This window comes from Pyrus communis, chromosome 9 (genome assembly GCF_963583255.1).
Source record: "Pyrus communis chromosome 9, drPyrComm1.1, whole genome shotgun sequence".
Taxonomy (NCBI): domain Eukaryota; kingdom Viridiplantae; phylum Streptophyta; class Magnoliopsida; order Rosales; family Rosaceae; genus Pyrus; species Pyrus communis.
This window is the reverse complement of record NC_084811.1, coordinates 1,143,448-1,195,067: the sequence shown is the minus strand read 5'-3', so window position 1 is coordinate 1,195,067 and position 51,620 is coordinate 1,143,448. Positions and strand designations below refer to the sequence as shown.

Sequence of the window (51,620 nt, the reverse complement as noted above, 5' to 3'; positions counted from 1 at the left end):
TTATTTCTCATGTTTTCATTATGTTCGAATACTTCATAATATATATATATATGTCATTTTATTTTCTAGTTTATGATGAAATTATATATATTTTAAGTATAAATAGACATTTATTTACACGAAATACAATAGATTTATTTAAATCCGCCTAATTCACCTAAGCACTAAGCCCCAATTCGCCGTCCGACTAGCACTTAGAGTCTTTTAGAACTTAGACGAGAGAAGGGTCACCTTCTCTCACCCCAAAGGGCGGCTAAAGAAACCACAACCGAAGCAAACCAAACAGAAGGGAAGAGAGAGTCTAGAGAGAAAGCGAAACCTCTCTCTCTCTAAACTCTCCCACGAGACTCAATTCATAACTATAAGTTGAATAATGTCACTCTGTGGCCGTATGTCACTCACACTCAAATTTCTTGGACTAAAGCTTTTGTGTTGTATGAAACTATGGTCAAATCTCATTTTATCCTGAAGTCACGATGATCCATTTTTTTGCCTTGATCGATTCGCATTTTGCCCCATCATCGTAAACTTCATTAATACATTGCCAAACAAATGATTTGGATAAATAATAGATCTGCTATTTACAAACTTAACAGATTAGTGGCAAAGTGAGACACATAACATCAATCAATATAACAAGACGAGTCATCGCGAATTGTAAATGTGAGAAGAAAAAAAATGCTCATTAAACAAGGACGACCTTGCAAAAGAGAAAATTTTCATTGTGATCGAAATACGAAGGGTACACCACGTATTTTTATATAAGTAGTAGAAAATTTTAATTTTTTAATTATTAACTTTTTAACACACATATCCCACCATTTGTATAGTAACACGTAATGTACCACCCAGTGTACCGGTCACACTGAAAAATTTCTCATTGCAAAAGTAAATTACCAATTTCATCCAAAACCCTACATCCCATCCCCTTGCGCCTCTATATAAACACACCTTAAACCCTGGCCTCTCATCTCATCTTCCTCACTGTTCGTCTCCAATCCAAATCTCATCTTCAGGTAACGTAATCTCTCTCTCTCTCTCTCTCTCTCTCTCTCTCTCTCTCTCTCTCCCATCTTTTCTGTAATTCAAAGTTTCTATCGTTTCTGTTCAATCTGTGATGCCATTAGATCCCATTTCCAAAGAATTAATATTTCAATCGTGAAATAAATGAATCGAGAAAAAGCACATATCGAAGGCTTATGGGCGATAAATATGAACAGCCCATGCGCTCAAAAATTGTGCAAAATCATAAATCTTTCTTCTTTTTTCACTATATCCTCTCGACATTGCCCGAGGATTTCGAAGAATGATGACATTGCTAAATCTTGCTGTTGATATCAATTTATTTGTGTTCTTTGATGGGGTTTGTTAATCTTTATTTGTTTCTTGATTTTTTTATTGGGTTTTTGTTATTCAAAGTGTGAGAATTTGGAAAGATGTTGCCCGATTTTGTTGTTAGATCACGAAAAATATGTCAAAAGTATCGTCTTTGTGAATTAATTGATGTGTTAATTGATTTGATCTATATGTTTGGTCTGATGTGGTTGTGATTGGTTTTGACAGATTGGAAGTTGTAGAGAAAATGTCGAACCCGAAAGTTTTCTTTGACATATTGATCGGAAGGATGAAGGCGGGTCGAGTTGTAATGGAGTTATTTGCTGATAAAACCCCGAAAACTGCTGAAAATTTCCGTGCTCTTTGCACCGGAGATAAGGGGATTGGATTATCAGGGAAGCCACTGCACTTTAAGGGATCCACATTTCATCGCATTATCCCGAACTTCATGTGCCAGGGCGGAGATTTCACAAGAGGCAACGGAACTGGGGGAGAGTCGATTTATGGGGCGAAATTCGCAGATGAGAACTTCAACTTGAAGCATACTGGCGCTGGAATTTTGTCCATGGCGAATTCTGGACCTAATACGAACGGTTCACAGTTCTTCATTTGCACCGCAAGCACACCTTGGCTTGACGGAAAGCACGTTGTGTTTGGAAAAGTGGTCGATGGATACAGTGTTGTTGAGAAGATGGAAAAGGTGGGTTCAGAGCGTGGGACTACTTCTGAACCTGTTGTGATCGAAGATTGCGGTCAGATAAAAGATGAGTGTTGATGTTTGAATAGTTGGGGAAGTTTCAAGTAACGTCATGGCTTAGGGTTGCTTTTAGGACTAGTTAGTTTCAAGTTTCAAGCAAAAATTGTGTTTTGTTTGAGAAAAGTGATTTAATGCAAATAATACTTTGAATGGATGTATATTTTCTTAAATGCTTCGAATGTGTATAATCGCGGCGGTTATTTATCTTTGTACCGTGTGTGGTGACTTGGAGCATCTTTAACGACTTAAAAACAGAGTATGATTGCAGATGATCTAAGACTATAATGTGATTACGAAGAAATAGTGAAATTTTGGGTTCTTTCATTGTAATGAGGTCGGATTAACTAACGGAACCATGTCAAAGTCCATTCCAAATTGTGCTAAACAGGCCTTGAGGAGGCATTTTGTAAGAATGAAACCAAACCCTAAAACCAATTTGCAATATGCGAAGTAGTTCAACCTCTTATAACCATTGCAAGTTTCCTCCCTTAACTGATGTGATACTCTTTTACCTTCACATTCCCTCTTATGCGTGGTGAATTTTCAAACCAAACATGTGGACAACACGAATCGGATGACGTGGAGCACGTGCGGCCGTTAGGCTTCATACGTGGGCCAACCTAACTCTCTGATACCAGAAGAAGTTGAGGTTCCACCATAAAAGCAATTGGCAATACGAGGAGTAGCCCAACCTGTTATAAGCTCAACCAATTGGTAATATGGGGAGTAGCTCAACCTCTTATAAACTCTTGCAAGGTTTATCTTTTGACGATGTAAGACTCTTTTACCTTCACATCCTCACAGTGAGAATACGAGGAAGTCCCACATCGGTGAATGCATGGACTTATAAGGAGTTGGGCTACTCCCCAAACTTCCCTTCATGGTACCATAGTAGGTTTATCCCATAAGTGAAGCTCAACGACCATGTGTTCCACGTTACCGAATTTGTGCACATGAGGGGGTGTGTGAGAATATAAGAACAAAATTCCACATCTGTGAAGGACCAAATCATGCAAGGGCTTATAAAGAGTTGAGTTACTTCTAATATCGCCAATTGGTTTTGTAGTAGAACCCTACTTCGTTCACAGGCCATCGAAAACCGTAACAAGAACCAGAGACGGTCTGCCGAGCCCGAGGGTGGTGAGAAACGTGAAGGGGTATAGGTAGTTCACATGGTTTATGCACATTTTGTACGTACTCAAAGCTTTTAGAAAGGAAAAAGAAGAAGCTCCAAGATCTGCCGATAGCCTTTATACAAGCAAATGTGTATTTTAGCTACATTTAGGTGATGGGTTTTGTCAATTGCTTCCAGATTTGAAGGTTGTCATGTTTTCACAACATTGAATATAAAATGGGGGGAGGTTGAAGTTGAATACCCAAGATATCACACACTCCATTACTTGAAAGTACAATGGCAACTGCTGGTGAGTTTTGTGAGCTACATTATTATAGTTCAGAGAAACGATTTCCACACATCTCTGTTCTCTCTCCGCACGCCTTGTTTATCTAGGAGGGGAAAGAAACAGGGGCGTGCAAAAGGAGAAAAAGGGTGCATAAATCACTTTTTCTTTTGTAATTGTTACTAATAATATTTCAGAAGTGAATCTGATTACATTGCTTCCATGGTGCTGTAAAATCTAGAGAGACAGTTTGTTTCACTTCAATTTCATACCCCATCAATCATGGGATGCATGTATTTATAATACTTCCATAATTACAGATTGGGTTTGAAAACCCTAGATACAAGAAGTTGTGAACAACTAAAATACAATCAGATCCTAAAGATAGGATTACAACCACAAGATCAGATTACAACAGAAACAAATACCAATCATTCCTATAAACTAGGAACGGCTGAAAAGATAGAAGTTTAAACCAAAGTAAACTCCACAGGTTTCGGTGATGTGCTGGACAGCTGACTTCGTCTAACATGATCATGATCAGATGGTCGAAAGTTTACCACTATCCTTAGCATTGATGGAGGAGGAGTGAGAGGCACCATTCCGGCGACCACGATTACCTCTACAGCCTTTGCCACGACCACGTAAGGTACCAGGGCGACCGCCACGAGTAGCAGTGGGAGCAGTGGGTCTAGCATCAACAGAGACGACAGCTTGCATCCTTTGTTTCCGCTCAGCAGTGAGCAGAAGGGCCTCTGACGCACTGTGAGATATGGTTCCATCACGATCCTGAGCAGAAGCCACAGTGCTTTCACATGCAGGGCCAACACTTTTAAGAACAATGGCAGCAATGTCTGAGTCAGAAACAGGAGCACCAGATAGGGAGAGGGCCTCAGCAAGGCAACTGACACGATTGAGAAACTCAGAAATGGAGGAGTCGCCGCGGTGGGTGTTCATCAGCTCACCGCGAAGTTGAAGAAGACGGCCAGTGGGCTGCAAATCATAGGTTTCGCGCAGACAGGTCCATGCAGAATGAGAACTGGTTTTCCCGATTAGGGAAGCCAACACACTGGGATGAACAGAACTCTTGATCCAGGACAAAACCATATTATCTTGTTGAATCCATGGTTCAAACTCCGGATTCACAGTATCAGTAAGTTTGCCCTCATCATCTTTGAGAAAGGCAGGAGGACATTTGCTAGTGCCATCAGCAAAGGAGACGAGATTCCTGCTACGAAGCAAGGTAAGTATCTGGGCTTGCCAGAGAGGGTAATTGGTAGGGTCAAGTTTAATCGTAACAAAGTTGGAAACGTTGGAAGGGCTGGAAGAGTTAGACGCCATTTGAAAGAAAAAGGAAATGCTTAGGATGAATGCTATGAATAAACTCAGCTCAATGAATTATGAGTGAGGCTTCCCGTCGATTATATAAGGATTACAACTTGCGAGAGGGGTTTTTCTTTTTCTTATACAACTTGCTGGAGGGTTTTTTTTTTTGTCCTTTTTCATTTTAGAGACAACTTGGTGGAGGGGTTATATGCTTTTTTTGTGACAAACCTTGCCGGAGGGTTTTTTTCTGTAATTTTTGCTAATTAACCTCGTTGGGGGATTTTTTTTTTTTTTTTTTTTCAGTACATCGATATTACTTTAGTCTAGAGTAGGAGGGGAAATCGCTGAACAGTGTTTTGTAAGACATTTCAGTTTATTTACAAGACTGCCACAGCCTCTCTCTGCCGCTAATCTTGATGTACAGGTGTTGATGATCGTGGGAAAGGAAGAACAATGGTTAAGCCGGCCCTTTCCATTTCCTTCTCAAACCCTCCTTGCCTCTTCTGTCTCGCAGACCCCGCGAGAACGACGCAAACGGTTTTGCCTCTGTCCTATCCTCCTCTTGCCGCCGTCTCCCTTCTCTCGCTAATGTCGTCTTACTCCACCTTTTGCGTCAGGAAGGCCCATGCGTGGTTTTTTGGGGTGGGGATTTCAGATTTCAAGGGGGGAGAGAGGCTGTGCTTCGTTTCGATCAGGCCAAGCCTCCATGATTCGATCGGATCGAGGTGATGGGGGCAACGCGAGGGGTTGAGTGGCGTCGGGAAGGTATGTCGCTTTTTTCTTCCCCTTGCTGATGCATAAACCCATCAGTTCCTCTGTAATTCGTTTAGGTTTTCATTATTCTTTTTCGATTTGTTTTGTCAAAATTGAAATGGATTTTTTTGGCTGGATTTTGTATTAGGTTGAGAGAGGGTTCTGTTTTTAGGGTTTTCTCTCCGTCCCACTCCCTCTCGGCTTCTCTTATTCAGTTTGACGTAGTTTTGCAATTTAGGATTCAGTGCATTTCAATCTTTTTTACTGGAATATACGTATATATAAATGTATAAATTTGTTCAATTTTTCTGTACACAGGGCTGGGTTAATTTGATTCTTGACCTATGGTTGGATATTATATTACAATTGTGGGTTCTATTTTCAGGGGTGGATGAAAAGAGACAACCATCTCTAATTCTGTTTCTGCTTCCAACAACTCAAAGGTCAGTGATTCTTCCTTCTTCTCTCTAATTCTGTTTCTGCTATTTCAATTTGTAGGATTTAATTTAGGGTTTTAAGTTGGAAACTTTAATTTAACATTTTCAGTTGCAGAGCTTAGTGTATACAACAGTTAGGGTTATGGATTTTGATTGCTGGTCTACTAAATGTTTTATAACATGTAAACAGGGAGTAGATACTTTGTATGCCATGGATAGGGAATGGATACGTAATTAGATCAATTGATGGGTGCCTTTGTTTTGGATATCTACATCCAGCAATACCTGGTATTCTGTGTTTTGTTGTTTTACCTCTATGTCTTGATCAATTTCATGTTGTTACTGTCTCTTTAATTTTTTTTAAACGTTATTCCAACAGTCCTACAAAGATATTCATAACTGGAATGAATAAGCAAACTAATGAATTCAACTGTGAGTTTAAATGATTGAGAGATTCTGGTGGTTATTGGATTGCTTAGGGAACGTAATTGTTGCCTCTGTTGCCATTTTGGTAGTCATATATTTACAGGTCAATTTCATCAATTTTGCAGATTGTGATGGATGAACACCAGTGTCCCAATGGAATCCCCGTTACATGTTTTACCCTCCAATCTATATATGTGCAAAGTGATGAAGAAAAGCTTGAATTTGAATATGAATCAGGGAGCACAAACATTTTGGTAAGATCATAGTATATGAATCCATTTTCTTAGGCCGTCTTAAAGCTATTTTGGTCCTTCAGATTTCAATAAGGAAACACAACAGGCATTTTTTAGGGACACATCGATTTTCTCTTTGTTATTGTATTTGAGTTCGTAACAAATGCAGGAAGCAATATAATCTTATTATTTTTTTGATTGAACATGCAAATGATTACACCTTGCAGACAGATATCTCATCAGGTATGGAGGATGATGTTTTTCTAATTCTTAGAACTTTTTTTTTCATGCTTCTGTTTTGGTAGGACTATTGTTTCTTCGTCTCTGGGTGATCCAACCTCTACCAGATTATTTGAGGATTCCATGAGGGAAACTCTATTGCGTTTATGTTCATGATTCATGTTTCGTATGATCTGACAAATGGTTTTAGCAGTAGTTGTACTTATTATGCTTGGCGTCTAGGTTTAGACTGCCCTTTTGCTTTTATTTTGCTCTTCCCTTCTTTTTTTCCCTTTGCTTCAGAGAGGAGCAAACTAACCTTTTGTTTTTGGTTTTGTGGGGAAATAGATATGAGGGTTGGACAATGAATCTATTAGCATTTCCACAATTGCTTTTATTTTGTAACTTTTGGGGTTTTGTCCGTGTGCTCGGATGCTGTCTGATTTCAGTCTTTTTAGCTTTCTGGAAACACTGTTGTTCAAATTTTGCAGCTAGATGTCAAGGTGCTCGCGAAGGCTATGCAGGTGTGTTCCTGTTAATTGCAATTTCGTTACATTCTATGTTCAGATATTCTTAATTCCAGCAATTGATTTCATGCAACTGCAATTTTCGAAAGGTGCAGATATTCTCATTTGCTAATTTACTTATCAATCTCCATTTTCCATGGATTAATGCTTATCATCTGCAAACCCCATTGCCCCTGTATCTTAAAGTTTTCCTCTTTCTTTTTCCCCCCTCATTTGGGTGCATATAATTTGGGCTCGTTGTCATTTTTTAATTACTTACTGGTAGTTTAGTTTACAGTCTAGGCCATTCAGTCAATTTCTTTCTCAAATTATTGTATTTTGAGTAAAAAATTATTGGGTTAGTTAGGCTGCTGTATTTGGGGTTAGGGGTGATGTCAGTGTCACAAGCAGATTTGGGTTTGGGGGATGGGTATAGCATTTCAGGGAGAAAAATGGGGAGGATTTTCGGGACAAAAGGGGGGATTGAGTGGTCGATTTGATGGGAGAGAAAGAGAGGAGAGCGTGATTTAGGGAAAGAGAGAGAAAGAGAGAGAGAGAGAGAGAGAGAGAGAGAGAGGGGAGATTGCGATTTGGGGATTAGGTGAAAACAAAGCAGCTTCGAATCACTCAAATCAAAACTGACCCTTCTGTTGCCTGCCTCTGCTTGCTTGCTCCCTTTCTCAATCGATGAGTTCTCTCACCATAATTCAGGTCTCTAATTTTTTAATGAATTAGGGAATTCGAACTGATGAGATTATTTTGGTGAGAGAGATGGCCACGCCAACGGGAGAGACTATGGTTGAGATGTAGGCAACAAGGAGTAGGGCTGCAGTTGAGGCTTTGAGTAGGCTCCAGGAAGCAGAGAACAAACTGTGCAAGTTGAAGATATTTTGATTCATCCTTTACTGTTTGATTGATCATTTGCTTTTTTAAAATTGTTATAGATATTTTGTTCCTTCATTAAAATTGTCATAGATCTTTGTAGGTTGTTTAGTTCACCTCTAGGGTTAGCTGTATGTCTTTGTAAATTAGGGGGTTATGCTATGTTAATTGCTTTGTTTCTTGGTTGTTTTTTGTCCTTTGCTTCTAAGAAAATCGAAATTAGCCATTTTCATCATGTAGATTGGATAAATGGTTGAACTGATACCCTCTTATTTGTTGATGAGATAGTCTACCAAAAGGTTATGGAGTTCAACGTAGGAGAGTACAATTTTTTCATACGTAGGTATTCCTCATTTTGATTTAAGGTACTAAGTTTGAATCAGGAGACGTTTTCTGATGAAGAAAACATCAACATTGTATGGATGAGTTTATTGTTTTTAATTCATTGTTTACTGTTTGATTTGCCATCTGCTTTCTTCAAATTGTCATAGATATATTTTTTTTCCTTCTTTAAAGTTGTCATAGATTTGTTTAGGTTGTTTAGTTCATTGGCAGTCTATTGTTTTGCCTGGTAGAAAGGTCCGGTCTTACTGTATCCTCCGACTCACTCCAGTCTGTCTCTGTCTTTGTGATTCTGGGTTCTGTTCTACCATTTTTGCTTCTCAAAGAAACCTAATTGCAGGTTCCTTTTCCATTTCCAAGCTTATATGCTTTGTGCTGCTGTATTTTCTATTTTTAATGAGGCTCGATTGAAATAGGCATCAGTTTGATTGAAATATGCGTCAACTTGATTGCTTATGCTGCTGTATTTCGAAGAATAACAACTTTAATAGGTCTTAAGTCTCTAATTCATTGAACTATTGCATATATTGTGAGGTATTTAATTTTTCCATTGATTTTCATGTTGAAGATATAGATTTTCATTCTGTAGCTGGAGCTAACTTTCCTTTTAAGTGAGGTATTTAATTTTTTTTGTTTCTTCAGCAGATCATTTGTTCATATTTTTCATTGCAACCTTTTATGTGTATAAATATGCATGTGATTTTTTTTATTTTCCAGGAAAAGAATTGCGGAAAGGGAAGGTACTTGCTACCAAGGTGCGTTTCGTTTGGGTTTCTAATGGCTAGAAAATTAGAATTAATAATTGCAAGCGAATTTTTCCAAGAAACAATCACATTATTGGATCTAAGTTGCTAATTGTCTTAATTTTGTATAGGCTGCAATAAAATCTGCACCCACAAGGGCCACAACTGGAGGAGTCAAGAACCCTGACCGCTACGGCCCTGGAACCGTCGCTCTTTGGTGAGTTTTCAACACAATATAGTTCAAATCCTCTGAATCATGTTCTTGAATTTTACTATATTGCATTTCGTTATCTGAACTCTGTTCTTTCAATCTGGTTACCTGAATCGTGCCTAATATTTGAAGTGGCCGGTGGCTTTGTATGGCTGGCTGGTGTGATTTGGGACTGTTTTTAGTTAATGGGAGACATGGCACACAGGTGTGGGGCAATGAAGTAAAGTGGGATTAGGAATTTAGGGTAGTAGAGTTTTTGTTAATTTATGGGATTAAGCATTCTCAGGTATGTATGGATGTGTGATCTGAATAATATGAATTAGGAATTTTTGGTTAGTGTCCAATTAGTCAAGAAAGGATGATTCTTTTTGTTATCATGCATATTTAAGTTGTAAACATCTGAAAAGCTGCTTAATTGAAGTGAAATTTCCAGTTTTTGAGCCTGATTTCAAGTCTTGAACTTTGAATTTGTGTATAGCTAGCTCAGCTGAAGCTATCCACGTTGTAGTTTAAAGTATTTGTATTGGTAATTATGTGTTTAAGTTGCGCAAATGAGTTGCCCCAATATCTTTTGTGTGCAATTTGGTGTAGAAATGTGGTTAGTTAATCTTAAAATACGGTTTATTAAATTGGGTTCATGATATATGGGTGGTAGCAAATTAGCAACGTCAACTCTTGTAAGGAAGAGGTTGATGAGAGACTTCAATAGGCTGCAACAGGACCCGCCTGCAGGGATTAGCGGGGCACCCCAAGATAACAATATAATGCTGTGGAAAGCTGTTATATTAGGTTAAGTTGGAAAAATGCAGTGCATAAAAGAAATCTATTGTTGTTTTCTCTTCTATTATGCAACATTAATATTTCACATTTTCGGTAGGAGACGCAGTAACTTGGAAAAATGCTTATATTTCTTATTTTTGGAACCCTTTATCTCATTGTTTCTTGAGTAGTTTTCTGGAAGGAAGAAAAGATGGGCATTCGTAAGTCCTATCAATTTTCAATTTTTATTTTTCTTGCTTTTATTTTAGTTTCTTATTGCTAATTCTAATTTTGGGTGTATTTGTCTAGGTTGGTTCAATTTTAAATAATATTTATGGCCTAGATTGGGAAAACAAACTTGAGGTATTAATTTTTCAGAGATAGTTTATTGCTTGAAATTAGCATTGTTTTTATATCTTCCAACATTCTGTTTTCTTGGAGTTACCATGTGCTTGAAAACTTGCTGAAAAAACAATGGAACAGTTTTTTTGTTTTTTGTTTACTGCTGAAACAGGTGCCAGGCCTATAGGCCATATATTTTGCCACCTTAACCGCAAGGGCAAAATGTGTGTGGACTGCATCTTGCTTCTGTTTCTTACGGAAATAGCCGTCCTGCTTTTTTTTTTTTTTCTTTGAACATTAGTGCTTGAAAGCTTAGCTGCTGAAACAAAAACAGACTACTTTTAATGTTTTTTGTTAACTTCTAAAACAGGCAGATGGCCTGCAGGACTTATTTTGTCGTCTCAACTTCAGAGACAATATATTTGTGAACTGCATGTTGCTTCTGTTTCTTATGGAAACAGAGGATTTTTTGCAACCACATCTTTTGTAATCAAGAATGTTCAACTTCATCCTGCTAATTGTTCAATGTCTTTTCATATCAGCTATGTTGAATATATATAAAAATCAAGTTGCTTATCTTACCGACTCCTTTCACTCATCTATCTCTCTATTCATTCATCATTATGTTTAATTTATTCAGGTTAAATGTGTCTTATTTAGGCTGATGCATTCAAGTCCCGCAGCAACATGCGGGCATATTTTCTAGTTTTTACAATAAGAGGAGGGGGAGTTTCCACAATGAGCAACCTAATTTGATAAAACCTCTCACTTCTAAGTGAAGAGGAATACCAGCAGACCATAGTGTTGAGTGGCTGCTGGAGAGTTTTAATAATGAATAAAATTAGCTTTGTGAAACTTAATTGCGACTACATAGGTTTACAATGAAGCAGCACGCGATTATTTCATTAGTGAGAGGTTGCAGCATGCACGTAGTTTCAAGCAAAAATTGTGTTTTGTTTGAAGAAAAGTGATGTAATGCAAACAATACTCTGAATGGATGTATATTTTCTTAAATGCTTCGAATGTGTATAATTGCGGTTATTTATTTTCTTATTGTGTGTGGTGACTCGGAACATCTTTAACGACTTAAAAACAGAAAGTATGATTGGAGATGATCTAAGACTATAATGTGATTACGAAGAAATAGTGAAATTTTGGGTTCTTTCATTGTAATGAGGTCGGATACTAACGGAACCATGTCAAAGTCCATTCCAAATTGTGCTAAACAGGCCTTGAGGAGGCATTTTGTAAGAATGAAACCAAACCATAAAATCAGTTTGCAATATGTGAAGTAGCTTAACCTCTTATAACCATTGCAAGTTTCCTCCTTTAACTGATGTGAGACTCTTTCACCTTCACATTCCCTCTCATGCGTGGTGAATTTTCAAGCCAAACATGTGGACAACACGAATCGGGTGACGTGGAGCACGTGTGGCCGTTAGGCTTCATACATGGGCCAACCTAGCTCTCTGATGGTAAAAGAAGTTGAGGTTTCACCATAAAAACAATTGGCAAATGAGGAGTAGCCCAATTTGTTATAAGCTCAACCAATTGGCAATATGTAGAGTAGTTTAACCTCTTATAAACTCTTGCAAGGTTTATCTTTTGATGATGTGAGACTCTTTTTCCTTCACATCCTCACAATGAGAATATGAGGAAGTCCTGCATCGGTTAATGCATGGGCTTATAATGAATTGGGCTACTCCCCAAACTTCCTTCACGGTACCATAATAGGTTTATCCCATATGTGAAGCTCAACGACCATGTGTTCCACATTACCCAATTTGTGCACATAAGGGGACGTGTGAGAATATGAGAACAAAATTCCACATCTGTGATGGACCAAACCATGCAAGGGCTTATAAAGAGTTGAGTTACTTTCCAATATCGCTAATTGGTTTTGTAGTAGAACCCTACTACTTTCAGAGGCTGTCGAAGACCGTAACAAGAACCAGAGACGGTCTGCCGAGCCCGAGGGTGGTGAGAAACGTGAAGGGGTATAGGTAGTTCACATGGTTTATGCACATTTTGTACATACTCAAAACTTTTAGAAAGGAAAACGAAGAAGCTCCAAGATCTGCCGATAGACTTTATAAAGCAAATGTGTATTTTAGCTACATTTAGGTGATGGGTTTTGTCAATTGCTTCCAGATTTGAAGGTTGTCATGTTTTCACAACATTGCATATAAAAAGGGGGGAGGTTGAAGTTGAATACCCAAAGATATCACACACTCCCATTACTTGAAAGTACAATGGGAGCTGCTGGTGAGATTTGTTAGCTACATTATTATAGTTCAGAGAAGCAATTTCCGCACGTGTCTGTTCTCTCTTTGTACACCTTGTTTATGTAGGAGTGAGAGGCATCATTCCGGCAACCATGCTCGCCTTTCTCGAGTCCGAACTCCAGGTTAGCGTGTCTGCGTGCGCCATACTTTTTTTCGTTTCTTCAGAACCTTGAATTTGTTCATCATTCTTACCTAATTGATTGATTTACAAAATGTTTCCTCCTAAACGAATAGAAACTGGATGGAAAAGATGCGAGGATTGCACACTACTTTGACTACATTGCTGGAACCAGCACAGGAGGCCTTGTTACCGCTATGATTACCACACCAAATGATAAAAAGCAACCTCTGTTTGAAGCACATGAACTCAAGAAGTTTTATTTTGATGAGAATCCATACATATTCCCTCACGAACCGACCCAAACCGCTCGAATGTATGTTCCATAAGGCGAGACTATTTTGAAGTGCTAATAACAATCTCACTGTATATATCTTATGAATTGAACTGTTGGATTGGTCCTTCCAGCATACCTGAGTGGCTTGAAACATGGGCTGGATGGGTCGGACAGAAGGTAGAAAAGGTGGCGGAAATCCTGTCATGGGTCGAGAAAGAAACATTACGCCCCAAATACGAAGGTTCTGTCCTGCGCGACAGAATCAGGTAGATAGTTGGGAAAACACGGCTTCACGAGACTATAACCAACGTTATCATCCCCTCTTATGATATCAAGTTTCACCAACCAGTCGGCTTCTCCACCTCAGAGGCGAAATGTAATGAATCAGAGGATGTTCTGCTAGCAGATGTCTGCATTGGCACATCCGCAGCACCATATTATCTCCCGTCCTACCATTTCACGCACACACCATCAAGACGACTCCCGAGAGAATTTAACCTCATCGATGGTGGTGTTGCAGCCAACAATCCGGTACATATACACTCTTAGACGTTCATTAATTGAAGATTTTGATCAAACTGATTCGTGTAAAAATTGTTGCGGACTTTGCTTGCAATTATTGAGAGTGCTGAGGAGATGTCACCAAATAAAAATGTGGCACATTGCTTGAAGAACATTGATAGTAGCAAGCTTCATGTTCTGTCCCTGGGTACTGGATCCTTGAAGAGGGATGAGAAGCTTGAGGTTAAAGAAGATGAACCGTGGGGAATCTTTCAATGGTTCGTAGGCCCAAAAGATACCACCCCTTTACTTGATGTTTTGACAACTGCAACAGAAGACATGGTTGACATATACATGTCTGCTTTCTTCAACGTTTCCGGCTACATTGATAACTATCTCCGGATCCAGGTACATAGTAAACCACCAAAGAATGAAGAAAGATACCTTACTTCCGGCTGATTATTTAATGCCATGGATGCAGGATGATAGCTTGAAATACACTGAAGCTGTTCTGGATGACTCCCTCAAAGAAAATCTCGAGCACTTTGAGAAGATTGGGAATCAACTCCTCGAAAAACCTTTTTCAGCACTGAACCTGGAGACCGGCTTGTTGGAACCAATTAACAACACATTCAAATACAAAGACGCACTTGCACAGTAAGAAATAAGAACACTATAAGCTGATCATATGATCAAGTCACTTTTTTTCATCATATCTGTTTTGTGATTTACAATTATCATCTGTTTCTTCAGTAACTCGTTGCATTTGTACAGGTTTGCCAAGAAACTGTCAGATGAAAAAAGGGGATGTCAAACCAGTTCCTCCCGTTGATAAAATTTCATCTTTCTTGTGCCTAGTATCTAGTTTCTACTATCTACCTATGTGCTTGCTGAACAAGTTTGGTTTCCAAGTTTCTGGTGCCCTTGCAAGCCTGCTCGATCGTAGACTCTGTGTAGTGCAGGTTTTCGTTTCAAACTTTTAGTGGGTTGTACTTCCATAAAGTATATATAAATAAAATGAGGCTCATTTCCCAAGAGATTACTGTTCTGTTTTGTTATTGAAACCGAATGAGCTCATTACGATACACAGAATGAACACACATTACAAAAGATAACATATCTAGTGAAGTCGATAATCGTTTAATATTCAGAACATAAGATAAACATACGAAAAACAGTTCAAAACCTCCTAAGAGAGTAATTCTGAAAACAATGACGACTAATCTGGTTAAACAACCTTACCGAAAATCCTTATATGAGTTGTATAAATCTCCATTGTAACAAGAGTGATATACAAGGACCATACTCTTACACTTCTACTCCCAATCCTCTTCGCTCAATTGATCGTCTGTCTCATCTTTTGGTGGCCTCACTAAAAGCACCACAGTCCCTAAACTCTCCTCCACACCAGTTTCCTTCAATGCCGATCCCCTTACAACCCTAAACCCCAAACCCTCACCATCCACCGCTGCCAAATAAAACCCGTCATCAGCTTCCACCTCCCTCCTGCTTCTATCAGCCACCACCAGAATAGGCTCTTCCTTATACCACCTATTCACCTTCCAAGGCAAAACCCTCGCATCACTAAACGACACCACAACTCCGCCCTTTTCTAAACTCACCACCGGCTCCCAACCCGGCAACACCACCCACCTCTTCCACCCCTTCTCTGCCACCATAACCCCAAGCTCCCCCTCACTCCTACACTCCCACGGGGCCTCCATAACATCCTTATTCTTCTCCTCCGCTCTACAAACCGGAAAGATCACAACTTTAGTCGACTCTGCTACCTCCCCAAACTTCAACCTCACAACCGGCACCCGAACCCCCACTGCAACATCGTCCTCCCCCTCCTTCTCCTCACTTTCTCCCTCCAACTCTTTCAAAATTACCTTTTTAGCCTTATCAGTCTGTGCAACCTTCAATGCCTGCTCTAAAGCAGCAGTTCTAGGTTCAGATGGATTCTTGTGCTCCCTCGCCTGCCTAAAATACATAAACCCTAAACAATCACCAGCGCTGGAATAGTCAAAGCTCTCCCAACCCTTTTCGGTCCGCCGACGAGGGAAGTCCTTTATCGAACGGGCCAAATCCTGAGTTCCTTTGGGATCAAGCTTGTTCTCAATTATGAAACGGGCAGCAGCAGCTCGCTGCTGGACACTCAGGAGCCGAATTTCGTACAGCAATTCGGAACCCCCCAAGTCGAAATCGGAAACGATTTCTGGGTCGGTGTTGGATTGGATTAAAGAGTCCCTCACCTTCGCCGCCACCACCAGACGGTTCTGCTCGACGTTGGAAATGCCGGTGATTTCTTCGATGGTGGGGGGAGTGAAGCCTTCTTGGGTTAGGGAGGGGATTAGGGGGGCGTATTCGAACCAGAGGCCGAGGCGGTTGGCGAGGATCTCGAGGCGGCCATTGGCGTCGAGGGAGCGGAATTTGGAGGGGATTGGAGATGGGGGCGGCCGGAATGGCTGGTAGACTTGTTGTTGCCGCTGTTTGGAGCTGGAGGAAGGAGTGAGAGTGGCGGAGATGGGTTTTGGGGAAAGGGTTTTGGGGTGGTGTAGGGGTGGTGGGTGGGGGTTGAAGAAGGTGGTGGAGGATAAGAAGGTGGTGGTGGTGGTGGAGTTGAAAGATGAGAAGGGTTTGAGAGAGTTTGCTGTTACCGAAAGCATGGTGGTGGTGGGTTTTTGGAAATTTGCAAACTTTGGAGGGAGGGAGGAGGTTTGTCCCTTATCTCATCATTGATGATGATGATGATGATGCTGCTTCCGGATGAGAGAGAGAGAGAGAGGAGAGAGAGAGAGTTTTCACTTGCAGACTTCAGTTATTCAATTGAAGTTTTATTGGGCTGGGCCAACTGGTTGTGTTTGCCAAGGACCATCATCATTGGCCCAAATTAACCCATGCCCACTTCAGGGTCAGGGACAATCTAAACCAAAAATGATCAACCATGAATACTGTCCAGCCTACTGAACAAATCGGCCCAATTCAACAACACCTTGCCCTTGCCTTTTTTTTGTTTTTTAATCAGGGTAGTGTTATTGGCACTTTACAAATTTCATTTTGCACTCTAAAATTTCTATAATTAGAAATAAAAATACACTTGTGAAGAGTGCAGAATAAATTTTTTAAAGTACTAATAACAATTTCCTTTAATTATTCAGTATAATTCACTAACTCTTGCAGACTCACAAACCACCAGGATGTCTGACTAAGACCCACAATGCGGGATTACGAAGGGGATGTTGCGTTTTTGTTTTTGTAGTTCTTAGCATAGTCGCATGTATCTTCTCTGTTTACTTTTGTTTATTATCAATAAATTTGGTAGAAGATCTGTACAGACGGATTGCCTCTCGCTGTTGTGCTCTATTAGGTTATGGATTACAGGAACAAATGTAGTTGTATGAGACAGCGCGGTTAGATGGGCAGGAGTTTTTTGGTCGTAATGGTCCTCACCCTTCGTAGAAGCATAAGTGCCTCGCACGCAGATATTGACAAATAACTAGTATAGCCTAATTTTTCTCCATTTGACCAAAAAAAAAAATATATATGCTTTTCAACAGCCACGAAATCACATAGGTCAGGACTTTGAATCTTTTCACCAAAATTTGACTGCACCTATTATAGAACTTGATTATTTTTATATTTTTAAAGAATTAGATGATGATTTTGTCATGTTAGTTTACTCTATCGGGGTCGGAAAGACTCACAGAAACATTTTACTATTTTTCTGAATACTATCGTGTAATTCACCATCGTCAGAAATCAAATTTAAAACGCACCATGTGAAACACACGCTTATTCTTCCTCAACAACTAGGTTATCCCGTAATTCTTTCTTTATTTTCCTTTTGGATGTTTGTTTTATTTTATAAGATTAAGGATCACCCGAATCTTCTTTCATTGAAAGTGACAATGGGCTGGTTTCATACAATGCACCACATGGCCTATGTCTTCGTGATGTTTTAAGCTGTAGTATTGCCAATTTAACAGACAACAATGATTTACAACTAGATATTTAAATATTGTTTTATTGTTTTTCAATGGCAATCATGTCTGGTTTGATGTAGATATTTATATATTTGTGTGTATTTATTTTAGTTGAAATATATTTGTGTGTAATACACACACACACACACACGTAGTCATGGTTATATTGAAAAGATTTGAATTCTGAACTTACTCTACTGTTATTCATCATCCTTTCCAGTTCTTTAACTACGAAACTAATCCGTGGCAGCGTTTGTTTTTAAAGAAGGAGACTTGTTTGAGTGGGATTGTATTGATCCTCTTTTTCTATTTAATACTTCAGCTGAGAATGTAAACATTTCGATTCAAATTTAATACTATGTATCTCTTTGATCAAAAAAAAAAACTACGAAGCTAACCCTAGCGACGTATACGACCATACAATTAATGTCTTGTTCTCTACATGTTATGAAATTAAACATACAAATAAGTATGGCTATTCCTAAGTAAAGATATTCTATCTTTGAAATGGTGTATGAAAATGCAACCACATGCACGAGGGCTAATCAAAAGGCAAATTATGGATAATGCTTGGTCAAAAAGGCTGTGTTAAGAACAAGAGGGACAAGCATTACAACACCCAAATATTAATTAGAATTTATAATCTCTTTATGATCTCTTAATATTAATGAAAGATAACCAGAAAAAGTAACACCATTGAAATCTTATAGGTGAAACAAGAGAAATGCATGCATATAACGACATTGGCCTTAAATCTGTGATCAAACGTTTTTACAGATTGCTTGGTGAACCATGCAAACTATAGCATCCTCTTTAATATCTTCCTAATCTTTTATTTTATTTATACAAAAATGCAAAAGCATAATTTGGTTTTTGCAAAGATAAAAGTAGCAAGCAAACAATCCGGTTTGTATCTTAAATGGTAATTATGTGCTGTTAAACGTGCATCCGAATCTCTCTATTCAATTCTTCATCTCCTAATACTTGTATATACAGCATGTACTCTCTTTTTTAACAATTTATGTACGCATATACAACAAAAGAAAAACATATACAACTTGTGTATAACAATTAAGATGACATGATAACGTTGTAGGCAATGGATGGATGTGATGTTTAACTAGATATAGCTTATTCCCACGAGGGAAATGAACCTAGATTGGCCTCATGAAATGATAGATGGCCTTTTAACGGGTCGTCCTCTGAAAACCCATATATCTGCCCTCCCAGATGATGCTCGTGAGGTCTCTCTGGACCACAAAAATACAGAACTTGTCACCAAAAATAAATAAAATATGGCAGTTTCCAATAATTTGAACGCCACAAAACTTGAAGGCAGAAGTATACCTAGTTGAATGATTTATACAGGTTCATGCACTTTCTAAATCCCAATAGAGTTCAAATGGCCATAGGCAATTTTGTTTTCCTGTGGCTGCATATGTGCTTTATCTTTTCATTTTCCATTTTTTCTCTTCTTTTTTTTTTTCTGGTCCATCTTATTTTTCTGTTTTAAAGGAAAGAAAAATCAACTGTGATCGAGTCACATCAAATATTAATTGCATTAATGCTTTGAAAGTTTCTCCCAACATGTTGAATTGATAGCGACAAATGAGTATGTATAGTAGTGGTTCTCGGTTTCTTGTCGAAAATTCTTGGTTTCTTGTCGAAAATTAGGTGGCCCGTACATGAGGAAGAACAAAAGCCCTGGATGATCCCCATTTCCCACTCAACAACCAGCTCATTAATTCTAGCGTCTTCCCCAAGCCAACCCATACAACGATTTACTTTCGTATGGCTGTCGGTATATTTGCTCTCTTAATATTCTCATTTAGAGGAAATGTGACAACTAATTGCACAATAGCCACAAACTATATTAGTTTAGATTCAAAAGTTTAAAATATTTGATAACTTAACAAAGCAAAACTAACTTAAAATTCATGAACCATTAGAAAACAATTTTTTTTTTTTTTTTTTTGGCTTTGTTAAGTTGTCAAATATTTTAAGCTTTTGGATCTAAACTAATATTTTTGACTAATATGCATTTAGTTCTCAGAGGTCCTCTAAATAAGGACCTTAGAGCATCTCCACCCTAAATGGAGTTCTTACAACCATATAGTCCCTAAATTAGGGACAAATGACTTCCAATGAGCCGGAATTGAAGTCCTCAAAGTATTTCAATACATAGGGACTCGACGGGTACCTCAACAAAATTCTCAAATATAAGGACTACATATAAGGAGTCAAATAGTGGACTTCATATTAATTTTGAGTGGAAATTGTGTTGCTCCTTATGTTTTTTTTTTTTTTTTTTGGAACCAACCCAAGTGGGGCAACTTTCATTTAATTCTTGAAAAATCAACGGTAGAATACTTCAATGAAATGAATAATAATGTGGTAAATTACAATAGAATCGTTATGGGCACTTTAAAAATCTCATTTTTCATTCCAAATTTTTTATAATTAGAAAAGAAAATACACTTGTAAAAAGTGTAAAATAATATTTTTGAAGTACTAGTAACAACTCCTATCAGCAAAACCATCAACTACTATATTAGCTTTCTGATAAATATGAGTGGTCATATAATTGGGAATTTGCTGCGTAAATACCAATATCCTTGATGAGAGAAAAAATTTGTATGAATATAGGCATCCTGTGTCATGTCTAGGTTATGCAATCCAGGAGGTGTGACACGGAGATATGCAAAATTTTCATATATGCTTCTTATAACCCTCCTCCAATGAGTATTTCAAGGTCATTTTATTCATTCTAATTCATTCATCGCGTAGCTATTAGGGTTACTGATATTTCTTTTTCGAAAATGTTTTATATTCGAATATCGTCTTCCTAGCTAGTGATCAAACAAATAAACTGCATAACAGGTACCCTATTGGCGTCAACTTATTCAATAATTAAGAAGAGTTTATAAACCTAATAAATCAGAAAATGTGGTTTAATGTATGGTTTTGGCTTGGGTTGATGTTCTTTTAGATGATCGTTTCCTTCTAATCACTTTCAGCGAAAAGCAGGTATACATACCCTCTTGTCAAAGTTGTACGGAATTAAGTTGGCCATCCCGTTTTAATTTTAGCTAGGGTTACCAGATGGAGTTAAGTATGTGACAAGGACATGCAACACAACATAGTCCATGTTAGATCCGGCGATGCAAACATATAACTTGCAAGTGGAGGTATGAGTTCCGGAGGCAGATTGTTTGCCCTCTGTTTGGATGTCTTTCTCATCTTTTTTTATTTTATGCGGTCACAGTTAAACTACGTCAATATTTTATATTAATTTTTTATAGAGATAATAAGATAAAAAATAATAAGAATATAAAATATTGACGTAACTTAAACGTGATCGCACAAATAGAAAGGGATAGAAAGAACACCTAAACAGGGGCAGACAATCTGCCTCATGAATATGGCCTCAACCCCAAAAGTAACATCGCACGATGACATCATCGGGGCAGACGTCACAAAATTCTTTTCATTGCTGCAGCCGCCATGTCCATCGTCCTCCCTGAGGCTCTTTGACTCACGTGGGAACAACCCCTTCCTCCCTTGGTCCCCATTCACGGCCGCTTAAATATTATTCAAACAATTAATCTCTCTTTCTATCCTTTTCACCATTATTTTTATATATTTTAAAACATGGGTCCTAATGGGACCTTAATTCCCTTCTCTCCCTATATAAAGTCCTATGCGTTCAAAATATTTTTTTTTTAACCCCAAAACAAACATCACTCGCTGAAATATCCAGTCCAATACGTGTTCAAAGTATAGAGCTAGAAGAAGAAACTCTGCAAATTGTTATTTCTTCCCTGAGTAAGATGGACTCTTCGTTCTTCCAAAACCCTAATTCTGAATTCTCGTTCGAATCTTCTTCTTCCTTCAACTCTCAAGAATATCTTCACGATGATCATCTCTCATGGAACATGTTCAACTCTAATGATCATCACAACCAATCAGCCTTTCCCCAGCTACCCTTTAATGAGAACGACTCAGAAGAAATGCTTCTATATGGAGTTCTTGCTGAGGCGCCTTCAGGAGATGGGAACTCATCGGGTTCAAGAGTATCATCCACTCACTCCAAAGACCATGAAGAAGTGAATTCTTCTAGTGCCACTGCTGACGAAGATCAAGTGGTTGCTTATAGAGGTGTTCGGCGGCGGCCGTGGGGAAAGTTTGCGGCAGAGATAAGAGATTCGACGCGAAACGGTGTTAGGGTTTGGTTGGGAACTTTTGACACGGCGGAGGCTGCTGCTTTGGTTTATGACCAAGCAGCATTTGCAATGCGGGGGTCTTTGGCGGTCCTCAACTTTCCGGTGGACGTGGTTCATCAGTCGCTTGTGGAGATGGAGTATGACTTTGAAGAGGGTTCGTCTCCGGTGTTGGCCTTGAAGAGGAGGCACTCCATGAAGAGAAAGTCATCGATGAACGAAAATAATAAATTACTGTACCGTAATCAGCATCAAAAGAACGATGAAAAAGATGATGATCAGTTGGAAAATGTTGTGGTGTTTGAGGATTTAGGCGCTGACTATTTGGAGGAGCTACTCAGTATATCTGAGAGCTAGCTGTACTCCCATACCACGTTACTTGTGTTTTCGGTATCCAACTTTCCGAAGCTATACGTGGAGCGAGCTGTCGTTAATCACATAGGTCCATCATGTGTCAAGTGTTAACCACACCATTTGGACCTTGTCTTTTTGTTTTCTAATTTTGGGAAAGTATGTGGAGAAGAATCAGAAGATGACGGTCACTATAGTTAATTACTCCTTTCTTTAATTATACTTAATTCACTTTTTGTAATTGTCTTGTTAATTTTCAAGATAATGGATGAGTAAAGTACTTTTCCATGATCAAGAGTACTAGTGTACGTACAGTTGTTTGCTATTTTAGTCTGTAATATTTGATTAGATTAACTTGGAACAAAGAAGATAAGATTTTTGTTGGTGTTTGACCTTGATTATGACCGTTCGAACAGTTATTAATTAATTAGTTTACATTTGAAAACGGGCGCAATCGCAACCAAAGGTTTACATATAGGTCACAAACTCATTTTTTAGCAATGTTTGGCTACTCAACGATGAGTAGAAACTCCTACTAAAAAAATTTCATGTTTGAATTACAGAGATTTGTGCTTATCATCAAAACCGTTCATATTATGAATCACTCTGAAAATATTATCTCTGCAAAAAAGAATTAAACTAAGATCATTTAGTCAATCTATTGTAATAAAGACATAGACGGTTAGTAGGTGCTTTTACCAATTCTGTTTAACTGGTTTTATACCATTCGATGACTAAAAATAATCTTAGTTTTAATTAATTTTTTGCATAGGCAATCTTTATAGAGTAATTTATAATATGAACGGTTTTATCATAAACAAGAAAATCTATAAAACAGCAACGAACATTTTTTAGTAAAACTCCTCCTTATTCTTTGAGTAGCCAAATATTGTTCCCGGTTTTCAACCTCTTACACATTCTTTGTTAATTTCCATCCCTTGATCTTCTTCAATTCATTCGATTCGCTGGTCGAAAATTGAAAAAAATGTATAAGAGATAAAAATAAAAATAAAGTGTGTTGGTATTACTGCACAAAAAAGCATGTACATGTGAGTACCCTTGGTGCATGATTTTTTGTTTTTGTTTTATAAAATGCTCGTGCTTCATGATATATTGGTATTGTTGGCTTTTGTATTTTGTAGTATTGAATCTGTGAATAGAGAAGCCAAAACGAATTAGCTAACTTGTGACATCCCACATCATTCAGGGGAGTGATCCTTATATGTATATTCTCATCCCTACCTAGCACAAAGTCTTTTGGGAGCTCACTGGCTTCGGGTTCTGTAAGAACTCCGAAGTTAAGCGAGAAGGGGGCTAGAGCAATCCCATGATGGGTGACCTACTGGGAAGTTGCTCGTGAGTTCCCAAAAACAAAACCGTGAGGGAATGGTAAGCCCAAAGCGGACAATATCGTGCTACGGTGGTGGAGCGGGCTCGAGAAGTGATCCGTCCCGAGCCGAGATGTGACAATTTGGTATCAGAGCCTAACCCTGGCCGTGGTGTGTCGATGAGGACGTCGGGCCCCTAAGGGGGGTGGATTGTGACATCCCACATCGCCCAGGGGAGTGATCCTTATATGTATATTCTCATCCCTACCTAGCATGAGGCCTTTTGGGAGCTCACTGGCTTCGGGTTCCGTAGGAACTCCGAAGTTAAACGAGAATGGGGCTAGAGCAATCCCACGATGGGTGACCCACTGGGAAATTGCTCGTAAGTTCCCAAAAACAAAACCATGAGGGAATGGTAAGCCCAAAGTGGACAATATCGTGCTACGATGGTGAAGCGGGCCTGGGAAGTGATCCGCCCCGGGTCGTGAGGGAATGGTAAGCTCAAAACGGACAATATCGTACTACGGTGGTGAAGCGGGCCCAATAAGTGATCCGTCCCGGACCGGGATGTGACATAACCCACGACAGTTTCATGTTCTCAACCTTTCTCATGTTAAGTTATGTGTCAAAAGAGAAGCCAAATTTGCCATATCATCCTGTGTCAACTTATATAACGATAGTATATGGTCAAAACATGGAAGAGTACTAAGTTGACCGAGTCGCTAAATTGGATGCAGCATGCATGGGAAACTTTTAATCCTTTTTTATGAAGTTGTGATATTCACACTCCTTTTTTTACTTTTTACACACTTTTTAAATTTTAATTGTCAGATAGAATAAATTAAAAAAGATCAAACAACGAAAATTAACTAGAAGAGTGTAGGAAGTAAAAATGGATATAGCACCACCCTTCTTATTAATAAAAATAAATAAAAAAACACTTAATTCTTCATTCTCCTAAGTATTAACAAACGAGGAAGAAACCAACTGGATTTTTTTTAGGGTTCGTTCGAAAAAACTTTTAAAATTACTGGAAGCGCTATTGGAAAATGTCTTTTGATTTCAAAAGTACTTGAAATGTTTTTTATAAGAAGCATCAGTTATGTGCTTATTGCAAGAACCACATCAAATGCTTTTCCATAACTCAGTTGCATTTTTATTGATGATTGGTTTCAAAATATTTTTACTAAAACGCTTTCAATTATTTTAAAAACATTTTTAAACGATACTTTTATGTTTAGGATGACTATTAGTTGATATTTTTGTAAAGCCATATTAACCATGTGATGTCGGATCCAACAGGATCTCTTTCAGATTCTTTTAGTGAGGATTTTGAGAACTTGTGAATCGTGTCCGTTTATAGTACATCGTGCAGTCAATTTTTGTCAAGTACTGTTTGTTTTTAATTTTAAATAAAAATATTTAAAATGATTTCTGACCGTACAATATACGATAAACGAACACGATTTACGAATCTTTACAAAGAGAATCGACAAGGATCCGGATTCATGTCAGATACCCAATTAACCTGGCGCCGCTTTGACCACTTGAAGGTGTTCGATCGATGATGCTTTGAATGATTAAGAAGAAAACAATGGCCTGCAGCAACTATCTCACTCGAGGGTCGAGGCAAGTAATGGCAGTGGGAGTGAGAATCCTCTCCAGCTCCTCATATCGTATTTGTTCATTGTACATTGTACAGTTAGTATTCATCAGGTACTAATTGTGTTTAATTTTTAATAAAAATATTTAAAATAATTTTTGACCGCACGATATACGATAAACATACACGATACAATAATTTTTTATATCCTCACAGAGAAGATCCGTAAAGAATTTTCATTCATTTGTAATTTGTATTTGAGGTCAAAACCTTGTTATATTGTCGGCAAGCAACAAGTGGGAAAAGCAACTAATCAAATCAAGCAACACAGCCATGGCATTTCAGCGAGATGTAGCAACCCTGCTTTTTATTTTCCTGATTTTTCTTACTTAAATCTCTTCGGATTTGTACTTGGTGCTCGCTCCTCATGCAGTTCTGCTTTCTTATTATGTTTCTCTTTCTTTTGATCTGGTTTCTTGGGCTTATGTTATCATGTGTTAGAATCTCCATATATTCGTGTTATCATGTTTACAAGAGATTGTCTTATATGGAATAGATTCATCGATAATACAAGGTTATGTGAAGAAAGTCTTCCGAATGATTTTGTATTACTAGTTAGGGATACTACAGTTGTAATCTCTATCATGTTACAAGCAAGAAAATTTTTATTATGACGGGAATACGGGTGGTACACTATGTGTTTTTATGTAAGTGATGAGAAATTTTATTTTTTAAGTTATTAACTTTTTAACATACATATCGTACTAGTTTTATAATAACACATAGTGTACTATCTGTATGCCGATCACACTAAAAAATCCCTACATTACGCTAATTTTACTATCTTAGGGTTGGGCACTCCGTTGCGTGATTGGCCTTTTTGGTTGGGTCTTGCAGTATAATAAATAAAATATACAAAATTAAGAGAAGGAACGTTTCAGTATACGTAAAGAGTCAATCGGTGTTCTTTTAGAAATATCAAACACAAAATTAACCAAACAAATCAGAAACATAGATAACTGGCTAGCATGGTGTAGAAGAAGTTGAGGGCACGCGTTGTGGTGGTGGAGGATGCCAGCAAAGCTTAACACTGGTTTTTTGAGGTGCAGCAGGGGCAACCATATGGACCTGTCTGTCGTGTGTCGGAGAAGGCGCCGTTAGAGGTCCAGTTCTCCGGCTGAACTTCACCTGTTGTCTGTTGTGACCAACTGCAGAGAAACCACCAACTATATTTTTCAACTTCAAGCACCGTACTTGCATCCTCTATCTCTATATATCTATGTATGTCTATATATCTAAAAAGCCGGAAGTTCCGTTTGACTAAATTTTCAATAAATTCAGACTCCATTCTTTTAAGGTTTGCAAACTCTTTATTTAACAGTAAGCTATGGGCAATATTACTTAATTGAGTAAATTGTAGCAATGGTCCCTCAACTAAAAATCTATTACCATTGGTCTCTTAACTCATCAAAACGTGTGGCTATATTCCTTTTCATCAACTCCGTTAAAATTCTATCAAAATAAGTAATGTTGGAATGACCATTGCTATAATTTGGTTAAAGTTGAAAGATTATTGCTCCTATTGGGTTGAAGTTGAGGAACTTTTTATCCAGTTGAATTAAAGTTGAAGAACCATTGATATAATTTTTCTTATTTGATTTTTCATATTTGTCTCTTGATTTAACCTCGCATGCATAACACGTGACACATATGACAGAAGTTCTAACGGAGTTGACGAAAATGACCGTAGCTGCACGTTTTGATAAGTTGGGGGACCAATAGTAATGAATTTGTAGTTGATGGACTATTGCTCCAATTTAATTAAAGTTGAGGGACCAATACTACGGTTTACTCTACTTAATTTCTTAGTTTTAGCAGATCACCATATAACGCATATCACGCATGCACAGACAATCCTGTTTCTGTATATTCTATGAATCGCAAACTGAGAAGTGAGAAGGAAGTAAAATAACGTGGCTGAAACTTCAAAAGTGCTTCTTGAAAAAACGCTGTTATAAACCAAAAGCACATTATAAGTTTCTTTACCAAACGTATTGCCAAATATTGATAGGGAAAATGGAGTAAGTGCTAGTTAACACCAGTACGTAATTAGGTGCATAACTTTAATATCAAAGATGATGAAGGACACCAGAGGAGATAGGACCCAGCATTTGAATTAAGGTGCTGAACTGAAGCTATTGCCTTCTTCAGCAAGGATGATCTGAATCTCCGGTAGTACTGCAAACATTGTATTTAAAAACATAACTTATTAAGGCACACCTTAACCGCATCGATCCTTTTGTTATGAATCTCTCTTTCTATGACGACATGGTGGTGGTGATGCCCGCGATGGTGGTGGTGGTGGCGGTGGCAGTGAGGATGGCAGTGGTGGTGATGAAAATGGGGGTGACGGTGGAGCTAATGAATCTGATAAAGATGGTGGCGGTGGAAACATTGGTGTCTGCGTCTGCCAATGAGTAGGAGGAGGAGGAGGCGGTCTGGTGAAATGGAACTGGCGGCTACCGTGACCGAGTAGAGGAGGAGGTGGTGGAGATCGACTACGAATGAGATAGGGCAGAGAGGAAGCTGCTTCAGAATGAGTGGCCACATTCATCAACAACCAAAAAATACGAAACACCCATTTGTACTAAGGTCTGTTGCAAATACAAGAAGCCAGCTCACACTTCTTATAACCAAAGGACTATTTGTCAAACCTATGGCTGGAAAGCTCTATCAAACGGAAGCAACTTACATAGTACGGAACGCCTAGACGCCTTCCTATGTTAGGAAGTCCTCCTTACTAACCGATCGATCATACAAACAATAATTTCCACACAAAACCTAATGAAAAATATTGGATTCACTTGGACTTTCACACAAATGAAAAACTGGAAAAGGAATAAATTATGTGTAAGTTGCACAATGCCAAATACCCAAATGCAATTTTTCAATTAAATTTTCCCCGAATTTCAGCACTTTACCACAATCCAACGCACTAAACTACATTTGTCGTTTTTAAAAACGATGAATGCTACTAAATTACTTGGTACATAATAGTTTCGAAGGCAAAAAAATTGGATCCAAGAAGGATACCAAACAACCCCGTACTTATCTCGTCACCCTAAACTAAACACAAACCATTCCTAGCTACAGATTACAGATACAATACAATGCAAGGATGTAGAAAAGCATATTCCAAGTTGAAGATCCACTTTGCCATAACATCTTGCTGCTGCAAGCAACGCATGATATTTGCAACAGAGTTCCACCTTCGAAGAATAATTGAAGAATCATCATGGCTTCATCGCTCTCACCCACCGCTGCAGCAAAAATGTAAAAGTCATTGACAAAGTCTTCAGGTCAGGCTATTCACAGTCGTTATTATTAAGCGAAAAAAGATGGCATCACACACGGCATATATTATCATGTTTAACGCATCCTGACCATTATCATTAGGTTACTAAAAATTGGATACTAGAGCTAGGGTATGCTATGCTTGTCAAAAAGGGCTAGGATATGCTTAATAAATCCACATATGACAAATATCACTTACAAGTACAACAGCCTCCTTTTCCTCTATAAGGAGTTTTTTTTTTTTTTTTTTCTTTCAACCAAGAAGTTTTGGGGCATCGATTCTCACCAATGTTTGCATTACTCAAGCCCAAAGCCTCGCTTCCGCTTTGTGTGCTCCCCTCTAGGCTGACCGCTGCCCTACCGTTGCATTGTTTTTTAAACCAAGTAAGAACAATCTATTATAGTTCCATTCCATGTTCAGTCCACAACCACAAAATTCTATGCAGCCTTGTAATAATGCCTTTGATTAAAATGACCCAACCTCAAATCAAATACTACATCCAACTACACAAAATACAGAACCAGATTTACAGATAAATCCGATTTTGTTTTTGTGCTGAAAACTGAGCACATTTTTGTACTACCAGCAATTGAATTATGTATAATTAAAAAAAATGTTCATATGGCAGGGTAAGAAAGACTAAGATACAAGTAGAGACTAAAACACAAGTGATGCAGTACAACGGAAAGATAGCAAACAAAGTTACGTGTCAAATTGTTATATTTTAGTTTGTTCTATTGAAAGTACTTGTCAAGGTCATGCGTACAAATTAAATCAGAATGAAACTTGACCTTCTAAAATATTAAGTGATTGATCAGACTAGTTAAACTAGATTCACTTCACACACAATTATCATAATGGAAGCCATGCGCGCATGCACTTGTTTCATACGAGTCCGAATGAAGAAACTGCATACCTTAGAAGATGCACCAGGTTGAGGTCTCAAACCTCCCGAATAAGGTTGGCTGTGGCTGCCGATTCCCTCGTGCTCAATGGGACTTATTTGCTCCTTGTTATTAGGTGTCAATGCCCCCTTATTAGAGATCTTACTGAGGTTAGCAGATGGCATTGTATCCTCATCAACAGATTGACCCTTTAACGGAAGGGTCGTTATAGATGTCGGTGCATCTTGAACTTTCTTGGAGAACTGTGTAGCTGCAGCACGGGCACCAGCTATGGCTGCAGTGAGACTCGATGATATCTCAACTTCAGATGTTCTAGATACAGGGACATGCACAGAGATAGATCCTGGTTTCAACGAAAATGGATCTTGTGGATTTGGAAGTGGAAACTTCAGTGGAAGGGGACTATTAACTGGGGAAAGACCTCTAATTGCACCTTCATATATCTGAGACGGGTAAATAAGTAAGTTAGGTCCATTAAAAACAGTAGCGCAGAGAGAGAGAGAGAGAGAGAGAGAGAGAGAGTAAATTTTTGTGCACAATAAGCACCTTCTTTTCCAAGTTATAGACACCTTGGTAGCCACGCATCTCAAACGGAACTAACAGTTTCTGCAATAATTGAAGGAATAAAAGCTTAACAATATCTGATTTTTACTTCTTCCAAATCATAGGATTTGCCAGAAATGGAGCAATGGAAAAATAATACACACCTGTGGTTGCTCACAAAGCCAACACATATCAGTTAATGCTTCCAGCCTCACCTGCGTGTGAACTAAATCAGTCAGAGCTTAATCAACACAGTCTCAGAACCCATGAAACCATCACAATATCATGAATCAAACAGTCATTAGTAAAAAGGTAGCCCACCCCTTCAGGCACCATCTCCCAGGATGCAAGTTCTTCGCGTCTAAGACATCCAACCACTTCGATACACCCTATCTCAAAGATAAAACCATAATTTGTCAAAATTTGTGTGTGTGTGATGTCTAGAGAAAACCACCTAAGCAAGGAAGACAAAAATGAAATAGTTTCGTTCTTTTAAGTTGAATTAAGATTGGTCAAAAAGAGCACGTAACCGCCTCACCCTCAGAATATTATTTATCCTCCCTGACCAAACACTGGAGATAAATTCATTGGGAAGAAACTCTCGATGTATTTATGCAACACATGCACAAAAACAAGAAACATGCACCAAACAAAGTACCAAACTTGGAATACCTAAAAGTCTTGAAACTGGATAATGTTCCGGAAATTTAAGATCCGTGATTCCATCAACTGCATAAATTTCCCTGTAAAATTCTTCCATTGCTTTAATTGTAGCCTCATCAGGAACTTTACCAGCAGCATGAATCCAAAGACGGCCTTCAAAAGACAAATTCAAGGCTTTAGAAAAATGCACATCTCAGTCAAAATTAAAATAACCGTAACAAGAAGAATCCAATAACAACTATAACAACAAAAAAAGATCATAACTGAAGAACAAAAGGAATAACTCAACTAACACTTGATATTCCGCATTCAAATTTAACCTACGAATCAATCTTTTGCTCAGAAATCAAACTCTTATAAGTCAAAAACTTGCTTCTCTCAAAAAATAAGATCCAAACTTTGCAGCTTACTTAAAGTTTCTACTTGTTCAGTTCCCAGCTAACAAAAATTCTAACACTCCCACTTAACGAACTAGCTAGCAAATAACAGACCACATTCTCAAAAGTTCAAAACTTTATACTCCAACATCAAAAAGTTAAGACTAAACCAAAAGGGTATCAGAAATTTGAACTGAATTCGGAGATTTTAAGGTAAATTTCTCACTCACTCACTTTAAGAACTAGCTAGTAAATAACAGACCACATTCTCATAAGTCCAAAACTTTATGCTCCCACAGCAGAAAAACATAAGATTAACTCGAAAGGGTATCAAAAATTTGAACTGAATTCGGAGATTTTAAGGTAAATTTCTCACACTCCCACTTTACGAATTAGATGGTTAATACCAGACCACATTCTCAGAAGCTCAAAACTTTACACTTCAACAACAAAAAACATAAGATTAAACCAATATGGTATCAGAATTTTGAACTGAATTCGAAGAATCTAAGGCTGAAACCTCTGATAGGGGAAGGCCAGGACCTGCCCTCGACGCGCTTGATGCCATAAACCAGCAAAGAAGCCCATGGTTGGTGCATAGTCAAACATGGGTTTCTGTAATTCCCAGAAGAAGCATGTCCTCCTCCTCCTCCTCCTCCTCCTCCTCTTCTCATCTCTGAGATTCTTCCGATGGGACTTCGGCCGTCTGATCTGATTCTCGCGCCGCTTTTTCAGTTAACTGGAAAAAGGTTCTGTATTGATGAGTTTCAGGCGACAGTGGTAAATAATGGATGCGTCTTATTCGGTCGGTCAATTTGGTCACGTAATTTTAATTTGACGAATTTGATTCTGGTGTTATTTTTGTTAGTTAATTTTAGATAATTCATTAAAAAACTGTTAAATTGACAGGTGCTAATTACACGTGTGAGAATAGAAATTTAACACCGTAAATCCATCAATTCACGCAAGATTCAATGGTTGACGATGACTCTTCCACGTGTAATGCACATTTTAATTTTAACTCGTTTCATAAATTATTTAAAATTGACAAACAAAGAAAAACACAAAGGCCAATTTCGCCAAACTAAAAACATGGAATCAAATTGCGCCGTAGGGCAAAAGTAAGGGAGCTAGACGTAGACGTATTGTATTACCACCCGCCCGTATCGCACAAGTCATCAGACTTATCCGTTGTAAAATAATAACCGCATATGAGCCTGCAGAAGCTGAGGATTTCCTAGAGAGGTGAATGTTTTGCTTAATTTTCTCTTTAGTATTTTAGATGTATGCTACAATGCTTCTCTCGATCTCATGTTGCGGATTGTTGGTTATTGTGTTACAATTCATATTTGGTGAGTTTCAAATATTTCCATTGTACGGATTATATATGGGGTGGATTCGTGGCACCATATTTTTACACAAGATTTGACACAAGTCTTAGGACTGGTTTGGTATTGTTGTGCTTTGAAAAAAAGTTGTTTCTGCTGTGCTGTGAGAATAAGCAGCTGTAAAATAAAGCAGCAGAGTGTTTGGTAAACTTTTTTGTAAAAGTGCTTTTGAAAAAAAAAAACAGTATTATAGTATTTGGTAAACTTTTATGTAAAACAGATGTGAAAAAAGCCGGTTTTTCAAAGCTGGGTTTTGCAACTTTTTTTTGCTTTTTTTCACCCAAAACTGTGAAAAAAAACTGAAGTTAAATGTTTACCAAACACAAAAACAGCTCTTAACTTTTTTTTATACCAGCTTTTTTCAGAATCACCTCAGTACCAAACCAGGCCTTAGTACTAGTTTGGTACTAAGGTGCTTTTATAAAAAAGTGAGTATAAAAAAAAATAAAAAAAATAAAAAACCGAGCTAAAAAATGTGTTTAGTAAACACTTAAAAACAGCTTATTTTCATAGTTTTGGAAGGAAAAAAAAGCTGAAAATGTAAAGCATAAAAAATGAGTTTATTCTCACAGCACGTAGTTTTTTTTCAAAGTATAGCGATACCAAACCAGCTCTAATCATTGGATTATCCCACTATCAATTGTTGAGATTTAGCATGACAATTGCGTAAAACTCACCTGAATACTCTAGTTCCATTTGTTGAGTTTGTTTGATGGTTTCCAGTGACTTTATCAAGTTGGATATTGTCCTTGACATTGTGACCAGCAGTTGTGCTTCCATCTCCGGACGCGATACTATAATTGCAAAGCATATCTGCCTTGCAATCATGAAGTTTACAATTGAATGAGGAAGTGCAGAACTCCTGATCAGATGTACATTGTAAGCTTAAACTGTATCACAATAACCATAACGATAAGTGCTGTAGAGACCATCGAAAGATTACATTCACCAAAAGGGATTTACCCATCATTCCATTTGCAAGATCAAACAAAGATGATCGCTTTATTGAAAAATCATTTTTGGGTTAGAGACAAAGAAAACTAACAAATATGTAATTCAAATGGTAAAAATATCGGTCTTTGTACTCAAGGTCGAGGTTATGTGTTCGGTTGTCTTTTTAACATTCAGTAAATACTTTGTAAATTTTCCATTCAATATGGTATCAAAGGTACACTTTTAAAGTCACATAATTATTATTTATTTCTACTCAATCATCTCCTCATTTAAAAGAGCATAACCATATACACTGGAATGAATGGTTGTCTTGATTCTTTAAGAATTGGGAAGGTAAGAAATTTCTTAAGAAGTTACACAATTTTTCTTTAATAGTTTGAAAAATAATTGGTGAAACAGACTCTCAAAAATTAAACAGTGAATATTGTTTAAAAAGTTAAACTACTCGACAAACTGAGCTACTGAAGACAAACCCTTAAGTACTTAAGGAATGTGATATCCACACATCTCATTTTACTTCTCACACACCTCTTGATAATTTATATTCATTGATCTTCTTGAATTCATCTGATCCGACGATCAAAAAAAAAATTATGAGAAGTAAAATGAGATGCGTGAATATCACATCCCGTATTTAAAAGCGAATAAACCTAAGTTCCGAAAAATCATGTCTTCTACCAAAACAACACTTTCATCTTGTTGAAGAAAACAAAAGGAAACCCAATAACAAGAAAAATAATCTTAAATTGTTCACTCTTCAATCAGTTGACAAAAGAACAAATCTATACATACACACACACACACACACACAATATATATATGTATATATATATATATTATATAATATACACATATACATAATTATTTTGTGCAAAAGTTTAAAGTTTAAAATTTAAAATTTTGATTAGGAAATAAATTAAGGATCACCCATTTCCTCCCAGTCGCTCTCTCTCCTTCCTCTGCTCAGCATACACCACTCCCTCCAACACATAAACGGCATCCTTTTCCAAAGAAAGCGACAGCCAGAAGAACACAACCCACCAAATCCCCCACCCAAAAGTCTCTTGCTTTTCTTTCACTCCACCCTTCTTCTTCATCATCTTCCCTTTCTTCAAGTTTCAGTCTTCCAGTTTTCAAACGAACCGTTGACTTTGTAGTTGTTGACTAGCTCCTGTGAAATGGACCAATCGGTTCTGGACGACATAATCAACCGACTTCTCGAAGTCCGAGGCCGACCCGGGAAGCAGGTCCAGCTGTCGGAGTCGGAGATCCGGCAGCTCTGTCTGGTGTCTAAAGAAATCTTCTTGCAGCAGCCTAATTTGTTAGAGCTTGAAGCACCCATCAAGATTTGTGGTATGTTTCTCTGCAAAACAACCTTAATTTCTTCCTTTAATTTCGAATTTTAGTGATGGGTCTTGTTCTGTGGGTTGGAATTACTTGGGGTTGATTGGAAAGTTCGGTTCTTTGATTTGTTTAGGTTGTGTGAACTCATCTTTTGGGGAAATTTTAGACGTTTTTGTTTCTGACCGATGTTTGTTTTTGTGGAATAATCCGTGAAAATCGGTGTGTTGTATGGCAAAACATTCATCGGAGTATACAAGTCATCGAACTGTTCCATTTCGGATTGTCATTTGATAAATTAGTGAGCCGTGCTTTGATAACAAGGGCGACCCCAAGCCAACAAGGCTCCCGGCTTTGCGAGGGTCGGGGGAACGTCAGCCTTACCCTTGCTTTGCAAAGATGTTGCTTCCACGACTCGAAACCGTGACCATTCGGTCACAAAGAAGCAACCTTTCCGCTGTGCTTTAATGTTCGGGGTAATTTGTTTGAGGTCGCACAATATGTTCAATACTAGGTTGGATCAGTCGAACATTTTGTGCTTTGATAATTGCAAAGATTGTCCTGTGCTTTGGTAGTGAGTATAGTTTGGTTACTGATTTTGGGCACGAATAGCTTAATTGGAACAATTTTGGATGATTCGGTTACCAAATGTTTACAATTTGGTAAACCTTTTTAACATTTCAAGCATTGGGAATGTTCGGACCATGTTAATTATGTGTAGAATTGCATTTGTACAAAATATTGTATCATAGACTTTCGACTTTTTTTGCCGAAAGGATATTGTAGGAGTTCGGATGAAATAGTGAGCTTGACTGCAGTGTCTGCTTTATGCTCATGTCAAGTAATGTAACACTTATGTTCTTGTTAAAAACGCAAAGAAGATTGGGTATGTAATCATTGTGCGTGCGTGTTTATATATCTGTGCACGAGAGCTTAGTGGGCTACATTTTCTAAAGTTCGGATATGTTTTTAGATGAAAGGTGACCTTTCTTTATGATATTGGAGGGGTGTTGCATAAAATTATGATACCTGCACACAAGGTCGATAACATGAAAGATGGAGGGTGTGTAAATCCATCCTCCTCACAGAGGTTTTGAGTTTCATATGTATAGCCAATTGCTCTTATTTTCTTATTCTTATTTCATCGTTCGTTCAAAGTTTGTTATTGACCAAAAAACAAGAACGAAGTAATTGATTATTAATCACCTTATGATAAAGTAACTTATTTTGTAAAATGTTAGTTGGTAATTCTAGTTTTGCAGACTATGTAAGTTATGTGATCTTTTCTGAATTAATTTGAGGGATATGAAAAGCAGGCATCTGGCATTGAAAATTAATTTGTTGGAAGATGATGGGAAGCTAAGGTTTATTGGTACTCTGAATAATATTAAAAACTTAATCTTGTAACCGGAAAACCTAATCTAGATAATTGCGCTAGGAATGTTATGGGTTATTATATTCTAGTAATGAGGTACATGACTTATTTTTGAAAGCTCATAATTTGTGCTCATTTCATCATCTCGTGTCTTAGAAAGTTGAACAGATCAAATAATGTAGAAAGATTCAGTCTGATTGCTTAAGTTCAGATGCCTTTACTGATATTCTTATGTCTTGCCTACTTTTTCATATAAATGACTTTAGTTTTCGATGATTTAATTTCATGAATTCTTAAAAGTGAACTGCTTATCGTGTCAGGTGATATACATGGTCAGTACTCCGATCTTTTAAGGCTTTTCGAGTACGGTGGACTACCTCCTAAAGCCAATTACTTGTTCTTGGGGGATTATGTGGATCGGGGAAAGCAAAGTTTAGAAACAATATGTCTTCTCCTTGCATATAAAATAAAATATCCTGAGAATTTTTTCCTCTTGAGGGGAAACCATGAATGTGCGACTATAAACCGTATATACGGATTTTATGATGAGTGTAAGAGAAGATTCAACGTGAGACTATGGAAGACATTCACAGATTGTTTTAACTGCCTTCCAGTGGCAGCTCTGATTGATGAAAAGATTCTCTGCATGCATGGCGGTCTTTCCCCCGACCTGCATAATTTAGATCAAATCAGAAATTTACCACGGCCAACAGATGTACCAGAGACAGGTTTACTCTGTGACCTTCTCTGGTCTGATCCCAGTAAAGATGTTCAAGGTTGGGGAAGGAACGACCGTGGAGTTTCGTTTACATTTGGTCCTGACACGGTGACGGAGTTTCTTCAGAAGCATGATTTGGATCTCATTTGTCGTGCTCACCAGGTTTTCTTGCGTGGCCTTTTTTTGGTTAAGTTCATATCCTCTTTACATACACTTGCAGGACTGTATGTACCTGTGGGAGCCAAACATCACTTCCTATCTGGGCTTTTTCGGTCGCGGGTTCTGTATGGTTCTAATTTCTTTTTTACGTATTTTTAATCCAGAGAAATTGTCATCTCTTTGGTATAAGAATGAAGCCCCTGGCATTCCCAGACCTCCACTGCTGGTGTAGTGGTATTGGCAAATGTTGCTTCTTTCTGTACAGTCTTGCACTGACTATTGAGGATATGAAATTTTAAATTGTTTTCGTGCCTTTAGAATAATTAGTTATGTTTTCCTTTTATCATTGACAGGTTGTGGAGGATGGCTATGAGTTATTTGCCAACCGCCAACTTGTGACGATATTTTCAGCACCTAATTATTGTGGGGAATTTGATAATGCTGGTGCCATGATGAGTGTGGATGAGACATTAATGTGCTCTTTTCAAATACTAAAACCTGCAGATAAAAGCATGACTACAGCTAAGCCTGGAAATACATCGTCTGGGGTTAGCGCTTTTGCGAGCACAGCAACAGCTAAGCCTAGGAATACTGTTACAGGAATCAGGGTAATTGCAGCCTTTTACTCAAGAAACGAAACTTTGTTTTATGAAGGAAGCTTTAGATGGCATGTTAGACATTTACAGCTTGAATTTTCCACTGGTTTGCTCGTGTCACATCATATTGGTGTCTGATGGCTTTCGCTTGCAAGAAAGCCACTACCATGCTTGCTTCTTTTATTCCGATATTGCAAGATGATTTACTATGATTATCATTGTAACAAAGAAAAAATTATGTTCATAAGATTGCATTTTTCTTTTCGAATTTGGTAGATAACATGTAAGCAAATGCGTTCACTTCTACACTATGTTTGGTCTTTCGGATTTGGTAGATAAAAAGATTTGTTTTCTGTTTAAAATTTCAAAGTTCTCATCTTGCTCCTACGAATTATATTCTGTTGTAATTCGTTTCCAAGAGTTCTGATTGGTTTCCCCGGCATCAGCTTTGGGACCATCATTCCGGTTGGATGTTGGATGTTCAAAAGCAGATATAAATTTTGTGGTTTACAGTCTGATTGATTTATTTGCGTATGTAATATCCCGGTGGTTTATTCTATATGCATCTCATTCAATACAAATCTGTATGTCAAGGAAGCATTTACGTATTTTGATCAAATTGTACATTTTGTTTGGCATGCAGTCCATGATGCACAGGTAAGATGTTTGATTTGGCGGAGAGGGAAGGTGCCGAAGCCCAGTTTGTATCATGATCGAGCCAAGGGTTCCATCGGGAAGCATGAGAACCAACTTAATTTCACTGTAATCACTAGAAAATAATGCAGAATGGTATAAAGTTGGGTAAGAAGGTAGAAGGCTGTGTATCTTCTTCTCTTCGTCCTTGTACACTAATTGGCTGCTATGAATTATTAGTCTCTCCGAGGCCATGGAAAATGTCAGAACAGCCAGATGCCTGTGATGAAATTCGGGAAAATTTTCCGAGTCTTGTTAACAAAATTTCTCTCTTGCATGTTCACTTACCATTTTTCATCCTTTAATTTTTCTTGGACGCTCTGGGACTTATAGCTCTAGTGATTAAAAGTAGCGAAGATATTTTTGCACGCTCGTTTTCTCTCCTTTTACACAATGTTTATGTCAAAAACAAATCAAATGAGAATCAATTCATAGAAACTAATATAGGTGTTCAAGGGAGAATGATCAGACGACCCCATTTAGTGGGATAAGCTTGTATAAGGATTGGTTGTTGTTTAGAAGGAGAATGATGTGCAGAAATTATTTTTTCCCAAAATATTTACTCCTGCCAAATAGTACAGAAGATTAGGTGTTCGAAGGCTTATGCTTATTTCCATCATTTAAATTGATGAGAATTGCTGAAGATTAGGTGTTCAAAAGCTTATGTTTATTTCCGTCGTTTAAATTGATGAGAAATGCTAAGAAGACTCTCAAAAGTGGGTCTCCGACTCTCCATGGACTTTTTGAAACCTCACAAGTTAATATTAATTTCCGTACTAATTTTATAAAATATTATGCAAAAAACATGTGATAGCAAAAAGAATGAGAATCCCATCAAATCTGCCGGTGCTGGTGCTGTGAGGGAGCCTTCAAAGTGAACATCTTGTGGAGAAGGATATGGAGACAGTAGGATCCATTCATCTCTCACCAACAGGATAAAGACTGTTTTAATTGAGACAAACAGATAATCTAACTCCAAAAGAAAGAAAAACTTTCATGCGCGCGTTGCATCAAAACATGTTTCTCGCATTCAGGTTATTTTCTACTCACATGTTGTAGCCAATGTGAGCAACATGTTTCATGCAACGCTTGCAGAAAAAATTTTCTTCTAAAAGAGCTCTGGCTTCAGTCACGCGAGTCGGTGGCATGTAGAAAACCGTAAGATTAGAAGATAAATTGCACAGAGTCTACTGGTTTGAGTCATCTGAAGAGAACCTTCTAAAATGTTAGGTGGGTTTACATTTAGACCTTAAATAAAGATATGAGGTCTCAATTATTGTGTGCATGGGACACAAAGCAGGAAAATTGGGTTGTGATGTTTTAGAAACACAAATTGGGTTTGTTATACTTGCAGTCACGCTAAGGGAGTACTAATGCGATAGAAATGCAAACACATAACACTACAAAACGATGACCAAGTTGTACAGGTGGTCCACGATGACCATGTAATAACGACAATGTATGATGATTAGGGTTCAGAATTTATAGAGAGAACTCTGAATTTAAATCGTCCGCATATTTTTCAAAATTAATCGACAATAGAGAGAAAATATCACGATTATTTAAATCAATTATGTAAAGATTTTATTTACGACGTGAAATATGTAATTCAGTTTGTTTGATGATAGAATAAATTTAAAAAGATTACCGTTGTTCGATTCATTTTTTGGTGTAAAAAAATAACAAAATAAAATCTTGATGTGCCTAATTGTTTGATTGCCATGATCGATTGGTTATTTATTTTAGCTAGGTCATGAACCTGCCCATCAAGCATTATATGAAACAAACTGATTAGCAGGGATAAGCCTGATGATATGATACAATACAACAACCAAGCATTACCTCATTAAGTGGGGTCAGCTGTATGAATCTTAAAACGTTATTACGCTGCATTTTACGCCAAGTCTTCAGTGAACTTCAAGTACTTCATATCTTTTCTTACAGTCTCTTTCAAGGTCTTCCTTTATTTTGAATTTCATACCTAATGGCATTGCACAAGTAGCACTCACATGGAATAGGAGAAATTCACCGGACAGAAAAGTTAGGATTCCACCATAAACCAATTGGTAATATAGAGAGTAGTATAATCTTTTATAAGCTCTTTCAATATTTCTCCTATCACCGATGTGAGACTCTTTAGCACACATTCTCACACGTCCCCTCAACTGTGGCGAATTTTCATACCAAACACGTATACAACACGAATTGAGTGATGTGAAGCATGTGTAGCCATTGTGCTTCACATGTGGACCAAACTGCTCTGATATCATGAAAAAATTTGTGATTCACCATAAACTAATTAGCAATATTAAGAAGTAACTCAACCTCTTATAAGCCGTTGTAAAGTTTACTTCACTAACAAATGACTCTTTTCTCTTCACTTCTTCACAGATAGAACGATGGAGAGCAAAGTGGAAAGATATTTTACAACTGGCTCACGCACTCAAATGAATCGAACATGTGGCATTCGTGAAACTAAGTGGAAGCAACTACGTACTATATTAGCCTAGTTAAACCAAGTTGATAACATTCTATTATGTTCCGATATATTATATATACTCTAGAGCTTTTGAATGTTAGATTCTCGTTATCTATCATATTTTCGAACAAGGATTTAATAGCCAAAAACTTTACTGTAGGATACTACTATATAAATCAAAGATTAGGGAAAGGATACTCTCCGGATCCCTCTCAGTTGGATCCTCCGGATCCTGAATTTTGGCTGCAAGCCTTGCCTCCAGCACAGCCGTGAAGCCATGGCAGCTCCTTCTTCCTCCTCGAACAGGTCCGCAAAGGCACCGTCGTCTCCTTCACGTCCGCACCCTCTCAACCCCTCCGCCCGTAAACACAATCGCCGGGGATTTGATGCAGAGGATCCGGTGGCCATTGCTGCCCTCCCAGCTTCTTCCTATTCCGATGGTGCCAAAAAATTTTCCTGACCGTTCAATTTTCTTCTGAACGGCTAAGATTGAAAAATCCTTCGAATCCGGATGGAAAGGATTCGAGGGATCCTATTCCCAAAGATTAAAGCTTCCCAAATCACTTACTATACACAAGAGTTTTCAATTTATTCATCAAGTGCACATTATACACCGAAACATAGTAAAATTTTAAATCCGAATTTGGACGTGGGATGCATGAATGCTTGCGAGCAGGGGCTAATACTTACTGCAACGATTGAAAGTCAAATGGACCAGATTTTTTATAGCGAAAAATAACTACAAGTGGTCCTGAAGTCTGGTGACTTCTGACTCTACCACCTGATAACGACAGATCGGTGACTTCTCAACGTTAATCACGGACCTAAATCCGCACCACCGGCGGACGTATTGATCTGCAAGTCTACAGATCATTGGTCGGCTCACCCAATTAGCCATCACGGGCTGCCACGTGTAACCTTCAACCCTAAATTATGCTTTCGCTTTTTGTTCTTCTTCTGCAATCCTTTCCTTGCTGTTCCTATGATTTTTGGGGAATTTTGTTTAGTTGGTTCTTTCTATATTTTATAGGAATTTTAACGAGAAACTTCTGATACTGTTCATTTGAACAAAAAATTACATTTTAAAACTAAAAAGTCAATCTTGATTTCAAACCATTTTCATTAGTTTTCCTTTATTTTATTTTATTTTTTTTCAAAATTTTTATATCAAATTTGAAATTTTCAAATTCAGAATGTTTAAATATTCATTGGAATTGTCTCGAAATTTAGAAACATAATGTATAATATATGGTGATTTCCGAAAAAAAAATATAATTAAGAATTAATTTTTTTTTAAATATTCATTGGAATTGTCTCGAAATTTAGAAACATAATGTATAATATATGGTGATTTCCGAAAAAAAAATATAATTAAGAATTAATTTTTTTTTAAATATTCATTGGAATTGTCTCGAAATTTAGAAACATAATGTATAATATATGGTGATTTCCTAAAAAAAAATATTTAAGAATTATGTTTTTTTTTTAAATATTCATTGGAATTGTCTCAAAATTTTAGAAACATAATGTATAATATATGGTGATTGCCGAAAAAAATATTATAAGTGGATGATTAAATATAAAAGTTTATAAGTAAAATGTGTTCGAAATTAACCATGGACATGATAAAAGTACAAAAATTAATTACAAAATCAAAATTTTGATGAATAACTGTAAAAAAAAATTTGGAATATATAAAAAAAATTATGTCGGAATATGTTTGGAAGATTTCGGGATAATTTGAATCAGAAATTGGAAAAAAATTTATGTATTCCAAATTTCGTTCTTTTTTTTTTTTAAATCGAAGTCAAAATTTGTAGCGAAATTAGAAATTCCTTTTTCTTTTTTTTTTTTTGGTAAAAGCAAACTAGAAATACTAATATTACTTGTATGTAGTCATGAGACCTTTTTTTTTTTTTTTTTTTTTTTTTTTGGTCGAGTAGTCTTCAGTTTTCTTCATGCTTGTTGTTTTGTATGATTTATGAATACAAACTGAAATGTATGCAAAGTAATTAAGCACATGCATGATGCATGCGCATTTTATTCAAAAGATATTTGCAGAAAGAACCGTGCCAAATCAGTAGTCAGAGAAAGCATGAACCAAAGCACATGCTGCATTATATCATATGATTTTTTCATATCACATAATGAACTCAAAAACCAATTTTGAGCTCCACATGATTTCAGAGATATAATAGTATTTATAAAGGAATGATCCGCGACATTACTTTTTTGTACAATTTATTTTAAATATATTTGTGGGGTTCATTTCTTAATATCTTTTAATAATCCGAACCGTTTATCTTTTACGTTTTTCCTCAAATATCATGTACTAAAGTTATCTAAATCTGAAATCATGTGTTAGATTAAGGATTATTTTGGATATCTTTGTAGAACCGTATTCATCCATTTTATTCATTACAAATACATGTCTTAATAGTTTTTTATTTGTTTAATTTTTTGTAAATATAAGCTATGAATAATAGTCTAAAAAATAGACAGTTTATATTGTTAAAATACATCATATAAATGGGTATAAGGCATAGACCAAGATAAATCGTTTAAAAGATGCTTCTGTACGTATATTCGAAACCAGGTCCAATTTCATGTAGAGAAAACTTCTACTCACCTAGCCCCTAGTCCCCTTGTAGACTAATATTCAAACTATATAAGCAGTACTAACACGTGCAGCTTAATTATCTATCTACATCTCGTCTTTTATTTATTTTATAAACGCAGCCATTTATGCGCCTTTTGTTGAATAACTTATGGCGTTTTGGAACACGTTAAAGTGATGTACTATTTCATATGACTTAAAACATAAGAATAAATTTTAGCAATATATAATAGAAAAATGTTATTGACATTCAAAAAATATCATTCTATACTCCTTATAAGTATATTTTTCTTTCCAGATATAAAAAAATTTGGATGTTATAAACTAGATGATCTCTTCATAACACGTGAAATGAATATAACATAATTTGTGTTTTCGATACTAATAAAAAATTTCTCCTCTTGGAAGGTTTTGGTCGCGCTAACGATGGAGACAATACATCTTCTCTACGTGAAAGTTAAGCACGACTTCTTAATAAGGTTCTGAGTCAAATTATAGCAGTTTGACGATAAATTCAATAGCAAAAATCAAAATTTTATCCAAAAAAAGAGAGATAATGTGTTTGATAAATTAACGTTCATTAATTTATCCGTAATTTGACTTTTATTTTTGAGAGTTTTAATAAAAAGTTCATGGTACTGTTTATTTTAACGAAAAATCATATTTTTACACTAAAAAAATTAATTCTGGTACTATTCATTTTACCTTTTATTTTATCTTTATTGTTAAAATTTAAAGTTTTTCAAATTTTTTTCATTAATTTTCTTTTTATTTTTCTGCAGCTGTATTATATCAGTCCTTTTATTTGGGAGGGTTTTGGGGCGGTGCTACAGAATTAAACTCGGATGTGACCAATGAACACGAAAACGACTATTTATTTTAAATTAAAACAGAATAAAAAGTTTTGATTTATAACGTAAATGCACACGTCAGTGATGACAAACATTGTTGGTGGCCCACGCAACAAGAACCAGTCCATACGTAAGGGATGACCAAATTTGTGTTTTCCTCCCACAAACAAATGGAATTGGATGGCCAACGTTTCTCCAATTCCACACAAATTAAGGGAGCAAGAGAACATATCGCTTTACTTAGGAGAGAAGCTACATGTCACTCACTAGTCTTTGTTTCTCACTAGTCTTTGTTTCTGTATGTTCATGACAATCACGTAATTAGCGATACAAAATGTAATTATGCAAAAAGTTTTAGAGCCGCATAATACGTCTTGTAATCATGTTATAAGTGTTAGATAAAGTTGTCATGTGCCACAGTTTATTTCGTAGAAAATAAAGCCGTTGTATATGAAGAGAATAACTTATATATAACAGATTCACCATAAAACTTATATATAACGAATTCACCATCATGTGGTGTCTTAATTCAATAATACATTAATATGTGGAAAAAAACTTATACGTGACAATGTATTATTGAACATAAAATATTACATGACGATAAATTTGTTATATATAAGTCCTACCTGAATCTAGTTTCAATGAGTATGATGCCCCATTTGGCAGCGTCAATCCAAACTTTATTGAGCGTAGGTAGGACAATGTGTCTTTCAATTAGATACCTACTCCACACTGCCAATTTGCCACCCACTTCAGTCACATACATTTGCTTTTATATAAAGAAACAAATTATATGAGTGGATTTATACCTAATTGCACATGTCTCAAAATTATTTTTGAGGAGATATATATAGGAATATATTGCAAATTTGTTGACCTCTTTTTCTTTTCATTAATTCCTTGCTCGATTTGGACATTCATTTCAAAGAAATTTGAGATTTTGTTATAATTAATCCTATTTTTCAGGGTAGAAATTCGATATTTTTTGTGAGGCACACTCAACAATATCGTCCAATTTGTAGTACTCAGTACACTGTTTGTCACCTTAGAAAAATCATTCATCATTTTGCAAAACATATTTTATTACAAATTATTTTAATAAATGCACTGAAATATAGTATACGTCTGAATCTTTGGTCATTGAATCCTTGATCGCTAAATCCTTAACCACATATTCAACTCTCTCTTACTTTAGTCCATACCATACAACATACCATGGTAAAAATAAAAAAAATAAAAATAAAAGAAAAATACTAATGATATCAAATTTTGTAAATCACATCTAAATCATCTCTTTAATAGATATAATACCTATTTATATAGTTGACTCGACGTATATTAAAGAGGTAGTCAAAATATGGTCTACAAATGTGTATCCCTGCCACTTAGTACTACAACTTAGTGATATTTTTTTTCACTTGTAGGTGAGAAGTCTTAGGTTCGATTCTAGTCAAAGACAAATTTAAACCACATTATTGATAGCTCATTATGAAGCTAAGCCCGCACTCTCCGTCCTTAATATAGATTTGTTCAAAAAAATGTGGTATCCCTAACATATAGAAAGACGAAAAGTCAAAAGACAAGAGCTAGGTAAAAAAAGCAAGAAGGAGAGGCTAGAAAAGGCGAGGTAAGACAAGACAATTGGCTCTCTTGCCTCGCAGTACGGATATCTGTCTTTTTAAGTTATTAATTTGTTAATTTTTTTATTTTTAATAAACGATATTATTTATATTGAAGGAAATGAAGGTGAGAAATCCCTCATCTTATTCTATTCGTCAACTCTTGAATCCGGCATATCATCCGAGGCAAGTTCAGTTGAATCCCCGCAAAAGGAGCCCCCAAACTCACTCCTTGGTTTAGAAGGAAAAAGAGAGAAAAAACAGAAGGTGGTACGAAGCAATTACGAAAGCGCACAGAGACTCAGAGAAGGAGATATATGATATATCCACGCGAACTTATCATATCACGCACAGATGCACACAGTAGTTTATGGTGTGCATCCAAAGTCCAACCACATGGGAGGGGGGGGCAGTGCAGTTGACTGCACACTGATCGAGAAGACCAGATTAAACTGATATGATGGGTGACTGATCAGATCATACTTGCCAAGTGTCCTCCTCGTGATTCCAACTATAATTTACCTAAACCCGTACACACTTATTTGATTAATTAATTAAACAGAATTGTATTCTATTCGGATCTCACATCTTAACTATTTATATGTATTGTACGATCATAAATTATTTGATTTTTTTATTTAAAATTAAATAAAAATAATATTTAACGAAAACTAACCTCATAATGTACGATGAACGGTTAGATTTCAAAGAGATTCCTCTATCTAATTAAACAATTAATTAAGTACTCAAATAATTATGAAATAGGATTATCTCTCCTCCTTCCCTCCCCTCTTATTTGAACTGTCACGGTTAAGCTACATCAACATCTTATATTATTTTTTTATAGAAAAAGAAAGACAAAATAAAGAATATGAGAGGAGATGATGGAATGAGATGAAAAGAAGAGAAGAAAGAATCCTAGTCCAATAATTACGAGGCTCCAATTTCAACATTATTGAGGTTTTGCCACCTCATCCAAGGTTCTTCTACGGAGACAGTGTTGTTGGGATTTGGATAATTAATCGTTTAATCTTTGTCTTGTTTATAAATTTTTTTGAGAATTATTATTGGCATTTCAAAATTTTTATTCTATACTTTAAACTTTTTATATTTAGAAAGAAAAATACGCTTGTGAGAAGTGTAGAATGAGATTTTTAGAGTGTCAATAACACTTCCCATTTTATTGGTTCTGACCATAAAAAAAAAAATTATATTGTAATTTGGTCCTCAATGAGAGATTTTTCAGTATGACCGTCACACGAGATGGTACATCGCGTGTCTCTATATAAAGGGGTGTGATATCCACACACCCCATTTTACTTCTCACACACTCTTCTAATTTTCGACCGTCAGATTGGATAAATTGAAGAAGATCAACAGATATAAATTAACGAAGGGTGTGTGAGAAGTAATTTGGGATGTGTAGATGGCACACCCCTATATAAATGGTGGGATATATATGTTAAAAAGTTAATAATTTTAAAATTAAAAAATTTCACCACTTACATAAAAATATATAATGTATCATCTATTTTTCCGTCGCAACTAAAAATTTCTCTTCTTCCTTCAGATGTAGAGTTGTAGACTGCAGCAAGGCTAAATGGTGGGTGGATTCCATATACGTTGGCCAGCTCACTTGAGCTGGTTCCTTCCAATAAGGACACTTGGATACATATTCATCTCTTTTGCTAGATTCCGTAATGACATTTCTGAAATTTGCAGCCTGCCCCTGTGAGAACATCGATGAGACGTCACGACCGACGTGTATTTGTGTTAGATAAGTTTTTTTTTTTTTGATAAGGAATAGTCGCGTAAAAATGCCTGATCACGCCATTTCAATAACATATATTTGTATATTTTTAATAATGGCAGTGTATTTGTGTTAGGTAAGTTTTTATTTTGATCTGCAATTTTGATAAGGAAATAATTGCGTAAAAATGTCTGACCATGCCATTTCAACAACACTTCTCATACATAGCATGTTTGTATATTTTGGTCTCACTTGACTTTACATAATCCTATTTAGTGTCATAATGGTAGCGTACTGTGTGATGCGAATTTTTCTTTTGATCTACATTTCTAACAAGGGAATAGTTGCGTAAATATGTCTGACCATGTCATTTCAACAGCAGCTCAAGCAAAACAAGCTTGTATACGATGGTCTCACCATACTCTATGTAATCCTCCTTAGTGTCATAACGACAATGTATTCATGTCATGAAAGTTTTCTTTTGATATGCATTTTGATAAGGGAATGATCACGAAAAGATGTCTGATCATGTCATTTCAACAACTCTCAACAAAATATGCGTATATACTTTAGTCTCACTCGATGCTACGTAATCTCATCTAATGTAAAAGTTGCTCTAATCATTCACTAAATAGAAATGAAAGATAGGTCCAAAGAAACGTATACTACCATGACTAAGAAAACTTAGGTGCAAAGAAACATAGAAGAGTGAGTACACTGATCTAGCTAAATCAACTGCCTAATATGCATCCAAAATATCATTAAAAAGTCAAAACATCCGTTTATTATGGGTCCCTTATTAGGTATATTTCAATTTTTGTGGCATAATTTGCGTATGAACTTCCAACTGTGTACCCATTTCAACTTTTCATGTGATTTAATGGGAGCGTTGAGTATCCTTGATTTAAAGCATATGCAATAACATGCCTGGACAAAATATAGTACATTTGCACAAGGATATTTAGGGGCATATACTATGTAGAAAAATTCTTACATCCAGAAGGCCGTATACGGCGGTGCACTCGCAACCATAACACAAAATTAAATCCACCATTATAAAAGAAAAAGAAAATAATAATGTTATTCAAATCACGTTTTTGTATCACATTTTCATACCATTTCTTAGGTGACATCTAATGTCGACAATCACATCATTCAAATTAATAAGAAATTTTAATTTAATTAAACATTATTTAATAAAATAATAATTAAGAAAAGTTGATTAATTAAATGATAATTGTAGTATATGAAGAATCTTTCTTAATTATTAGCTTATTAAATTAAAAAATCTGATTAATTCAGATTGATGTGATATCCATATCAATATTATGTCACTTAAGATGATATGAAAATGTGATACAAAAACATAATATAAATAGCATCCCTCAAAAGAAAACTCAAATTCCGAGTTGAACACTCACATTACATTTCGCAAACACAACACGAACTTATTCCTGAGATTCCGAGTTAAACCCTCACATTCCGCGGATTCGTACAAGGTTTCTGGTACACAAAACATCGATTTTAACTTAAAAGGTAGCACATAGGCTATATGGGAGTAGTTTGCCTTCTCACTTCCGACTCTCTCTGACCGAAAAAAAAATATACAAGAGAAGGCGGGGACAGACAAAGGATCCCCATAAACCCCATTTTCTATCTACATTCTCAAGATTCTCTCTCCACATCTACAGGCTTCCACGCGTGACGGTGAACTCGTCCCATAAAAGACTGATTGAACCGATCATCTTCTGCTTGTCGGTGAACTCGTTCCATGAAAGACTGATTGATCCATCTCATATTCTACAATCTTCTACTGTGACGTCGTTCTATGCAAGTCTTTCTCCATTTACTTCTGCTTCTTAGCTAAAGAGCTCTTGAGAGGAAGAGGGGTTTTCTGGATCCATTGACGACAGGATTTTCTGTTTTTTAAGAGAGGAAAGTGGGATTGCTTCGTATTCACATAGATTGGATGACAAGGATTTAGGATCTATGTACTTGGATTTGGTTCATTGACATGACTGACCCAAAAGTCAGATTTTAGTCAATTGGATTTGCTTCTCCACCACTTAAGATCCATGGGTGCCCTGAAATTTTTCACAAAGAAATAAACTTCATAAGTAATCATAGCTCGAATTTTGGTTTTTGCGGCTTCGATTAGTTTAAAGTAGAATATCGCTGCTATCAAACCCAAAAGAGAAATTTCAAAATCACTTTTCAAGTTATTGACAGGTGAAAATCTACAAAATTTAACATTTAACAAAAAATCTTGATTTAAAAAAAAAAAAAAAAAAAAAAAAAGAATTAACAAAAACCCAAATCACAAGATGGAATTTTGGATTAAATTCAACCAAATAAATTAGAAAATTAGAAGAAAGTAAGAAACTTACTAAGTGCCTGGTCAGCAGAAAGTCTTCTGGAAACGTCTCTGGAAATCATCTTCCTCAGCAGATCCTTCGCCGCCGGTGATACAGATCGGAAGACCTTCGGCGGAAATCTCAAATTCCCTCGTAAAACCGCCTGGAAGATCTCCGTCGCCGACTCGCCGTAAAACGGCGGAATCCCGCTGAGCATTATGTACATCATCACGCCGGCGCTCCAAACATCGATCTTCTCATCGTACTCCCTGCCCATCAGCACCTCGGGCGCAACGTAGTACGGCGTCCCGACCACGCCCTCCATGACCCCGCCGTCGCCGGCCCACTCCGCCGACCCGAAATCCGCGAGCTTCAAATTGTTCCTCGAATCAAACAGAACATTCTCCGGCTTCAAATCCCTATGAACCACCCCGAGGCGGTGGCAATGCGAGACGGCCTCGAGCAGCTGCTTCATGATCGCGGCGGCCTCGGGCTCCGAGAGCGTGCGCTCCACGACCCGGTCGTAGAGCGTTTCCTGCTCGCAGAGCTCGAGCACCATCGCGAGCGAGTCCTCGGTCTCGAAGACGTTAAAGAGCTTGAGAACGTTGGGATGCGATGACAAAAGGGTCATTATCTTGGGCTCCTTCTCGAGGCACGCGCGGTCGATTTCGTCGGTAAGGACCGATTTGTCGATGATCTTGCATGCGACGAACTCGGCCGAGTCCGGCGAGAAGGCTCGGACGATCGTGCCGAACCGGCCACGGCCGATTTCTTCGAAGAGCTGGTAGGAGTTCTTCAATGTGTCATACATTTGGGGGGATTTTTCGATTAAGGCCGTGTTTGGGTGGTGAAGTTTCGGGTTTTTTTTTGTTGTTGCAGCTTCTTTGGGGTTCTAAAGATTTATAGGAGGAAGACGAAGTGGAATACTCCGAAGAATATTCGGTTTGGTGGGGTAAAGGTGTAAATTTACTGAATTTCCTGGAAATTGGACGGCTACGATGTACGGTACACGTTATGTCACATGACGCAAATACCCCTGTTTGTTTTTGTTTAGGTTTCAGTGTGCGGAAGTGGAAAAAAAGCCCAATTTAGGAAAATTGGTTTTGGTTCCGGAAGAACCTTCAAGAAATAATTAAAAAAGGGGGGATATTCCTTAAACCAAATAGAGTTTTAACGAAAAACCCGTTGTACTGTTTATTTTAACGAAAAATTATATTTTAACACTAAAAAATCAATCATAATACTATTCACTTTACCCTTTATTTTGCCCTTATCATTAAAACTTAAAGTTTTCAAACCCTTTTCATTAGTTTTCCTTGAACGAAAACGAATTTTATTATTTTAGAACAAGTTTAGTAACCGTTAACACGTATTTTCAGTGCCGGAACTGATCCGGTACATTAATAGTCATAATAAAAAAGAAAAATTAATAAAAGTGATTTGAAAATTTTGAATTTTGACGAAAATAACAAAAAAGTGTTTTATAAGTGAATAATACAATGATTGACTTTTTAGTGTAAAAATGTGGTTTTTCGTTAAG

The 51,620-nt window shown here is 37.0% G+C and overlaps 6 protein-coding genes, 2 long non-coding RNA genes and 1 pseudogene across 12 annotated transcripts; 6 read left to right on the top strand and 3 right to left on the bottom strand.

Annotated features, from left to right (window-relative positions):
* Window positions 1-930: 930 nt before the first annotated feature.
* On the top strand, window positions 931-2,320 carry LOC137745647 (peptidyl-prolyl cis-trans isomerase CYP19-3-like). Its single transcript, XM_068485636.1, has 2 exons — window positions 931-1,016; window positions 1,564-2,320. Exon 2 carries the CDS (start codon window positions 1,583-1,585, stop codon window positions 2,108-2,110), a length of 528 nt encoding a protein of 175 aa, XP_068341737.1. The 5' UTR covers window positions 931-1,016; window positions 1,564-1,582; the 3' UTR covers window positions 2,111-2,320.
* A 2,895-nt stretch (window positions 2,321-5,215) lies between these two features.
* Window positions 5,216-8,117, top strand: LOC137745910 (uncharacterized). Of its 2 annotated transcripts, none has more exons than XR_011069747.1 (3): window positions 5,216-5,583; window positions 5,957-6,014; window positions 6,560-8,117. It is a non-coding gene; the product is annotated as an uncharacterized lncRNA (long non-coding RNA). The 2 variants fall into 2 exon arrangements; XR_011069746.1 differs by lacking the exon at window positions 6,560-8,117 and adding an exon at window positions 6,199-6,397.
* An 848-nt stretch (window positions 8,118-8,965) lies between these two features.
* On the top strand, window positions 8,966-9,989 carry LOC137745909 (uncharacterized). 2 transcript variants are annotated; one of them, XR_011069745.1, is made up of 4 exons: window positions 8,966-9,232; window positions 9,334-9,371; window positions 9,491-9,576; window positions 9,703-9,989. It is a non-coding gene; the product is annotated as an uncharacterized lncRNA (long non-coding RNA). The 2 variants fall into 2 exon arrangements; XR_011069744.1 differs by having other exon boundaries at window positions 8,967-9,232; window positions 9,491-9,989.
* A 2,934-nt stretch (window positions 9,990-12,923) lies between these two features.
* LOC137745410 (patatin-like protein 2) lies at window positions 12,924-14,848 on the top strand (annotated as a pseudogene).
* Window positions 14,849-14,971: 123 nt separating this feature from the next.
* LOC137744866 (rubisco accumulation factor 1.1, chloroplastic-like) lies at window positions 14,972-16,634 on the bottom strand. The gene has a single exon (XM_068484674.1). It carries the CDS (start codon window positions 16,519-16,521, stop codon window positions 15,169-15,171), a length of 1,353 nt encoding a protein of 450 aa, XP_068340775.1. The 5' UTR covers window positions 16,522-16,634; the 3' UTR covers window positions 14,972-15,168.
* A 5,034-nt stretch (window positions 16,635-21,668) lies between these two features.
* Window positions 21,669-22,696, top strand: LOC137744174 (ethylene-response factor C3-like). The gene has a single exon (XM_068484041.1). It carries the CDS (start codon window positions 21,669-21,671, stop codon window positions 22,413-22,415), a length of 747 nt encoding a protein of 248 aa, XP_068340142.1. The 3' UTR covers window positions 22,416-22,696.
* Window positions 22,697-28,219: 5,523 nt separating this feature from the next.
* On the bottom strand, window positions 28,220-31,992 carry LOC137745597 (uncharacterized). 3 transcript variants are annotated; one of them, XR_011069701.1, is made up of 8 exons: window positions 31,704-31,992; window positions 30,816-30,959; window positions 30,465-30,532; window positions 30,308-30,358; window positions 30,147-30,206; window positions 29,612-30,043; window positions 28,981-29,046; window positions 28,220-28,660 (listed from the first exon to the last, which is right to left on the bottom strand). XR_011069701.1 is itself a non-coding variant. In XM_068485571.1 (8 exons), exons 1-7 carry the CDS (start codon window positions 31,855-31,857, stop codon window positions 28,992-28,994), a joined length of 969 nt encoding a protein of 322 aa, XP_068341672.1. In that variant the 5' UTR covers window positions 31,858-31,991; the 3' UTR covers window positions 28,220-28,660; window positions 28,981-28,991. The 3 variants fall into 3 exon arrangements, 2 of the variants coding, with proteins under 2 accessions (XP_068341672.1, XP_068341673.1); XM_068485571.1 differs by having other exon boundaries at window positions 28,981-29,051; window positions 31,704-31,991; XM_068485572.1 differs by lacking the exon at window positions 28,981-29,046 and having other exon boundaries at window positions 31,704-31,991.
* A 2,470-nt stretch (window positions 31,993-34,462) lies between these two features.
* On the top strand, window positions 34,463-38,671 carry LOC137745932 (serine/threonine-protein phosphatase PP1-like). The gene is made up of 4 exons (XM_068485965.1): window positions 34,463-34,878; window positions 36,562-37,121; window positions 37,472-37,726; window positions 38,358-38,671. The coding sequence occupies exons 1-4, from the start codon at window positions 34,704-34,706 to the stop codon at window positions 38,373-38,375; spliced, it is 1,008 nt and encodes a 335-aa protein (XP_068342066.1). The 5' UTR covers window positions 34,463-34,703; the 3' UTR covers window positions 38,376-38,671.
* A 10,937-nt stretch (window positions 38,672-49,608) lies between these two features.
* Window positions 49,609-50,941, bottom strand: LOC137744794 (phosphoenolpyruvate carboxylase kinase 1-like). Its single transcript, XM_068484592.1, has 2 exons — window positions 50,114-50,941; window positions 49,609-49,810 (listed from the first exon to the last, which is right to left on the bottom strand). Exons 1-2 carry the CDS (start codon window positions 50,889-50,891, stop codon window positions 49,764-49,766), a joined length of 825 nt encoding a protein of 274 aa, XP_068340693.1. The 5' UTR covers window positions 50,892-50,941; the 3' UTR covers window positions 49,609-49,763.
* Window positions 50,942-51,620: the final 679 nt, after the last annotated feature.

Coding starts and splice junctions, on each gene's coding strand:
- LOC137744866 (XM_068484674.1), bottom strand. CDS start 16,521: ATGCTTTCGGTAACAGCAAACTCTCTCAAACCCTTCTCATCTTTCAAC.
- LOC137744174 (XM_068484041.1), top strand. CDS start 21,669: ATGGACTCTTCGTTCTTCCAAAACCCTAATTCTGAATTCTCGTTCGAA.
- LOC137744794 (XM_068484592.1), bottom strand. CDS start 50,891: ATGTATGACACATTGAAGAACTCCTACCAGCTCTTCGAAGAAATCGGC. Junction 49,811..50,113: donor TTCTGCTGACCAGGCACTTA/GTAAGTTTCTTA, acceptor GAAAAATTTCAG/GGCACCCATGGATCTTAAGT.
- LOC137745932 (XM_068485965.1), top strand. CDS start 34,704: ATGGACCAATCGGTTCTGGACGACATAATCAACCGACTTCTCGAAGTC. Junction 34,879..36,561: donor AGCACCCATCAAGATTTGTG/GTATGTTTCTCT, acceptor TTATCGTGTCAG/GTGATATACATGGTCAGTAC. Junction 37,122..37,471: donor TCATTTGTCGTGCTCACCAG/GTTTTCTTGCGT, acceptor TATCATTGACAG/GTTGTGGAGGATGGCTATGA.
- LOC137745597 (XM_068485571.1), bottom strand. CDS start 31,857: ATGAGAAGAGGAGGAGGAGGAGGAGGAGGAGGAGGACATGCTTCTTCT. Junction 30,207..30,307: donor GGCTTTGTGAGCAACCACAG/GTGTGTATTATT, acceptor CAATTATTGCAG/AAACTGTTAGTTCCGTTTGA. Junction 29,052..29,611: donor AACCTGGTGCATCTTCTAAG/GTATGCAGTTTC, acceptor ATGCAACGGTAG/GGCAGCGGTCAGCCTAGAGG.
- LOC137745647 (XM_068485636.1), top strand. CDS start 1,583: ATGTCGAACCCGAAAGTTTTCTTTGACATATTGATCGGAAGGATGAAG.